We start from the raw sequence: 61,467 nt of genomic DNA on the forward strand, positions 1-61,467 counted from the left end.
AGTTTGTTTTGTATTGTTGTGATGTTCCTCTATATTATATGAATGTATGCATCCATTTTCATTGTTGTTCTTCTTTTCTTATATACAACATATGCAAGGTATTGACAGACATGGTGGTAAGAGGTGGAGCAATAAGGGAGGAGCACAGGTCATCATGGAATATAAATACTTGTTCTAGATCACTTTTGTTCACTGTGCAAAAAATGGCTTGGAGTGACGCCCTGGTGATTATTGGCGGATTCACATTAATTTTCTACTCGTTAAAAGCAGCCTGGAAATGTTACCAAGGATTCAAAGAGTTTATTTTATCTGCGTTTTGGCAAGTGGATTTAAGGACTTATGGGCAATGGGCAGGTATAATTCGAGATGTTTTTTTTTTTTTTAATCACAGAAAAGTACATAAATGATTTGGCAGGTTTGTAACAGTTCTAAAATATCTCTCTTCATTTTTCCTGCAGTTGTCACAGGAGCCACATCTGGCATTGGTAAAGCGTACGCCACGGAGGTAAGTCTTGAAAAATCCCGGAGAAAAAAAAAAAATCCAACACGAGGCAACAATGATTTTTTTGGGTGTTCTTGCCTTCAGCTGGCACAAAGAGGCCTGGATATTGTTTTAGTGAGCAGATGTGATGTGAAGCTTCGACAGGTGGCCAAAGAGATCGGTGAGGGAAATAACATTCAGCACTCATTCGTTCATCCTTCCAATCAGAATTATTATTTCCTCTCAGAACAAATGTACAATTTTTCTTTTGTCTTCCTTCAGAGAGTCAGCATGGTCGAAAGACTCGCATCATCCGAGTAGACTTCACACACGGCCATAATATTTACCCTTATATAGCCACGCAACTACAAGGTCTGGAGATTGGAATTTTGGGTAAGCGGACCAGGGAATGGGGTGTTGTTGACATAATCGGTGCAATTAGAATGATTAATATTAAACTTGAGCGGGTGTTCGTAGATGTCACAGTCAGCTTTGATTAGTGTTATGTTAGCATTAGCATTATCTGACAGCTAGTAAAGTGGCCAAAAACAAGAGTGAGTCAAAGAAATTATTTCAAGTTTGTGCAAATGGTGGATGCTTGTTGCCTAGCAACGCAAGACACTTAGCTTTGTATGTGCGCCTGTGTGACAAAACTGACAATGTTGCATTGAAGTGTTTTATTGAGAGAAACAAATAAATGGTAAATGTGCTTGTTGATATTCATTTTACAGTTAACAATGTGGCGATGCCCTACTCAGACGATTTTGCCCCATTCCTTGAAATTCCAGATGCCGAACAGGTATGGCTATTTTTCCCGTGTTTAAACTCACACGAATTACACATGGATCATCTCCCAGTTCCTTTTGACATTAAATTTCTTACCCATGTGTTACCAGAAAATCACAGAGATTCTCGACTGTAACGCGCTGTCTGTTGCTCAAGTAAGAGGACCGCCTGATGATAAAACGATAATGTTGGTCTTTACAGTTGGTCTCTTTTTTTTTTCCCCCCCTCTCTTCTCTCAGACAACAAGATTAGTTCTGCCCGGTATGCTTGAACGGTATGATAATGATGGTGTCACACATTTAATCAAATGAACTGCCGGATCACTAATCATTATCGTCTCGCATCCATTGCAGAAGGACAGGATTGATCGTCAATATCTCCTCGCAAATGGGAATCCGTCCACAGCCTCTGCTGGCCCTTTACTCTGCCACCAAAGTATAGTCCTATCTCGTTCAAGTGTGGCTTCAGCTTTCAGTTTTCTGTGCCGGTTGCTTTCTTTTAATACCATCTGTGGTTTTTTTTTTTTTTTTTTTTGCAGGCATTTGTGATGTATTTCTCACAATGTCTGCATGCTGAGTACAAGGCAGAGGGAATCACGGTCCAGGTATGCAACTGCAAAGAGATCACTGCAAAGAAATGCTTTTGATCACCTTCAAAATAATTCCTTGGCTGGGGGGCAAATAATGGGAGCAGTCTGTAGCTCCCCTACGATCGGGCAATATAAGGGAAACCTCGTCTTATTTCTCACAGTGTGTCGTACCCTTCCTGGTTTCCACCAACATGAACAAAATGAAAAGCAGCGGCTGGGTGAAGAGCGCTGCAGCTTTCGCCCGAGAGGCCTTGAACACAGTGGGCTACTCCAACTATACCAGCGGCTGTCTGTTGCACGCACTGCAGGTGAGCATCATCGTCACCGGCGCTAAAACGCAATGACCTCTGCGAAAAATGTCATTATTGTGTTTCAGAGCTTTGCTATTGGCATACTCGTGCCCGACCGTCTGCGTATGTCCTCGTTCCTAGTGGCGAAACTGCACGGCGCAGCACACCAAAGAAAAGTCCAAAGAGGAGTGTGCAGGGCCATTCATACAAATTTGTAAAGAAGAAACAATTGGCCATTGTGTTTAAAAGCAGTTGTTAAGAATAGAAAAACGACTCCTTACTTTTTAATAAAGAAAGCCCCAAAATTAAATACAGATTTTTTTTCCACTTGTTTGAAATTTTTTATTTTTGTTTTATTTCAAAATATCAACATTGAAATGCAGCTTGATTTTCTTCTTTGTTGTCTCAAATCAAACCAACTCAGCGCAAGTCACTGACAGCATTTCTCAAATTGACCACAAGAGGGCGACAACGTGATATATATATATATATGTATATATGTATGTATGTATGTATGTATGTATGTATGTATGTATGTATGTATGTATGTATGTATGTATGTGTGTATGTGTGTATGTGTGTATGTGTGTACGTGTGTATGTGTGTGTGTGTGTGTGTGTGTGTGTGTGTGTGTGTGTGTGTGTGTGTGTGTGTATTCATTTATTTAACTCCTGAATCACAATTCAAAGCAATATCTAGTTTTCATTGATTAAGTAGTTGGTTAAACATGAAATATAAACAACATACACTTTATTATTTTTTGTTTTGATGTCACTCTTAACTTGTGTTGCTTGAATTACGATATCAGATGTACTGCATCAAGCTTCTTGGCACACAAGCTTATTTTTCTCTTCAGATTCGAGTTCGACATACTTGATTTTTCTCCAGCTGTTTCTTGGAAGTATGGCAGAGATTATTTGATCAGTTTTCCTTACATCCTAAACAGTCTTCGCAGAGTTGTCAACATAGTTTTCATGTTTTTACGTGAGTTCTCGATGATTGAAAACTTTAGTTTCCATCATTTTTTTTGTGCCCGTGTTTTTACGTGTTTTAAAATAGTGGGAACTCGCCTGCTGTAATGTGCTGCATAAATTAAAGATCGTTTTGTTTTTTCAATGTCAAGTCAAGTTTGCAGTGGGAATTTTAGGATGACTAAACTGACAAAGACCAGATGGATGCAGATAATCAGTTGTCTTTATATTCTTTTTTGTACGTGAACAAATTGACAAATAAAGAAATAGAGGGGCTAACTGTTGCAAATGCATCACAAACAACTTTCCTAATGTTGCTGAGTCAGATTCTTCTTCTCAGTTGTTTTTCTCAGAATTCTCTTTCAGTCCTCCCCTTGCGATTCCTTGTGACGCTTGGCTAAGTGAAAGTATGTCAATCATTCAGATCTGTGTGGAATTATTGCCTTGCCTTGGATTCTTGTCCAAGTCTAAAGGTCACTGTAGTTTCCTTGATCTGGCTGCATACTGGAATGCCATCATCACTGCATTCCTGCCTCTTATCGGGACTTCACTTTGAAGACAAACAGTACAGCAGTGACCAGCACATAGTTGTATCTTTAGCAGACCTCTCTGTTTTGGCATCAGAAATCATTTCATGCAGGTTGGAAAGTCAAAAAATCTGAGTAAAACTGGCATTCTTTTAAATAATATGCCACATGTAACTGGAGACACTGACTCTGTGGAAACCGTGCCTTGTGTTTTTATTGGCTGTCCGCCTTGGTTGTTCCAGACTCTGATCAAGTGCTTGCAGGTCAGCAGTGCATGAAAGTGTCTGGTTTTACAGCCTTTATTGGAACAGCTTACCCGCTGCAGGCCTCAGCAGTGTGGACCACAGGGTTGAATCATCCACAGAAACTCCTAGAATGCAATCTTAGTGTAGTCTTGGTGGATTGCCGGGAGATGAGTCGGTGGCCTCTGGCTCAGATTCCCTATGGAGTCAAAGGACATCCTGGGGTATGGGGGAGACACGATGCAGGGACACTTTATTCGTTTTATAATAATACGAAATCAAGATCCCACGGGAGCTATTATTTGCACTCTGAAATCAAATCAATCACAAGAAAGGAATAAGGAATAGAAAAGCAGCAATGTCAAGCTCTGAATGGGAAGATTTCCTTTCTGCCTATTGAGCACCAGGCTGTGCTTCCTTCCACCTGTGGAACTTGTGCATTATGTAACCATCAATCAGGAAACAAGTCAAGAACAGAAATCACTTAAGTTCAACTTCCTTCTAACTCCACTAAGCTGCCCTCTCTGTACTACCCAAAACTGTGTTATTATGGCAAAAACATCTGGCTCTAATTGAAGCCTTCAACTCGCCTTCCTCCCACTGTTTATCACCCCCCCCCCGGGCTCTTTCTTGCAATCTTTGTCCATTTAGCATCACTCTTCTGCTTTTTACCCCTTCTAGAACTATCCCCCCAATCCTTAAATCGCCCCTCCCATTCTCCTCCTCCTCTTTCTCCTCCTACAAGCCTACTTCTGAAGCTCTTGCCTCATGCTGCAAACTCCCCTCTTTTCAAATAGTAGCTCAGTGAGTGCATGATGCCGTACGCAAGCCATATCTGGGGCATCTCCTTGCTCCTGTCTCTGACTTTGGGATGGATGCAGGCGCAGCAAACAAACTTCACTAGGTGAGACTACGCAGTGTGTTGGAATTAGGTGTTAAGAAGATCAATTAGGTGGTACACATAATGTTGGCGTTGTAGGTGAGAGCACTCAAAGTCGAGACCACGTCAGAATTCTTTCCATCTCTTTAGTTGAAATCTTTCCAGTTCGTTTGTTTGAATGGGCATAGAGTTGTGTTATTTTTTGCGTCTACAATGGCTTAGTCACCAGATGTTCATGTTTTTGCTTCCACCCGTGGGGTCGAATTTGAGAAATTTGGCTCCAGCTCTGGATATCTTGGCTGTAATCACCAAGTGCATGACTTTTTTTTTTTTTTTTTTTAAGGGGGGGTCTGTTGTCTTGCTTCATACAGTTTTGTTTCCTCACTGTGGTCAAAGTTTCAGTGAAAGTGGGTGTGTTTTAGTGGGAAATGACACAAAGTGGCACGAGGAAAAGTTGTCAGCGAATAATTATTTCACCATTTTAAGTCAATGCAAACTATTGCACTCGGATCCTGGTCACTTCTAAACAAGAGCTACACTTTAGAAAGGTTTATTGACGTTTAACGGGTATTGAGAGATGATCAATGATTACAACAAATGGTTGGAAATACATTTATTATTAAGACAACCCCATGTCTAGTCCACAAACAAAGTCTCTGGCATTAAGTTCCCCTTGCTGACTCTGCTATGACAAATAGTGTGTATACAAGAACTGCTTGCTCCCTCCTGTGTAATTATTTCAGACACCCACAGAGGTCTTTAAAATGTTTATGACACAATAACAATGAGGTTGACATTTTTTTCTTCTCAATTGCAATTTTTGTAATGCATTGAATTGGAATTTCAGGCAAAAGCATTCGTTCTACGTGTAATCATTTTTTTTTTTTCTGAAAAAATTCCAAACTCCAGCAATTGGCAAAGGTAGTTCACAGTTTGAGATTCCCAATGGAAGTTTCTGTCAATATTGTAAAGCTTGGGGGCCGAGTTTATGCATTCATGCAATTCTTGTCTTGTTGCCAAAGCTTGTTAATACTGTACTCTCTTCTCATGACTTTTATCACAGGCCTGTCTTCCACTGTGGAGGATCACTTGTTGCAGAGTCGGGATTTGTCGGCAGTGAGGGCTTCCCGACCCATTACAAACCAAACAGCAAATGCACCTGGATCGTCACAGTAAGTCACCCTGCCACAAGTTCAAACGTCACCCTACTGCTTCACATTCATCGTCTGACCTGTTGGATCCCTTTGTGGTTGCCAGGTCCCAGAAGATAAAGTGGTCATGCTCAGCTTCCGCATTTTTGACCTGGAGGCAGACTCGCAATGTCGCTATGACTACCTGGACGTCTACAACGGCAAATCCAACACAGTGCAAAAACTGGGCCGGTTCTGTGGAACCTTCCGGCCCGGTACCCTTATTTCCACTACCAATACTATGATGTTGGAGATGGTGACCGATGACGAGACGAATGGTAGAGGGTTTGTGGCTTACTTCAGTGGTGCTACGCCATATGCTGAGGGTAGGTTCAATTTCTTCTTCTTTTTTTTTTTTATAAAGTTACAAAAAAACAACAACAACAACAAACAGCACCACCTACAACAACAATGAACCAACACAAACCGAAAGCATCCTGGGAACACACCCAAGCAAACTGACAAGACAATGAGGCACACATGAAAACAAATACCTTCAGCCAGAGGGAGCTAACGAGAACAACAGCCGTGACGTGAACACTGGAGACACGCAAAAACATATTGCAATATGAACTAAAACAAAATCGAATCATGATGAGGCAAAATAAAGGAAAAAGCAGAGCCTTGATTAGCAAAGCAAACAATTTCTACTCCTAAGATGAAACATCGGCATTAAACAGTGCATTTCTATGGCCATTGCAAACTACACAATTGTATTGTGAAACTAATTAACAGTGACGATGATGTCATGATGAACTACTGTACCGCATTTGACCATGTAAAATTCAAGTATGTGTTGAATTGTATTAGCAAGAATAATAATATTTTTGGATTGGCATGTGAGCAGTAATGACGTTAAGTAGTATAGACAATGGATGGACAATACTCCGCGGCTTTTCTATTATCAGTCCCAAAATTAGAAAAAAGATTTCTATCACACCTTGGACTGCAATCTCGCTGTTATTTTTATTCATTCATTCGTCATCCAGACCGCATATCCTCACCAGGGCTCTCATGTTTTTGTGGATTGTTTTAGATCAACAGTTCTGTGGGGGAAAGACAACAAAATCTCAGGGAGAGATCATGACGCCAAACTGGCCCAACATGAAGTATCCACAGGGAACCAGCTGCTCTTGGCTCATTACTGTGGAGCCTGACAAGGTTTGCAACAAAACCTCCATGAATCCATTTCAAATGTTTGGATTTGGTTTTGAAATTGTTTCTGTTGGGATGCCAGGTAATCCAGGTGAAATTTGGTAAATTTAACTTGGAGGCAGACACCTATTGCCGCTTCGACTACGTGGCCTTTTTTAATGGTGGAGAGAAAGATGACTCACGCCTGATTGGAAAATATTGTGGTCATCAAGCCCCACAGTAAGAACAACAGAAATGCAGTTTTGCTGTCTACTTAACCTCTCCCAAAGTCACAGTCATGTTCTTTTCCTACGCAGGCCCATCACCACCAGCGGCAACGTGCTCCTGGTCCAGTTTGTGTCGGACCTCAGTGTAACATCTGATGGCTTTCTGGCCACTTACACCACCATTCCCCAAGGTTCTGACACAGCAGTCGTCGACAGTGTCGGTGCCGGTACCAGGTCCATTCCAGCAAGGCCCGTCAAACCCGTTGCACGCGTAGTCCCCGTGACTGCAGCGCCGCCACCTGCTGCCACAGTCAAAAGTGTGCCCCCCCCTGCTCCGGAACCAACTGAGCGACCCAAACGCCTCAGGCCCACGAACGGACGTGGGGCCGGTACCACGGGTCAGGACAGGACAGGGGTCGACTCAAGACCAAATGGAGGACGACCAGGTAAGTGACGAGACGCGTTGTGCTATTTTGGACTACACTTATATGCTTACTATACTTTGTTTTAAATGTATATTTTCTAGTTGCTCAGAATCCACTGTGCGCCCAAGAGTGTAAAAGAGACAGAACTATCAAGCCCAGTTTTTGTGCCAGTGAATTTGGTAAGTCTACCTGTTAAACAAAGAGCGTGGAAGTACTCACCCTTAACTTCAACAGGATCTAAAAAAAAAAATGCTTTGATGGATTGCCATGGAAAGCAACACATTGGGCCATTGCGCTTTGATGCTTCATATCAAATTTTGTTTACAGTGATAACCGGGAAAGTGACCTCTTTGGCCCCTGGACCCCGGGGCACCCTTCTCATTGGGGTATCCCTGATTAGGACTTACAAAGCAGGGCAGCTAACAATCACTCAAGTCGGAGAGAACATGTCGGTTAAATTGGTGTCACAATGCAGGAAGTGCCCATTGCTTCGCAGAGGTATACACACACACACACACACACGTCACATGTTTTGTCATTGTCATTAATTCATCTGGTCCTTATTTGTTTTCACCACAGGCGGTAATTACATCATCATGGGTCAAGTGGATGCGGATGGCCGTGGCAGCCTGCAACCCGGCGCGTTCACAGCCCCATACAAAGCCCCACATCACAAACTATTGACAAACATCAGCAAGCAGCCTTGTTAATTCGACACATCTGTCCACAACACCATAAATCCTCGTCTAATGCGAAATACAGATCTACATGAGATGATAAACTCTTGGTTTGACTGATTTTATAAACCCATTGAAGAAACACAAATCCTTAAACATTGTCTGTAATTTATATATGAATAAAGGATTTTTATATCCCTTTTGTCACTTTTTGCGCTAGTCATTCCGTCTCATTGTTTTCCTCATGAGAGGTCGTGCCATCATTAGACTACAGTCATTACACAACAAGTTTTTGGAGCCCATCTAGTGGCCGTAAATGGTAAAACCACCCAGATTTAGCATTAGAAGAGATTTCACTTTTAGTGCCTCAAAATATTTCCAGGGTTCTCCAAGTAAATGTGATTTAGATTTCTACTAATTTTACAATACTATAAAGATATTTTGTTTACTTTATTCACTGTCTACACAATCTGTAGTCATTTGTATTAAGAAAAAGTGCCAACATCAGAGTAAGGTTTTATTGGAAAAAATATTTTTATAAAATACAGGAATAGTATACAAAACTAATTGCTAAACATCAATTTCCAATGATGGACTGTAGTGGATTACCCCACATCATCAAGTAGGGATAAAAAAACAAAAAAAAAAACAATGTCAGAGGTCACCTCTCCTTACACCCATACGCTGCCCTTACCCTCCCTCTCGGAGACCTCCGGCATGCCACAGCAGCCGGCCACTCCGGCCTCTCTGCTGCGAGCGGCCGGCAGGTTCTTGTACACGGCCCTGCTGTAAGGAATGAAGCACAGGCCCAGTTGGAGGTGGCGAGCCAGGCGACAGAAGGCAGCCAGCGCTAGGACCAGCAGAGGCGTGAGCAGCAGAAAGCCCACCACCAGCAGTGCGACACAGCCGGCATCGTCCAGCACGTCTGAACAGTACACAGAGGTGCCGTGGGGCTGCACCTGAAGAGGTCAAATGCACAACCAGACCTTTAGATTCCATTTTCACAAATTCTTACCAGAACACAGATTTTTGGGATATTACGGGGCACTCGTTTTAAACGGCAACAATTGACCATCGTAGTCATTGATTCTTCTTATATTTGGCGGCTGTAAAGTAACCTATCCGGTGGTGCAAGTATGAAATCTAATATTTGGTCTGCACTGCACACTATGAGTCACAGCTGCAAAAGATTAAAACTTAAATTCCAGGAAGTCCCAGGAAAACCTATAGAAACAGTATTAAGTCACTGAGGAAAAATAGACTGCCTGTCACCAACACCTTGACATGCAGGAGGCTAGTTTGGTGTCCAACAGTGATTCCTAAACAAATATACTGTTGAATATTTCAAACAAATAATATGTCTTTGTTCATCTATCTATGCCACTGATGTATAGTTCCGGATAAAAGGTTGGGGAACACTGCGAGATGAGACTGACCGTGGAGTGGCAGAGGAAGCCGAATATAATCATGACGAGCGCTGGGGTGAGGATGGTGCCAAACACGACGCCCGCCAACAAGCCGTTGATCGCTGCGATGATCAGATTCTGAGCTGTGACCAGGACAGAGCAGGCCCAGCAGTCCAGAGAGCCCCTCAACTCCAGTGGAGCGTCGGGGGCATCGCTCCCACCTGTGGAGTACGGTGGGGGAACCACCACCCCAGCCCCTCTTGATGGGGAGCTGGGTTCGGAGTTGGGCAGCTCCGATGTCTTCTCCAATGTCCCATTTCGTGACAGACTCATGTTTCTTGTAGACCTGCAGCAAATGAAAGAAGCGGGACTGAAGTTAGTGGGCTAATGCGTAAAAAGTTTGAACGAAATCAGAAGATAATGTGATCCATTATGTGCTTTTCATTTGCTTTGCAATCAATTTCAAGTGCGTCATTTCTTTTGATGAGATGATTTTGTGCAGTGAAAAACAGTGCTAGAGATGATGTGGAAAGTCACCACAGCTAACGGTAGAGTTTGAAGTGCAAGGAAATGGGCTCTGCCAACCCCACCTCCACACTCCAGGATAACCGAGAACAATGAGTCCAAGCAGGAGCCGAAAAATGTCTCTAATCACTAATCAGCCAGAACAATGTTCATACGCTGATGACGGCTTTTTGTTTTGTTTGGTTATTTTTTTTACACATCTTGTATTTTTTTTCCATCTCTCATTTAACAAGCCCCTTGGAAATAGATCACCATGTGACTCCATGTGAGCTGTTGAGATGCAATGGGGCTTTTTAACGCTTACATTTTACAGCAAAACTCTTACTTTGCATTATACGTTTATTTTAATACATTTTGAAAATGTTTCCTATGAAATAAACACATTTTCATTTTTCCTTTGTAATACATGCATGCTGTTCCAAAATCATACCGTTCCATTTCAAGGTTTAGTTTGAAAGTGTTATGGATTCTACTCACCGGAGGACTTACTCGAACGATTTGTCCTCCCGCAGTTTGATGCCACAGAAACCGAAGCTGACTCCCGAAGGTGCTAAGTCAGGGATGACGAGAATTTCGAGAATTTCCCCCTGATGAATGTGTTTGGTGGAATTCCAATTCCAGTAGTATCCGTGGAAAGGCAGACACTCAAATGTTCTTTTGGTTGCTGTTGTAAAGCAAACCTCTGTATCTTCTGCCTTTCAGAGAAAGGGAACTGTGTGGACTTGAGGAGAAATCTGCTTTCCCGCTGACTTCAATGCTTCCTTCCCTGGCATTCCGTTTCCTCAGTCTGACTCCAGCTTGAGATATGATTGTGTGTGCGTGCGTATCCTGAGTACAAGAAGCCTACTGGGCTGGTGTTTGGGCAGTTGAGGCTTTCTATGATAACACCAGAGCCCAGATGTAAATCCAGGGGGAGGGAAAAGTGTTTATTTAGATAGATTAGAGGAGTCAGGGTGTGCTGTCCCACGCACATCATTCGACAGACACTTCTTTCACCTTCGTTTTGTGACGACTAGCAGCTGAACTTGTTTAATAAGTTGAAGTTGAAGCTGAGCTTTTAGACGACGTGATCAGCTCTTACAAAACTTCCCACAGAAGCCTGAGGTGTAAAACAAAAGGGCACCAAAGAGCCGCTCTGTTTCCCGGCAGCAGGAATGGCAAAGCAAGTGACCGTTGACCCCTTTGATGAAAAACAGATCTCTGGGTAAGGAAATGAGGTTGGGGGTAGAGCCCGACTCATTTGGTGGAGAAAAAAGGCCACTGCAGAGCTGATAAGAAGCCATTGGGGGCTCAGTTCAAAGGCAGCAATCAGTATTATGAAAAGGAATTCTCATTTTCGGGCATTATCGTTGATTTATTTACATGTTCACAGGGCTGATACACTGTACGTACTGTACAGTGTTTACTTTGGAGAGAAGATGGGCCTTTTTAGTTTGCAAAAGTGTAGACAGACACCCCGAGGCAATGTCGGTCTTAAAGAAAATTAAAAAAAAAAAAAAACAAGGTGGACGCTATGGATGGTTTTGTAATTAATGGACCAAGTTGTGTATGTGTGTGCGCGTGTGTGGCAGTTCCCTTGTCAAGGCTGTGCTAGGGGAGGCTTGTTAGAAGAAAAACATTTTTCCTGTCCTTGGAACCAGGATATCCCTTGCTGCATCCGCAGCCAGTCCAGATGTGCAGCTTTAGTCATTTTGTTTTCTTCACACCGCAGGATGGACGTAAATGTTAAAAATAGAAGGAAATTTAAGTTAACAATAGATGACGGGAGTACTGAGTATGCTTGTACGGTGACTGCAAATGATCTCATGCGTTTGTCATTTCTGTGAGCGGTGACTGTACATGATCTCATATTAGAATAAATGCGTTATTACATAGATAGCATTATTTTTCGTTAAGTCCATGAAGCAAAAACAACATTGTATCTGTTTTGCTTCGGTATATCGTTCTGAAATAAATGATAACTCCTACTTAATTGTTGAATAATCTATCAAAACAATTTATTGTCTTGAACAATACAATATATCACAGAAATATCACAGAGGGATTTAAGACAGGTCTGGCTCAGGTTTTCTTGTACATATTCTATTTGAAACTATAAGTGCAGCAGAACATGAACATTGTGAGAGAAAAAAAATAAAAACATTACAGCTGTCAAATAATAAACAAGAATGAGGACAAGAAACACACACAGAAAACAAAACCTTGGCCATTAAAATTCACATCCCAATAAGTCTCTGAAAATGTCTCAAGAATTACAACTACAGCTAATAATGCTCATAAAGTCACCAGTATAGCCACACGAGATTATGAAGTTCACAGAATTGAAAAAGTAAACAAAATTAGGATTGGAGTTCAATACAGTACAAATATTTGATTTGCGTTACAGTAAACTGTTGAAATGTTTCGAAGCACCAGCAGGTTGGCTTGAGTTGTATCGCTGCTTATTCATCATCATTGTGTTGTGGCAGCAAAGGAGGCACAGAGGGGTCTAGCACCGAGGGGATTACACTGACCGCTCCATGCACTTCTCCAAGACACCATCTCTCACCACCATCTTGAAAATACCTTGTCGCCCCATCAATGAGTACCATTTGATATGCAATAAATATTTCAGAAAACCATGTTCCATGTACACTATAAATAATGTCACAATTTACATTTTTTTTTTCCTGCACCCTCCCCAAAAAACAATCCTGTTAACAAAAAGAGGTATAAAAGTAAGAAGAAATTCCCAGTGCAGTAATTAAAACATGAGTGAGACAGGAAAGTTCAACATTCCCAGCAACAAAAACAAGAGACTGAGGATGACAAATTTGACCATTTACAAATTAGATTCAAGAGAACTATTTAAGTCAAGTAAACTACAAAATATTATGTACATGATATGGTGTACATAGGGGAATAATAGCAGGGAGTAAACCATACTTGATTTTTGACATTATTTTGTTATCCAGAAAAAGGAATAAAACCTCCAGCAATTTAAATTTGTACTTAAGAAGACGTTTTAAGTTTGATCACATTATACAGTATTTCATAGTCCTTGAAAAAGTCAACAATTATAACAGTGGTGAGAAAATCACAAGTGGACCGAAGACTTCATGAAATTTAAGAAGAATCATGATCAGATGCAATCTGCAAAACTATTACTCGGAAAGTAAATGTCTTAAAATTGCAACCAGTAAACCTTGGACCAAGTTTGGTGGTCTGTCATATAGTATCAAACGAGTATAAAACTAGAACACTGATGGAAAATTGTGATCTGCGGAGAGCGGAAAATTTGCTTTCTGAGAAACACGATGACACTTCGAGAACTTATGACGTGAAAAAGTTGACCTTACTTCTCGTTACATATCCGGTGTTGTTTGCTGGTATAATTAGTGGACATGTATGCAAGAGAAGCATGAGTGAAGTTCTGTACTCTCACGGGTAGCCTTCTTGTCTCAGTCACTGGAAGAAACAAAATTGGTGATTCCTGCTGTTCTTCATCTATGCACTCCACTTCTTATCCAATACAGTCATTCACAATTTATGTTCATGTCATCCAAAAAGGTATAAAATGGGGATTCTGTTCCCATAACAAAACAAATAAAATAGAAAATCCACGCCACATTTGCTTTTAGGTGTATCATAGATGATACTGACTGTTTGATCAACGATTAAGAACCAAGCCACTTTAGTTCTCTAACAAACCCGTATTTTAGAGAAATGTTTTTTTTTCTTTTTAGCTAAACAAAAACAAATTGGCATAGCTTTGCACTCCAATTACAACTTCTCATAAAACAAGGCCAATGTGGTGTACCTCCAGGCTGGTAGATTTTTGTTGTTGTTGTAGTAACTAATCTGACAATAATAAATAAGACTGGCGTAAATAGCACCTCAGTGAGTTTACAGGTATGAGGAACATGGTCAAGTTTACCTGAAGCTCAACACAAACTGGGATCAATATCAATATGATGTGACAAAATGTGACAATCAGCTACCCCTCCTGCGTGAAGCGGGTTCCCCTGCTGGTACAATAGAATCACAGCAAATTCATGGACATATAGAATAACTAGATTGGTGTAAAAAACGGAATTTGCATAAAAGTACCTGAATTGAGACATAAAATTGGCTACTTGACGCTTTCGAATCACAGCAGAGTCCGTTGAATGTAGTATATAACCTGATTTTCAGTGCTAGTGGTGCTCACCTTTTTTTTTTTTTTTGTCCTTCCATGGTAATTACCATTCTAGTCATTCTATTTCAATGCTCAAGTCCAATCTGCAGCTGGTATGGGGAAGACAGCGAGCTGTACTTGGATCGGCTGAGTAGCTATTACCTTATTGTGTGATGTAAACGACAGAGTAAACGTTGATTGGCTGATTCACAACCTGCTTGCAGGAACAGTTTGTGCTGCCCTCGGTTTTGGTTATGGCTGAAAAGACGCCATGGCGACATCTTCACTTTGCTAAAGGTGATGGAGCCTGAAGGAAAGAGAGAAACAAGTTTGGGTTTAGTGGTACCAACATACTGATTGTTTGAAACCTTTTATTGTCCCCTCTGGGGAAATTTAACCCATCCCCGTGTGATTTTGATCCATCCTCTGAGGGAGAGGGGAGCAGTGAGCAGCAGCGGCGCCGCGCTCGGGAATCATTTTTGGTGATCTAACCCCCCAATTCCAACCCTTAACGCTGAGTGCCAGGCAGGAAGGCAATGGGTCTCGTTTTTTTTTTTATAGTCTTTGGTATGACCCGGCCGGGGTTTGAACCCACAACCTTTCGGTCTCAGGGCAGACACTACCACTAGGACGCTGCGCTGATAATCAGACATGGAGATGAAACTGACCAGTGTGAAGCTGTCATAAGTTTTGATCAACTCTTCTGTCAGATACTGTTCCAGAACCACCACTCCCGTCAGCGTCGGGCTCTTGGCTCGGGCGCAGTCCTCACAGTGCACCACGTAGGTCTTCTTAGTGCTGTGTTCACTGGTCACGAACAGCATGTTGAACACCTCCAACTGCACAAATAACAAGTAGATGACACACAGAGCAGACAACATTGAGGGAAAAAATCTGATGAGTTAGGAAACTGACGTCACACTCGTTGCAGTAGTAAGCCGGCTCTTCCTTCAAACGACTCTGATAACTGATTTTCTTTCCTGAAGCCACCAATTGCTCTCTCAAAATCTGGATGTGCTTGATGGACTGTAGGAGGCAGTGTCTGGCAGAGGAGGAACAAAGAACCGACCAATGATATCATTTCCACCGTGCGGTAGAGTTTCCTAAAACCAATTTGTAGGGCCATACAGGTAATAGCACCCAAAAAAAAAAGTCTTACTTAATCATCTTGAAGGTGTCCTCATCTGTGATTTTGATGGTACGAGCCACATTCCAGGAAACGTGGATCATTGGAACAATTGACTTCACCTTCTTCTCTTCATTCCATTCATATCGCTCCAGCGCGAGTTGATACTGGTATGCTAACAAACAAGGCAACAAACAAGCCCAGTGAAAGCAAAGGGAACATTTATTGAGACAAAGCAATGACTATCCAGCAGCTTCGTCACTGGATTTGTTTGCATTACTCACCGTTTAAGGGTCCCACATTCCAGGCGATGTTGTTGCACCATCCCACTGCTTGGACCCAGTGCACCGTCCCTGCATTAATCCACACCAGGTCGCCTGGCCTCTGAATGAATCGGTACACGGGGATGTTGGAGCTGTAGAGGTCTTCCAGAACTGGCCACCAGGACCCTGTGAGGTAGTCTACCCCATGCCTGAGGTAGAAGTGGATTTCAGAAAACCATATGTTAGGATGGGTTGTCTCCTGTTAAAAGCAAGGCTCCTCACTCACTTCTCGCAGAACGTGTTGATAGCCTCCCAGTAGTGCTCATGGACAGCAAACCACTCACAGTCACCTGGTCCAATATTAATGTTGACTGAGCAGAAGTTGTTGTTCTCTTGGTGACCTGAGGACAAAATAATGCATTAAAAATGTCCATTCTGAATAAACATCCTTTTTGTACATTAAATCAAGGTCAAACAAAGACTCAATTAGGGACACATGAAAGCCACACTGACCTGGAGTCCGACTGCCGGGAACTTTCATGTAGAGCTGGACGGTGTTCATGCCTAAGATTGTGTGACCCACATGACTGAGCATGTTGTTGACCGACTCCACTCGCATGAACGCTGGCAGCTTGAGCAACTCCTGTAGCTGAGGTTTCCACCTAAAGACAAACACGGCAGACGTTATGATGTTTCCCTAATTCAAATAGACAGAATTGATCAACTCACCGTTTTGGATCTGAGAGATCTATGTTGGTCCCAAATTTGATTATCTTTCCAACCGACTTTAATTCCGAGCTGGGGAGGAATGACAAATCTGAGTCAGACAATTCCTAATTTATTTTTTATCATGTGTGGATGCCTTCTTTTTTTTTTTTTTTCTAACCTGGGTGTGTCGGCAACGGTGTTTTTGCCGAAAGGGAGTGCAGGAGCGGCTTTTATGTCAGTCGAGACCGGGCTGCCTTTATTGCCGGCTGCCGATATCACGCGTACTTTAGCGGTGGACGCCGAATTTGTGGAGTCAGCTTGGTCTTCTTCCTCGTCGTTCTCACCCTCCTTCTCCTCCTATAAAGCGTCTACATGAGCTTAGCTGGCAGGTTGGTCAACGGCGTGCTAGGTAACGTGCTAAAATGTTCAATGTGTATTCCTTTGTGTGGGTGCCCTGAGGAAAAACGTCTACCTGCAGGCTCTCCTGGAAGCTGGAGGCCTGGTACTGAGCGTATTTGGCAATGGTGGTGTGTGAGCGGCTGCTCTCACAGGGCCACGTCTGAGTGGAGCCACGGGAATCCCAGTTCTGATCAGCGGGCTGCTGAACCTGAGTCCTCAACTCGACAGCATGCTCTGCATTAGCCTCCACCAGAGATTTGGTGGAAAACAAACCAAGGTCTCACAGAGGAAAAAGAGAACAATTGTAAGAAAAGTATATACTTAGCAACTCAAAAGGTAAATGTGAATGCTGCTTTAACAATTTAGATCGGGGGTCATCTTATATACAGCACTTAAAGTAAATATGACTGGTTAAACTTCCATGAGATGACTAATTGGGAAAGCCAAATGTTGCCCCTTTTGTTGTCAGTGATTTTCACGTCTTGCCCACTTTCACACACTAATGACAAAGAATTTGGAACAATTATTGGTTCAGTAGTCTCCGAATTTGTGTTGTGTATAAACTCACTGAGGCGGAGAGAGCCAGCGAGGCCTCTGATGACAGTAACCGCATTTTTGGGATTGGTGCAGAATTGAAGCAGGACTGGTGAGAAGGCATCCCTCCTGCTCTCCAACTGCAAACAACAACGGAGATATGAAACGACTGATATTGTCATCGCCGTGTCTGCTTTGTTTACTCACATAAATGCTTGGCGTGGGAGGGTTGAGCTTTTCTCGAGGTATGGGAATCTGGATGGAAAGTTTAGGTTTCACGGAAAGGGAAGGAAGCAAGTATGACTCCTTAAATTTCTCCTTAACCTTTGCCCTCCTGTGATAAGAGAGCAAAGCCAAGAGTGTATTGAAGGATTCTTTCAGATCATACAATCTTCTTTGGGTGAATACTTACTTGCAAGCTCTCACAACCTGGGCACCTGTGTTTTGGATGTTGATCTGACAAAGAGGGATTTTTTGCTCTTCGATTTCTGCTGTGTTAAACGAGTGTGTACCATCGGTCTTCAATTTCACCAAAAGGACCTTCAGCTCTTTCGTCAAGCCCATTGACAACATTTTGCGCTTGAGTGGGTCAATGGGAGCTGGTGTAGCGGTGCATAATTTAGTTGCCAACAAGCTTGAGCTTTTCCTATCGGATGATGTCGATGATGATGATGCGGCAGTTCCGAGCACACTTACGCCGTCTTTAAACTTTATGATGTTTCCTTTAGCTTTGTCATGTTTCATCTTTTTGGGCACGTCTTTGATGGGATTTGTGATTTTTGACTTGTGTTGTCTGTTTGTATATTTGCGCCTTTTCTCCTTCTTTGTCTTAACTTTGGGCCGGACCTGGTGACCTCTCTCCTCGCTCTTTGGCCTCTTATCTTTGTTTGAGACAAGGAGATGGTTCAAAGAGGTGCTGTGAGTGGTGGTCAATCGCAGCTCTGCACTCAATGAGTGGTCCAAAAGAGAGATGTCGTTTTGGGTTTGGCCGTCTTCATCCTCAGCCTCTCGTCTCTCTTTAATATCAACATCAGGCTCCTCTCGTTTGCTTGCGGAGGTTTCTGTGATGGGCTCGCACTCGACTGTCTTTTGGAAATGTGAATCAGGCTGATGATTGGTTTCTGAGGAGGATGCTAGAGGTGACATGAGGGCAGAATCTTGCTCCTGGTGACATTTAATATCTGGTCCCAGCGCAAGAGAAGAAGCAACCTTAACCCCATTGGCGGTCAAAGCAGGAGAACCCCCAAAGGGACCTCCTCGACATGCAGTCCTCTGGCCACTGAGAAAAGTGGCCAGGCTCTTGAAGACATCATCCAGACCTGCTTTGTGGTGAAGCTGATGCTGGGGAGAGGTGGATTTTTCTGGAATTTCTTTCTTCTTTTCATCTTCAAGTAAATGATTTGTACTTTGTGGATCACGGGCTTCTGAACAATCCGCCAGTTTACTTTCAACAGACTCCTTAAACACACCGTGAATATTCTCGTCTTCAACGGCCGGAGGTGAAAAACACACAGTGGGGCTGGGTTGGAGGTCGGCACTGCTCATCATTTCTTTTTCGAGCTCCTCTTCATCCTCCGCAACATCGGACACTGGCGAGCCCTGCCAGCTGAGTACAGGAGGAGTGTTAGCAAGGTTGTCTCCCACTTCTCCTCGTCCAATCACAGCCACAGGCTGGAGATCCGGAGCGTGGAGAAGACCACCTTGCCCCGACGGCTCAACACTCGCAGAAGATGCTGCCCTGAGAGGTTCTAGGGCTTGACAAAAAAGCGACAATAGAGTGTCTTTCGGTTTAGCTTTTGGTGCTTCTTCTGATTGCGACGAAGACGTGGTCGGGCTGGAGTTGGCTTTTGTAAGGAGTGAGTGTTCTCGCTTATTTTGGACTAAAAGTTGTGGAGGGGTAGGAAAGGAAGGACCAGCGCAAAGACCATCCTCTACTGAAGAGTTATAAATAAGAGAGGAGCTGCAAGTTTCCTTCTCTGTCTTTTGAGCTTTCTGTGATATTTTCATTTCTTTCCTCGCTGCCTTGTGCCTTTTCTTTTTTTTCTCACCTAATTTTCGTTCTTTTTTCTTGCGTTTCTTTCGGTCTTCGGCTTTTGTGTTTGCCTTTGCGACATCTTCCCTTCTCTCCCTTTTCGCCAGTTTCTCGTTTTGTATGCACTGGATGGTTCTTGGGACTTCAGACTCCTTTACTAGCTTGTTTATTCTTGAGCTGCTGTGGGGAGACAAGCAGACAAGCTGTGAGGTCCTCTTGTATTTGACATCTGAAAACCTGGATTTTGGACCGGCTGGAGACGTATGTGATGGGATGGAGGTTGAGCAGAGCCTTGCTTTGGGAGTGGGGCTTCCCTGGACTTTTGATTGCCCACCGAGGCCAGGGCTACATTGCTGACTGCTATGAGCTGTTTTGCGCAACGGTGGGCTAACGCGTCGACTGTAAGCAGAATCTTTCCAATGAATGGAGGAGTAGTTAAGAGACTCTTCTGCAGGAGACCTGAAGACGGGTGGCTCTCTTGAAATGCCTCTTGTGTCGCGCTCGATTTCCTGCAGAGTAAATACGTATGGACGGCTGTTAAATTGCCAATGTAGTAACATTCACCAAATTCAAATGAACAATTTCGTACTGTGCTTTGCTTGCGGAGATAACTCCTCGAGTCCGCCTCTTCCTTCTCAAGGCGGTGCGTCAGAGGTTTGTGCTGTTCAGCTCCGAGGTGGCGAGTGTGCCGCTGTTGGTGGTGATGAGGATTTTGCTGGCTGTAAGGCACACGGGTGTGTTCTGCTGGTGAAGACGTTTTTCGGTAACCGTTTCCTAGATGTGAAGCCCCGCTGCTGCAAGCCTGGTTTTGGACTGTTAAGTCACGGTTGCAAAAGCTTTCTCCTCCAGCACGTGATTTTGAGGTCTCCTGCGTCAGAAGGAAGAAAATCTGAGATAACGTACAGTTTCGAATAAGTAAGCCAGTAATACCTGTTGCTGTGTTGTTGAGGTCCTGTGGTCAGAGGGGCGGCTCGGACCTGCCCTGTCATGAAGGGGCTTCCAGTTATCTTGCTTACAACGGTGGTGGCGAGGTGGGGATGGTGGATAGGCAACTAAATGCCTTGATCCAGGAAGAGATGACTAAACAGAAGAGCGTCATTCTTTCAGACAAGCATGCCGGACGAAGCTAGTGAACGTTGAATACCATATACCTGATCAGGACCCGAGTCCCGGCTCCTCTTGGCTGGACACTCTTCCCTTGTTGATTTAGGGTGTTGTGGGGTTGAACTATGCTGGTGCATTTGGTCTGGACGCTGGTGAGAAGCTGGCCGTTTCCAAGGCCCGGGTCTGTCACGAATCATTCGACCAGGGAACGTCCTGCGAAAGTCTGAGGGAGCCCATCTTTCTGGGGGGGGCTGAAGCTCTCTGTTGTTACGGTGCAGGCGAGGACTCCCATGCTAGAGCCAAGAAGAGAAACATCACAGTCTTTCATCCAAAAGACAACGAACAACATTCACTCCTTTGAAAAGATACTTTCTTCACGCCCCCCTTCTAAAGGCCTCACCAAAGAGTTGCTGACATTGCTGTCCCAGTTTGTGTAGCGTTGTCCTGGTCTTGTTAGATAACCATTGTTGGTGCCAGTTCGGTTGTGGAATGAGCGCACAGAGTTGTGATGCCAGTTCTGGCCTTCAAATGGTTGTTCTTTACCATCCCAAGCATGTAGAGATGGCCTGTGCCCCTTGGAGGAACCCTTGTCTTGGGCATAGTCAAGCGTCCGTTCCCCCCTTGGCAAACAAACAAACAAACAAACAAACAAACAAACAAACAAACAAACAAACAAACAAACAAACAAACAAACAAACAAACAACTTTTTATGCTTTGGAATAATTTGACTTGTAACATAGTAAAACTTGCTTTCAACAAGATTTAAGAATCTAGCCTATGAATACAAAGTGATTGTCCGTGTGTGTGTGTACTGTGTACAGCTGCCATCTCATATTGAAACATCTAATGACTGAATGTTTGACTATTTTCATTCTTCACCTGGTATATTGACGATTTGACGGTGAGGTGGGGTGATCGGATGGAAAGCGTCCTCCACTGCATCTGTAGTGGCAACAGATACAACTGCTACATATTCAGGTAATAAAGCCACAGTTACTTAGTGACTTAACACACATGACACAAAAATAACCGTGGTGTAATACCAGTTCAATCTAACTCATGGTTTATATCAGGGATAAACAAATCAACTATACCTTAACATTAAGATTCCAATGTCTGTGTGTATTGTCGTGCTGTTGCTGACCTTTGTGTTTGGCTCCAAGGCCAACTGTTTACCGGGGCCCATTGTCCTCGGTTTGGTCCTGGAAAGGGGTGCCATGTTTTACGGCCCAAGTACAGCTCTGCCGGGTGATACATGCAGCCTGCAACGGACAAGTTAGGTGCAATGATTTGTATCATACTGTAAAATACCAAATGTGTACAGTGATATAGCTGGAGAATTATAAAAGCAATGCATGTAGTATGACGAAAACATCTCGACAAAGACACACAAAGCACTTCAATAAAAGCAAAAAGTCTGTAATTACCAGTCCGTCTGTGTTCGAGAATCCCTCCACTTCAACCCTGAACAGACAAAAACACGATTCAGTGAGAACATAGGTTTTATTAGTTTTTTTACTTGATCATCATACATACTCATTTTAGGGGGTCATTTTGGGGTTACTATTCATGTTAGACCCCCCCCCCCTCTATAATCAAATACAACTGCTGCCGAGTACCATTATTGTCTACAAGCATCTCATATTTTTGCTGACTGCATTCATTGTTGCTGACATAAAACAAAAACAAATCTGTAGTCGTGGTTTCTTACGTACATGCTTTCATACCCAGCTGTGCAACTTGTAGGCAATTCCTTCAGCGGTGAAGGATTTTCCATCCATTGCCTAGAGTATGCTTACAGTGTTGTGCAGCCATGCATGACAAGCCTCACTGTGTATGGCAAATGAGGTAAGTGAGGAAGGTCTTCAAGAGTCAATTTCTACCCAGTTGCTACAGCAACTGAAAGCCAGACATCTTTTACTGCTTTGGCTTTAGGCCACGTAAAGACCGTTTCATTTAGATTTATTGTTGGATAAGAAAGACGGCAAAGCATAATTCATCAATCTGTTACCATGCATATGTAATTATGACATTCAGTGTGTATGAGTGATTGCTGTCTGAAATGGGTGGGGTGCCGTGTGGGGGGGGGGGAACAACTTGCTGAGTAAACATGCCTACTTAGTCACTGTAATCCTCTCATATGAAGAACATAAGCTTCCTGTAAATTAAGTGTTCATCACTTTGACCTTGCTTCAACTTTTTGGGCACCACGTGTAATTGAATAAAAGCTCACTATTAATAAATCCTCGCATGCCACTTGAATGCTAGTTGTGACACTAGGAGCAGACGTCTGGTCTTAATTCATAACAAGCTTTGTTTTCTTGTTTTGTGGGATGATTTGGTTTCCAGATAAGAAAAAAAATCCTTGAAAGGATTTAAGGAATATACACAGACTACAAATAGTCCCATCTGTTTTGTAGCCTCAGTATTGCACAGTGGAATGTTACAGAGATGTAGGAGGGGGCTGACCATCAGCTCCACTTTGACTCAACACAACAGCGTTGTGTGTGCGACCAATATGAAACCCATCTGCACAGGGTTAACTCCATACATCTGGAATTTGGCTCTGAGGCCCAAACGATGTCACGTGCAACGAGGGGTTACGTTAGGAAAGTGGAGCATACCACTCGGTCGGAAAAACACAAACAGTAGAGTCAGCACGGAGGATTGCATTGCACTGTATAACTCAATATCAAATAAGAATATTGTGCTTAGACTAGCAGTGGTGCTCAGAACATACTATTTGGCTAATGTTGTAAATTGTGACTGTTTGCAACCTTGAACAAACTCTGATGCAATATCAACATTCGGCCATACAGTATACCAAAATCTGTGTAAATAAAGCTGATGCAGTATCAGGTTCCATTGTAATACACCTAAAGTTGAAGCCAATGATTGTGAAGACATGTACAGGCTTCATATTGTGCACCTTTACCTTGCAGTGAAAAAGAGGAGATGGGCTCTCAGTCAGTCAATCCAAAACAGCAAATAGAGTAGGCTGGTCCAGCTGCCTTTAAATAGACATGCTCGCCCCTCTACTATCTGGCAAAGACACACAGAGCAGACAGAGTGAGGAAATACCATTGTCAGTTGGTGGTTTATTGTGTCAAATAAAGCTTGGTGCTTCTTTTGAATCACGTGCATACACAACAATCTTACAAACGCAAAATAAGGGCAAAAGAGGGATAGAGTGGTGGGTTTTTTTTTTTTTTTAGACGGATGGAAAAACATCCTTGTCGCTTTCCCCTACATGACTTTGTCTTTATTGTTGCCTTTGCTACAATCATAACTTTGATTTAGGATGCTTACTTTTCTTGCCAGGATCCCTCTTTATGTCTATCTTGATTCCACACTCCTCCCTTTTTTTTTTTTCCTACACAATGTGTCCTTGTATCCCTGGCAACCAGTGATAATTTAGCCTAAGGTTGATAGTAAGGCCTCCAGCTAGGAGTGGAGAATAGACAATTTGGACCGAGTGCTGGGTAATGACATTGATCTGATGGAGAATGGTACAGTTGGTAGAAAGATTTTCCACCGATCATCTGATGATCTGCTTGAAATGTCTTTGTTAATCCTTTCCTGATAGAACAATTCAGGCAATCCTCTCACAATGCTCGCTTGTTGCGGTGCAACACTGCATACGAACATGCATCTCTTACAGAGAGCTGTGTGCAACTGCTCGTGTGTAAGCGTGCAGGAAGGCTAACTGTGATCCAATACCATAAAAGGAAGGATGGGCTGCACTAGACTAGGACCGTCTCCTGTGACTTCCAGGGTTGCTAACACAAGAAGCAGACACCAAGAGAACAGATGGAGACGCGAGAAGCTGCAACAGTCAGCACTGGCATGGACGAGACAGACTGTCCGCCCCAGATATCACACACGCTGTATTGCCTGTTAAAAAAACAAAAAAAGCGCAGCAGCCAATTGGGAGAATGTACAGTAGGAGCCGAATATCAATGCCATTTCTAAAAATAACCAGCAGGCTAGCTTTCCTCCCTCTGCTGTATCCCCTTCTATAATGGCAGCCTCTCCCGGTGTATGCTCCATAAAGCACCTCTCTCTGAGGGGTACTGGAATGTACCAAGGCAAGGTCAGGAGTGAGAAGAAGGGGTGTCTGATGCCAATCGTGCAAAATTTGATGTAATCCAGACAATGACAAAGGTTAAAAGGTTCATCGGAGGATGCACGTGCACGTGTTTGTGTGAGCGCATCAGAGAGCTGGCATGGAATGAGGCATTACATCAATGGGAAGGAGAGGAGTGATAGGTATGTGAGAAGGCTGATAGATGGATGGATAAATGTTAATTGGGCTACAACAGGTATTGCACTCGTTTTTGCTACACTTTTAATTGAACAGTTTAAAGCTACAATAGTTGAGCACTCAACCAGGTTCAAAATTGCAAATTTTCTGGATGTGAGAATACATTCATTGCATGTGTGTGTTGAATGTGCAAGCACACCGCAGTGTCTCCCAGGACAATGACAAAGACACATCCAAAAAAAAAAAAAAAAAAAAGACTCAAAGAAACTGCTCAAATGCAGACAGGTAAATGGAAATGCACGAATGCAGATACACTTACGTGCAGACGCCAGTAGCTCTACTACAATGCTCAATGTAAGCTGTCTGTCTAAAATGCATAGGCAAAAATCAACACGATCAAGTTGCCGGTGTGCAGTCGACTTTTACCTCCTATTTGTCTTCCTTAGGGTCCACACCCCCCTTCTGCACCCCCTTTCCTCCCTTTCACTCCTCACCACCTTGTCTCACCCGATCCTCTCCACCGTGTCTTTTCTCCCCCCTCTAGTCCTCTTCCTGTTTCCAATCCGCTCTGAGATGCTTGGGCTCACCGAGTTACTCAAAGAGGGCGGGCCAAAGCTGTCAATCACAAGACATGAACCAATCAGAGGATAGAATGTGTGATATCTAGCGTAGCGAGGGCAACGGAGGAGGGGCATGGATGGGGCCCTTTAATTTTAGTGTGTGTTCGAGTTGGATGACAGCCAGCACAGAGAAATAGATACGTCACACACTATATTCCACATCCCCTGCAAAAGCTTGCATTAATGTATGTGCTTTATACACATTCAGCAGCAAGCCGCAGATAAATATTGTTCAAACATTTTGCATCAGAACACAAATTGAATCCGAATTAATTCCCCATTATTTGTTGTTGATATGATTCTAAACCACCGGGTTAGAGTTGGACACATCACATCCTTTACGTGGAGTGGGTGAGGTAGGGGGGAGTTAGGTGACTGACATTCAATATTAATTCATGAATAATTTTCACTCTCGTGTGTTCGCGATGTAGTATTCATGGTTCGGCCATTTTCGACAGACTATCTCAACAGATGGGAAGGGCTGCGAGTGCTTCCTGAATCCGCATGACAGAGCAGAGGGGAGGGGAGGGGAGGGGAGAATAGGGGGTGGTACTTAGTCCCCTGGATTATGTGTAAAGGGACCACCCGCCGTCCCCACTCTCATTTCATCCACCTTGAGTCGTAAAATTGTCAGGGCGTCGATAGTGCCGGTAGTGCTCAGTGAGAGAGTGCGAAAAAACTGGATGAAATGCAGAGGGAGGCTAAATGCTAGCAGCTGTCTGTGAAATACCATAGCAACAGTCTGGATCCGCTCAATTCCTATTGGGTTTTACCAAAAGTCATATGATTATTCGGACCAATCAGCAGTCTTTGGTGCAGAACTAACGCGGACTGCTTCTAAAGCTCAAATATGTGTTGTATGTGGCCCCCTGCTGGGTTGATGTGCGCCTCGACGCTGCATCTTCTCTGGATTCCTGCAGGAAAAAAAAACATTGAATTAGTAGGAATCTAATTGTGAAATCTGTAAACAAGGTAGTCAAACATTCATTCATTCATTCATTCATTCATTGGTCAGCCAATAATCCAGATTTGTTTGTTGATAAGATTGGACGCTTGTTTTTCACGGTTTTACAAAGCAAAACAAGATATTTTCAGCAATTCAAGAATTATTGAATGCATCTGAAATGACCATGCAATTATGCAGAGAAACTATTTGTACTAGTGTACACAGTATTTCCCACAGTGAACACTTGCATTGCCGCCAAGTGGGGAATATTAATTACTGCAGGAATATTATGATAGCAAATTTTTGTCAATTTCCCATGAGTTTTTTTTCCCAAAATGCTCAAAATGCTGGCAGCGGACTAATAACTGCATCACCGCTACATTAGTTCTGATTGCTGTAACCCCAGATTTGATTTGAGAGGCAAGATGGTTGGGTGAATAACAATGTTCAGTCACTCTCTGCCTATATAGCTGCTTCGCTTGAAAATACCCCAAAATGCTTTCAATTGTAACAGATTTTTTTTGCGCATATAAGCAATTAAAAAACTGGTTGCACATTGCACAAAGCAAAATTACCTTGAATTATTGGTGTACATTGCCATCTAGTGATGAATAAGCAGTACTTCCGGACCGTTGCTTACAGGAAAGCCATTATTATCTTCAGAAGTAATTGGGTTGGGCACGAGAGAAAAATGATGCCAATAAAGTCTGCATCAGTCATCTGAACAATATAATCTATTTGTGATGAATGTGCTCAAGTTTAGACAAAGGAAATGAATGCAGTGTACATCATCCATCAATTAGGAGAGAATCTACCCCGTGGGGGATTAATTCAAGTTCTTATTGCAGCAATATTTCAAGAAGTTTTTTTTTTTTTTTTCAAAGTTAAATTATTTCAAATTCTGGAAACAATGGAGACCAAGGTACAGATGGAAAACATGTAGAAAACAACCAAGGCAATACCATCCATCAATCCATCTTCTGTACCGCTTGTCCCAACAGGGATCGTGGGCGTGCTGGAGCGTATCCCAGCAGTCAGTAGGCGGGGGACACCCTGAACCGGTTGCCAGCCAATCGCAGGGCACAGACTAACACCTACGGGCAATTTGGAGTGATCGGTCAGCTTACTGGAGTGCCTGGAGAAAACCCACGTAGGCAAGGGGAGAAGAAAAAAACTCCACACAGGGAGGGTCTGTGATGGATTTCAAACCCGCACCATCTGAACTGTGAGGCGGACATGCTAATCAGTGCACCACCGTACCACCTATAGTGTAATTTAAGTATGAATGTATTGTCAGACCAGGCTCGACGCCACTTCACTCGAGATTTAGCTCAGTTTCCACGGACAAATCTCTTCCCAGGCTCTACTTGACCCTAGTCGCTTTTTTTGGTACCTCCTCCTTGGTGGTTCTATAAAAAGAAAAGCCCGGTTCTAAAACGTGACGTAAATATTTTGGAGGCCAATGAGTGGTCCGAGACGATGCTTTACTTTTATTTTGCTCGCAAAAACAAAGAAATGCTTTTGAGTTACAATCTGCAAAGTTAATGAAAATGTAAATGTACAGGCTTGCAGCACGTCTCATGTCCTGCGGTTTCAAAAACAAACAAACAAACAAACAAACAAACAAACAAACAAACAAACAAACAAACAAACAAACAAACTCGGCAGTACTTATTTAGCATGTTTGCTTTTGGTTTCACAACCTTACTTTGATGGACTTATTTCTTTATTCCACAAACCACGCAGCTGTTGCAACAATCCGTCGCAGTGACACAACTCCAATGTTTGTTATTTCGTGCGTTGTGCGTGCGAGCGACAGACGAGGCAGTGGCTGTGGATCGCACTGTTTTAGGGTGACAGTTTGACGTGGTCAAACTCACAAGGATATATTAGCTTGTCGTCAAACATGCTTGTTTTTGTACAAAGATTTTTCAAAAAAGTCCTCTAAACTTTCATGTTATGTTCCCTATGGAGGACCAAGGTAAATGTTTAAATAAATCCCAGAAAAGTTGGAAAATACATGAATTATCGGGCCTGGCATCTGCATATTTCCAGGGTGGGGGGCAGTGGCCCCGCAGCCCCCCTTAAGCTTGGCTCGTGCTAAACATATACGTCTTACGGCAATTTACTTATTGACAATATCACAAAAAGGATGATGGCAAAGAACTTGTTTAACAATGTTTGTTTTTAATGTTTTCCAGTTCAGATACACAACATACAGTGTGTAATAGCCTCTATTTGAAATAGAAATATTAACTTTAATTATTTCAACCCCTGTGTGGTCATGATGCTCTCTCACAGTATCTGGAGCTTCAAGCAATGTTACTGAATCAGACTAAATAAACAAGACAAACAGGTGCAAGCTTTCTTCTTTTTTTTTTTTTTTTTTTTTTTTTTTTTACCAGTCTAGCAACAAATGTTGTACTACTAGAAATAAATTGCCACATTTTTAACGCTCCCCACCTTCTCACTACCAAATGCCAACATCGAAACTGTTCAGTGTAAATATGTAAACTTGGTGAGTGTGCTTCCATTTCCTGTTGACCTTGTACATACCTTCCTTATGTCATTTTAAAAGAGCGGTCAATACAAACAAACTCCTGACAAAACTTATGAGGATCTTTTGAACCAACCTATAAACATTGTGCAGACAAAATTGCAAAAGATAAGCAAACCAATCACTATGGAAAGATTCTGAAAGGGCATCAGACATTTTACAACCTCCTAATGACAGGTTATACTGTATGACAATTCAAGACAATGTGAAACACTAACAATTAAACCCAACAGCATCACAGTTAATATGCCATGGTTTGTATGGAGCACATTTCAAATATTCGCCTTATCTCTTCTTTTCTGACCTTCATCTGTTCTTTGGCTTCCCAACCAATGAAAGGAGTTCTTTGATTCAAAAGCCGTCTTCACAACTGATGGGATAATTCGATGTAATTCCTTGAACCGTCATACACAGTTTGATTACCACAGTACGAAAGCTTACCTGAGCTCCTTCTCATGTTGATACTGACCTGAACTTTTGTCAATTTTCTTTTCTTTCCTTTTTTTTTTTTTCGCTTTAAAGGCAGGCTACTCGTGTGCCCATAACCTTGGGAATTTGCTCAGGAGCTCTAGAAGAAAAGACAAATTAAACATACACAAGAGCTAAAATGAAGTAAATCATCTAAACTTTGCACCTGTTGTCACAAACAGAAAGTTCGGCCAGTCAATCAAAACCAAACAACAAATAATATTTACAAATCCCAGTTTGTCCTCTTACATTTAAAAAATGTACAGTTTTGTCCGTATGTTGATTTTTGTATCTTTTTTTTTTTTTTTTGGTCCTCTCAAGTCCTGTAAGGAATGGCAGTCCTGGGCTCCCGTGTGTTATCTTCAGCACACAGGATGCAGAACATTTACAGTTGAGAGAATCCCATTCCCGTTGATTTTGTACTATGAGTAATGCCTAACATTAAAGTTTTTTTTAAACCAGCTTTTTAAAAACACACCCTCTGTGCATTGATAGCGGTGACAAGCTAATTCACCATCACATCACTGAATCACGATTCAGTCCAGTTTCAATGTCAATGGGTTTTCTTCAGAACTGTCCATATTCAGGTCTGCAAGTGATGTGAAATGCACTTTGCAAGGTTCTCACCATCATAAATAGATCTCATTCTCCCGCTTGGTTGAGGAAAGCAACAAAGGAGGTGAGAAGATAGGTGTTAGGCAGTTTTCAAACACGCAAAGCATGTGGCTAATGTTGGTCACATCCACAAATCTAATGTAGACTTACAGCCATGTCAAGTTTCTTTTTTTACTTCCTGGAACATAAAGTGTTTTCTTCACATGTCATTCAGAGATGGCGACTGTGCAAATATTACTGTTGGCAAAAGATAAGAGGAAGAGCAAAATAAACAAAAAGAGGCTTGAGGGAAAAGTCGTTGTGGGAATGGGGCACAGCCTCTGTTTTAGGATTTGGGAAAAAAAAATAAGAGGAAATATTTACTCTGTTATAGTTTTAACAATATTCATCTCTTAACATTTGAATATTTTTCAAAGTACCACAAAGTGCAGCTGATTTTGAAAGAAGAAAATTGCTTTAAAAAAATATCTATGAAGTCATGTAGCCAAACTCATGAAAAAAAAAAAGTTCCGATCCACAATCTTAAGGAGAAACAACATCATGCAATGTAGTTAAGAAAACTCCATCTTCTTTTCTTAAATTAGGATATACTGAATTTTAAAATATTTTTTTTCCATCTTTTAAAAGAAGAGACCAGCCACAGTGGATCAGTGGTGTGTGTGTGTGTGTGTGTGTTTGTCAAAAACAAAAATGAAAAGGTTGGCACTTTTATGATGGTAATTCCTTCAGTTAAGATACAGTCAGCGTGGACCTCTCCAGGCAGTCCACTGGATGCCAGCGAGAGAGGAACTTTATCACAGTACTTGGCACCAAGAATGCTGGTAAAAATGAGATATCAGAATATCTTTCCCCCCCATTCATATCCTTACAATTTATCAATAATACATCATTTACATTTGTGTTTTTTTGTATAAAAGACTCCAAAAGGGAAACCGAGTCTTGATGGGATTGCATGAAAAAGGAAAAAGCCATTATGTTAATGGGTTAATGAAATGAAAGAGGGGGCGGATGCGATGAGGCAGCAAAGAAATGGAAAGAGTGAAATGGGTTGGAGGCAAAACGTGTGTGTGTGTCGGGGGGGGGGATGTAGAGACATACATAATTAAAGAGAAACAAATAAACAAGTGGACATGAGCAGAGCCATTGTGGACGAGATGTAATGACTATAATGGGCAGCCTGAATTCCAGGTTACTACCCACAGACTGAATATGATTTGTTTACTTCCTTCTACTACCAAAAAGTTAAAGCCCCAATCTGGAAATGTCAAAATGACATATCCAAAACTGAGACAGAAAATTCCATTTATACCCCAATGGCATTTTTTCAAAAAATCTTGTCTCAGCCCCGTCAAAGATTTCCCATAAAACACAGTCGCAGCTGTTGGAGCATCTTGTTAAACCCACGCCACCAAGTCTGACTTCCAGATTGGGCCTTAAAGCTGCAATTTGTAAATTTCAAGAAACCACTGGCTCGTGACAGACAGAGTGTTTGGGCATATACTGTCTCCGGCAAAGCTCATGCGTTTTATACTTCATCAGTGAAGAAATTCTTTTGACCTATGATAAACCCATCAGCAACTAAAAATGTGCAAAGAAATTGCATGTCATTGCAGAGAAATGCTGTCACCCAGCAAATGAAGACAATGTATTTAAGTAGTTAACCCATCCTGTCTAATATTGGGCAGAATAAATAATCTTTCATTGAGCCTCCCTCATGTTGTGTTTTTGGTTAAATTGTGCATTGGCAAATGGCTATGCTATTACCATGATTATTTTTTTCAGCATAGTAGAATGAAAACAAGAAGTTACAATATGCAACGTAAACGCAGAGCTGAATTCACGAAGAACGCAATGAATCGAGGACTACGATACTGGTAAAAGACATCACTCCAAATCATCCCCAAATACCGTTCACTATGCCCCTCAGGCGCTGTGAGCGGCATAGTGATGACGTCAGAGTGATCGAACTAAATAATTAGTAAGTGCTTGAACCTTGCACCGATTCCATCCACCTCAGCTTTCTGCATATTTCATTTTTGAGCTGAAAGAAAAGAAAGCTAACCTTCTATTGTGTCAATTGAATGTGATGGCAAACGGCTGTGCTATTAGCTATGTTTGAAATTAGCAGGAGAATACAAAGACTGCGCTCATAAATTCCACGTGAACGCTGAGTTGACATGCCAATGAAAGAAATTAATTGAGGCCTGTATCTAGTTGAGATATCACCGCACATAATGATAATGCTCATAAAAAAATGTCCCCGATAGGCAGCGGGTGGCACGGGGTTGACATCAGAGCAATCTGATTAGTAGCCTACTAAGCGCTTAAAAGCAATGCCACGGCATCATGTCTTTTGGTGTCCTTAGTTTACCTTTCATTTTTGGAAAAAAAAAAAGAACACTAAATTTAGGCTAAAAAAAATAATCAGCCCAACACTTGAGTCCTCGAGTGCTGACGGCTGGGGCTACCACGAGTGAGTAAAGCAACCGGAAGAATAAGATTTTAATGCACAATGTTATTTGCCATTGGTTGTCTCTCAGCGATCACAGTCGACCCAACCTTGAGCGGTGACTACGACTACTTTATCGAGGTATTTGTCACTGCTTAAAATCTTACAAACTGCAGCTTTATTCAAGGGCTTCATGGAAAAACACTGAGTAAAGAAGTGTCGAGCATGATGAGGGTGGTGGGCGATGTACGGGGGGGGCCGCAGATGTTGTGCCGGGTCCTATACGCGAGTGGTGGAGTGTTGGTGTGGCAAGGCATTGTTGCTGTGGCTGGGGACGGGTGTAGTGGACGGGGCTGGCACGGGAGGGTACGTGTTGAAAGGGTGGAGGGGCTGCATACTGCTGATGGTGCTGGGGATCATGGTGATGGTGTTGGCCGTCATGAGCGGCACATCCTCCGGTGCCCGCCGCAGCGCCAGCGTGTAGTCAGGCGGGCACACCGGGGGCCGCAAGGGTTCCAGGTCACCATGGATGCCACGGGAAGGGAGGGGCGTGCCGTGCTCCAGCTCCACTCTTTGCTGCTTCATCTGCAGTGACATCAGCTCTTCTTCCTGGCTCAGGGCCAGGTCGTTGTGCGGCGGGGACCCCACCACGCCGAGGCCGACGCCCATGCCCATGGTGGCGCCGCGCTGGGGGGACAGGCGGCGGTGACGCCTCTGCATGAGTTCGTGCCGCTTGTCTCGTTTGTAGTACAGCGCAGCAAAGGCCAACACGTTGAGGAAAAGAAGAGAAGCGCCCACGGCCACCGTCACACTTAGCTCCGTGGAGTAGTCCCTCGTCTCCGGAGGGAAGGGAGTGTTGCGGGGCCTCTCCGAGCCGTCCGGCTCAGGTGGATAGGTGGAGATTACCGGGTGCCTTGTGGAGTGGGTACCCGTGTTGTGGTTGACCTTACCGTGGTTGTTCCCCCTGGGTGGCAGTCGGGTGGTGATGGAGCTGATTATTTGCTTGTGGAGGCTGTGGAGGTGCGGCACCAACTCCAACCAGAAGGCTACCTTGTTGGCCCGGTAGTTGTCTCTGACGCGTGGCTTGAGGCCGATATGTAAATACTGCTTATCTTTGGAGCTGAACTTGGTCCAGATGACTTCTTCAAAACGGTTCGGCTTGGTGTGGATGAACGTGGTGTCCTGGGGAACTGGTAGGTTCGGATCACTAGAAAGCAGAATTAAGGAGATTGAGCGTGTCTTTGTAACTGCGGTATTCACAGGCGCTACTTCCAAAAAAAATCATATACGCTTTGCAGTGATGTTACAACACTAATCATATTAAATCCAACCAGCGATGAGTCTTAAACAAGCACGAGTCACCGTTAAAAACTCCATTTTTTGATTCCAATATGAACATGCAGGAGGCCTCAATAATACTTTTCTGACCTCATTTTTTAACAATTTAATTTGCCTCTAATATATCATATGTATTCATTCCCATCGTGAACCAGATAAGTGACATAAAAAGACACACGTTAAGTTTAGCATGTGTATTACTGCAAATGTGTTTTCTCACTGGCCGCCATAGAACATACAAATATACACATAGAGCATTTAATGGCATTGCCACCACGCTCACATGACGTGTAATTAGGTTTGGCGACAGATTTATCACGCTGCATAACTGTGGTGTTTCTATGCCAGCTGTGAACCTACACTTGATCTACCCAGATGAGATGCACAATGCGCAATCACTGAAACAAACTAAATAATACATTTATGCTGCTATAGCATACCGTAAAACTGTTTAGGTGTTCTCCTAGTATCCACAGGCAGACATTTTAAATGCAGCTCTTTGCACGATATCATTGCACCTACTTAATGTTGTTGTTTTTTTTTACCAGGATGGATCGTGCATATTATAGTGTAGTCTGTCATTTAAATGTGGAATAAAGGACATACGTTAAATAACTTGCTTCTCACGAGTTGATTTGTTGTCCATGTGATTAAACAAGGCGGGATCCTCACAGAAATCATAAAAACCCCAAACTAGCTCTGTGTCCAGTCTACTGTTGAAAATGTTGCAATTATATTTGTCGTCAAATTTTATCGCTGCGGATGAGTCATCAGGAGGACTGTGTGTGATGTTGAACACGGATAAAGAAAGTTGAAAGGGAACACTTTTCTCATTAAAACGTTAATTCTAAAGCTCTGAATAGAAATGTGTCCCTCAAACACCCATTGCGTGTTGATACTAACTAGAATAAACTGTAGTGTGGTACTTTAAAGACTGAACATCTTAAGGTGCTTTATTAATTTTGCATTTCACTTACCCCGTCTTGGCAAAGTTGGTCCAGTACGTCATGACCACAGCACTGAGCATCACGTCATTCTTTGAGAAGTTACATGGGAATAAATCAGTGGCTCCAACCATGGGAATGCCAAACACATAGGGGATCTCATCTCCGTGGGCGGCGTCGGCCCATTCAGGCCTTGCCTCCGTTTGACAGTGGTGGTGGAATGTGTAGAAGAAGACGGGCGACTGGAACTCAGCGTGCAGCTTGGCGGTGGCCACGGCTGGAGCCACCCACTGGTGGTCTGTGAAGAGAGCCAAGAGGGTCTTCCTCCGCATGTCACTGTTGTCCCGGTCGGCCCAGTCTGTATACATGAACTTGATGGTTTCCCTCAGAATATCTTTACCTGGGAGGAAACAAAACTGGTTCATTAAAATGAACAAAGTGGGGAATAACGGATCAAGGTGTGTGTGACAGGATTTGCGGCATTTACGGTAGGCGGAGTTTGACAAAAGAGCCGGAGCCTCGTTGTAAGTCCATCACAGGTCACGTAAATACCAACAACCATTGACACTCGGTGAGGGGGAACCGAATGAAGTCAGGTAATACCGCACTATCAGTGAGTTAATAAAACAAGTTCATAAACAAATAGTCAATAATTCATCTGAGAAATGTAATGTGCAAACATTTGTGTCTTGAAAGAGCCACACAACCTGAAAGCACCTCTTTTGTCGGGTTTGTTCGAACAGCTCAGCAGAACAAATATTGAACATTTTAATAAATGCCAGGTCTCATGAGCGAAACAGTGGCTGCTGGTGTTGGACTGCAGTTTGTTTAGGTTAGTGAGGGAATTGTGACATTTACGTGTTAAAATTACTTTATGTAGATTAAAAACTAGGGGGATGGATTTCTTTTCTCATTTTTTTTACGTGTTTCTAAAACCATCAATATAAATTACAGTATGGCTCGTTACTTAGTGAAGATTGGCAGCTTACCATCAGGATATCCATAAAGATTGTCCACAAAGTTGGAGATGGTGTAGTCAAATGAGGGTGCGGATATCCCATCTTCTCCTTCACTGTCATCCACAAACTTCAGGCCTTCTCCTTGATTGACACCCAGCAATATGTCATAGTTCAGGAACTCACCCTGGTGTGAACATCCACAACACACATGAGCAGGAGAACATCATACTGTCCACAAATATACAGATACTATCTGGTTATGTTTTATCAAGAACAGCGCAAACCAAGGTGCAACCAGAAAGCCCATCACACCGACCTGCTGCATCAGAATCTCCGGGTCATCGGGCACCACGTCACCATCCACAACAGGTCCGAAGGCAATGTGGTATCGCGCGGGCTGTATGTCTTGGTCCACCAGCTCCCGGAAGCTCTTCCTCCTCAGGCAGTCCACCAACTCGGCCATATCCCCCAGGGTGCAACCAACTTTCTTAGCCAGAATGGTGGTGTACATGACCGGGCGGTAGTTGACTGACCAGCTGGAAATGGCGGAACCACTCTGAGCAATGGCCCTCTGAAACAGACCTACACAAAATATGGGAGAAGATGAAGAATATTGAACCCAAACATAATTAGAAACACATCTTTTCTCTCTCTGTCCTTTTTTTTTTTTTTCAGTGGCACACTTTTGCTAGCAGTGGAAGATGCATTCCCTGCCTTACAGTGAGCCTAAATAATGCATCGTTTGGAGGAAGAGCATTGTGTTGGACGCAAGATGAAGAAGCGAGTCTGCTACTTTCATCGCGACAAACAAAAGGACATTTATGCACATTAGGGTTGGAAAGCAAAGTAGTTGTGTGATACACAAGAAGAGACAGCAGTCAGGTAAATGATGACCAACCTGCTTTTATGGAGTTACATAAAGCCAGAATGAAGGCTGCACAAGAGATGAGGAAGCCAAAGACAAACACTTGCACTGTTGCACTGCTGCAGTTATGTAAAGTGGCTTGCTGTCCCTCTTTTTTATCTGCAGATTCTGTCATTAATAATTAACCCCCACACACATACACGCGGCAAAGTCTGCATGTGCCCCACCCCCGCTTCCTTTCCCTGTGAAATCAATTAAGCCGCCTCTCAGCTCGGTTCATCTCTCTTCTGCGCACACGGTGCTTTTAAAAGCTGCTCCAACTTTGTCTGCATTCACTCAGAATTATTGCCCCGTTTCAAAGTGTGTGCAAGAGGCTTTTGTTAGGACCGTAAACGTGATATACACTTAACGGGCCTTTACATTTACACTTGCATTAGGTACACCTGCACACTTGAATGAGATCCAATACAAAAGAATTGAAACAACCGCAATATGAATACGCCTATGGGGTGCAATTACCCTTGCGGCCACAAGTTTGCGCATCCGGACCATGTGACATAGGAAAGAGTTGAACTTAATCTAACTTCTGGGTGTACAAAGTCACAATTTCAAATTAAGAATCACACGAGTGGATGTGCGGCTCAAACGTCTCGTGTGATTTCGATTTCTCCCATTCAGAAACAAATAATTAAGGATTAGTGGGTGAACTCAATTAATCAGATTTTGACGTCAAACCAATACAAGGCAGTGAAAATGTGCAAAGGGGGGCATTTTACAAAGAAACAATACAACACAAAAATGTGGTCCTTTTTCAATGTCAGATCTAGTGAGGTTTGTAGCATACTATATCTTATGTAATATCATGTCCAGACAGGGCTTATTACTTTCAGACTCTTTGATTTTACAGCTACATGGACAAGCAATGTTTGGAATGATTACTGGTCTTGTGCCCTAAGGTGACTATTGTCTTCATGCTTATAGTAGCCATCTATCAAGTCAAGCACTGCCCAAACTGATATTCAATTTAGATGTCATAAGCCAGATAATTCAACTACGTACTAACATTGCATGTAAAACACATTTGGTAGTGCAGATTGGCAATTTTTATCCCTTGAGCTACAAGTGGGGCTAAATTTTCAAGTCCAAAGTCACTGCATCTTCCACAGCTGTAAAACAAACAAAATAAAAGCCAAGAGCTACTATAATTGAGCAAACCACCTGTTAACAAGCGACTACATCATTGAGGTGACCTAAACTGTCTCACTTTCTTGACTCAGAACTTTGTTTGAAATGAACTTGTTTGAGCTTTGTCAGGTTTTGTAAACAAATGCCTGTTCAGCCTGTGTGTTTGTCTTTTAAGCATCAGCTCCAATGTGGTTTGTGTCCCAAGGCAGATGATTACCTTCAGAGTGGTGAGAGAGGATAAGAAGGTTCACACAGGTAGCACCGGCCCCCGAGCCAAAGATGGTGATTCTCTCCGGATCTCCTCCAAAGTGGCCGATATTTTCATTGAGCCAACGCAGCGCCTGGATCTGATCCAGCAAACCGTAGTTCCCCTTGGCAGACTGGTCCCCTGTGCTCAAAAAGCCTGCAAAGTAAATTCAAACAAACACAGGAAAATAAGTGAGGGAGAATGACAGAGTTAAAAAGATTGTGTACAAACAGTGGGGCAGGAATTCAGAGGCACAGTATGAAATAATTATGGGCCTTGACTGTGTTGTAAACGGAGGCTACAACTCAAGTTTAGGTCTGGGGGAAAATCATTCCAATCTGATTCATTTCCTCATACCAATGTTGCACAGGAGAGCAACAATGCTGGACAGATATTCAGTATGGTTTACATATTTTGGCTGCAAATACATGTATTTATCTAACAAGAAGGCACAAGCAGCATATTAGGTTTTGCAAAGGACAAAGAATATCTTGTCTTTTTGAAACAAACGTGTTGCCGTTCTACGACTGTTAGCCTTGAACGCTTAATGTGTCACATATAAACCACAAACATTGGGGAAAATGTGCTCTAAGGCAGTGGTCCCCAACCAAAACACTTAATACCTTGTTTCTAATTCCAACATGCATTTTTTATGAAGCAACAATAGTGGTGACCCAAAAATAATTATCGCGTAAACTGGATTTAAGTAACACTCGTGTGTAATTGTCTCCCATTACCCAGAGATGGGAATGACTTCTGCTAATTACAACAACTACATTCAGTGTAATGGTGAGTTATGTTTTTAATTGTTTGTTTTTACTCTGATCTATGGTGACTAGATACTAATACCCGGTATCTGTACTTGTCAATCCCTATTTTAAACTACGATTGAATTATCTCAGTAACCACACAGAGGGCTCGGTGTCCTGTGGCTGCGGTTTGTCATCTGATTCTGCTTCACCTTGATTGTTTTGAACCTGTGTGTGTGGTGTGAGCAAGTGTGTGTCTGAAAGTTGACAATGATATGCAAGCAATGATGGCGCTGAGTAGCGACGACTATCTACCAAATTGACCTCTCGATAACAATCAGAGAAATGCTCACGTCTGAGTTTGCACTCTTCAGCGTACTTACATTGCAGTCAACAGCACTTTAAACGTGGAGTGATTTTGTTGCCCTAACCTAGTCATTGTGATTCACAATACTGTGTTACACTGTACATTATCAGATGGAGCATGTCCCAACAGCCATTTAGCGACGGGTAGGATCCATTGTGACGACGTCAAGACTGACAATGTCCACGTTGTCTTCCACACCTAGAAAATCTTCAATCATATTTTTTTTGTGTGTGTGAATAAAAGACTGTGGATAATTCAGGTCCAAGGAGGTTTTAACTACCGAGTCACGTTTGCATGACTCCAGCACGACTAAACTACATTCGCTCAGCGCAAGACAGACACAATCTTAATTTTGTTTGACATTGTCAGAGTAATAAAATACTCGTTTTTGTAGCTGCAGTTTGCAGTAGGTTTTGGAACTGCATTGCATCACGCTGAGGTGTGTTTCAAACAATTCAGCTCAGCTTCACAAAAGCCGCATGAAAATCTAGTACGATGCAGTGCATTTAGTTAATGTGCCGTATGTGAGTGGCTGTCATCAAACCAATGGACCAATTAGTTGGATGGATAGTTGGATGAATCTCAATCACTAATGAAAAGCAGAACCACAATAGCGATTGTTAAGTATCATTTAAAAGGCAGACATGCTGAAACATTCCGTGTTTTGTACGAGTCACAACAACAATGGAGCTTTGAGTATCTGATTGTTCAGCCGTCCATCTATTTTGTGTAGTGCTTGTCCTCATTGGGCCTATTTGGCCTCGGGCACGAGGTGGCGTACACTCTGGACTGGCTGCCAGTCAATGGCATCAAATAATTCTCACTCACATCAATTAACATATTTCTGGAATCTGGGAGAAAACTACAGTACATGTAGAAAATCCATAGAGGCAGATGTGCTAAGCACTGTGCTATATGTATCTTACAAAAACAAACAGTGGTCATCGCAATAAGACGGGCAACAGATATGATCTGGATTACAAATGACACATCATTCTTCTACCTAAAAGAATAAAAGGCGTTATCCTCAGATCAACTCTGCAAGTGACTAACTTTCTCCCAAATATGACTATGACCTGAAAAGGTATCATTGCTGACCTTTGCCTCTTGTCAAAACCAGAGTCATATGGAAGTGTCTGCTCTGTGGCTGGGTGCTGAGCTTCCTGCCATCGTTGCCTGGCAACTGTCCGGAGCTTCAGGCGAAATGATATGGGAACATACTCGCTAAAGCGCTTGCCCAAACACAGACATGCATGCACATTTTCAAGCACGCGCGCACACCCCCGCACACACAAAACAGAACCACAACACAAAATGGTTTGTGAACTTTATTTCTACTCTGTGGTTGTCTTTTCAAGGGTAACGTGACAAAGGATGTTACGTATGCTGCCTACCATTGAAAAACTCATTTTTCTCATTCACTAAGTTTGAGCTCTATGTATGTATGTATGTATGTGTGTGTGTGTGTGTGTGTGTGTGTGTGTGTGTGTGTGTGTGTGTGTGTGTGTGTGTGTGTGTGTGTCTGTCTGTCTGTCTGTCTGTCTGTCTGTCTGTCTGTCTGTCTGTCTGTCTGTCTGTCTGTCTGTCTGTCTGTCTGTCTGTCTGTCTGTCTGTCTGTCTGTCTGTCTGTCTGTCTGTCTGTCTGTCTGTCTGTCTGTCTGTCTGTCTGTCTGTCTGTCTGTCTGTCTGTCTGTCTGTCTGTCTGTCTATCTATCTATCTATCTATCTATCTATCTATCTATCTATCTATCTATCTATCTATCTATCTATCTATCTATCTATCTATCTATCTATCTATCTATCTATCTATCTATCTATCTATCTATCTATCTATCTATCTATCTATCTATCTATCTATCTATCTATCTATCTATCTATGTTTGCTGAGTTGGGCTTCTTCCTGGATTAAGTGCTGAGAGCAGCATTTAATGTATGCAAAGTTTTGCATATTCAACTCTTGCCGCTTGCAAAGTGTGGGAAGAATTGTGAACCTTTAAATAAATGCTGAAGACCATCAAACTCAATGAATGAAGGCATGTTGCGGAGTAATTGAATATAATATAATAATATTAAATAATAGGAATAAATACAACTAAGTAGAAGTAGCCACACAACTATTCTGGAGTGTCTTATATTAGTCAGTAAGACAAAATAGAAAAAACTAAAATAAATTAAAGTCACTCTCTAGTCCAGCTCCCCTTACATTTAACTTACATCTGAATCCTAAATGAAATGAAGCCCTAATGAATATCTTTCCAACCACATACAGTATGTGCATTTTTACTAAGATAAAATAACTGCTGTAAAAAAAATGGGAATCAAATGAGTAAAGCTAGTGCTGGCCTAAGGGTCTGATTACACGACACTATTCTTTGAAAAGAGATCAAAAGTAGTGTCAATCATTGGCAGCATTTTGTCAACTAGCAAAAGTTCTCCAAAAGCATTTTTCTTTTTAGAGAAACAATATTAACTAGGTAGTTCGCATCCGTGTTAAGATTCCTTTAGGCATGCACAAATACAGTGGCAGACCAATATTAATATAGGATATATTTGTCCTTATAACTGAGTCTTTTCGAACAAACATAATCTTATTTTGGATTTTTTTATGGCAAAGATCACTGGCTACCAAGCACATTACAACATTTCCAGATGATTTTGCACAGTGGTTGGTGAAAAGTTACATTCCAGTTCAGAAGGGCTGCTAAATAGACGCTCCATTACATGTGGTAGAGTGATGGCTAACTTTGAGGCAATTGGGTGACTGCCAAATGCACGATGGACCCCCGGGGCAGGTGACCCCTGAGCGAGGGGACTCCAGAGGGAGGTAGTGACAATCTTCATGCTCTCTGATTTCACTGTCAGCAAGTCAGGTTCTTTGTCATTTTGGCTGTTTTCCAGCACAATGCATGATTATTTATTAAGGATCATTTTGATTTGAATTCCCATTTTCCAGCAGTAATGAGATTCGGCAGTCAAATTGAGCTGTCAGTTAGGAAAGCATTAGAAGAGTTTAAAAACGTTTTAAGGCACTGTTCTATTCATAAAACAAAATAATATATATTTTTTTTAAATCATGAAATGTCATTTAATGAAATTCAAGTATATTTTCATTTCACAATGTACTCGCTATTCACATTTGGTGTTCCATGTATCCACTCAATCGTATGTGCCTATGAATGTCTCATAAAGATATTAGACATTCCTCATCACACGTTAGTGGTCCAACTATTCTTATCTGACACTGCATTAGGAGTTCATGCTCACAGGTTATTGGTAAGGCCTGTTTTTCCAGCAGATGGATATTCTTATTTAGGACAAAGTTATAAGACACAGTAGTTGATGTCCTTTGTCAGAATCGTGCAAAATTGTGACTTTAGCGTGTACCTGACCTTAGTTTCAAAGCTGTGGAATTCATTGAAGAACACGTCAGGTACACATGCAGCCAACAAGCTCAATTTTGGCAGCATCCCAAAGTAGAAATATTTATCTCTTCTTCCTGAGGTGAAAAATACACTCACACCCAGAGCCCAGGACGGTGGTCTTTTTCTCCAGAGTTCATTAATTAGTTAATTAGTATCATTAATGTGAACAGATGGCTGTGCAGCACAAATCAGAAGGCTCTCTGAGCCTGGAGCAGGAGGAAGGTAGGACCAGGTGAGGAAGGTTCGCAACCATCACCTGACCCATGCTCCTTGCTGTATTTTTTATTCCAGTTTGATTCCACAGTAATATTATGGATATTATATAAATATTTCATTTCAAAATGCAGGGTTCTGCTTTTATTGGAAAAAAAAAAAAAGAGCCACCTCGATATGTGTCAGGGTACGCAACCTCAAATGTGGAGGTGCAATTGGACCTACTGGTTCAGCCTTCTTTTGAATGAATACTTTGCAATGCTGCAGATTGAAAAGACACTTCTGAGGATTTATTTTTAGCCCTTTCCCATCTCCTCTTCTTTTTCTCTCACTGTCTCGCTATGATTCTCTCTTGCTCATCTGCCTCCATTCCCTGCTCTGTCTTCCTTCCTTATTCCTGACCCCCTATCAGCCTCTTAAAGGTACAGGCGTCGCATGAAATGAAGATGCCGTGAATAAGTTTGCCACCGTGTAAGTACAGGAGAATCCGAAAGATTAAAGCACAAAACTATTGAAATACGCGCACACGCACACACACAGACACACACAGTAAATTGGAAACATACATTCATCCTGCGCATACACAAACAAAAGCCTGCTCGGCTTAGTACAGTAACCTATTTAAAGCATATCTGCGTCTGACCACATGACAACAGTGGTAAAAGAATCAAGGGCACGGCGTCATGACTTCGAATCACTCCTCACCTATTTAAAAGACATATTCCGTCTGCATCTTAATGGGATAGTTGCAGAGCAGTAAACATATTGTGGAATGCATGAGTGCATATGAAACATCTCCGCCTTGAATACTCAAAGTACACACTACATGCTGCTGTTGATACAGCTTGTCGCAAAACAAACCACAGAAGACATCCGTGTCAAAATATGAATTTGGTGAACTTTGCAAACTTGTGGTCATGAATCACATGCTCAACTTGCTAATGCTTGTGACTTAGTCTGACAGCATGTTTCAAGCGTCACACTGATGAAGTGGGCAGGGTACAGCTGCAGGTTGAAGTCACCAAACTCACTTTGTCCTTGTCCCTGGGTGTCTCCCCAATGGACTGGATCATGTTACCCTGTGTTAATATGGAATGCCATTCTTGGATGGCATCCTAAACTCCTCTCATCCCCATGTTTGTCATTGTGTTGAAACAGGCGTGATGCACCAAACAAGGTCTGATTACTCAACAGGGAAGCCGCATAGAGAATGTGTGCAAAAGATGATGATGATGAATGTAAACACATGAGTTTGCTGTATTGGTGGCATGTGCAGCAAAACTGTGACAGTACCACTTTATCCTACAAAATAGCACAGATTGCAACTCTAGTTTTCACTGGCGAAATGCAAACAGGGATAGAGGCCACCAAGGTGAAATGGCTCAAAGAGACAAAAGCATCAAATAGAACGTGTGACACCACTCTTACCAAGCACGCCCAGTCGATAGTTCATGGTGACCACGACGACATTTCCATACGCCGCAAGGACACTGCCATCAAACATGTTCCCTGAGCCTTCCATGTAGGAGCCGCCGTGGATGAACAACATCACTGGCTTCTTACGTCGATCTCGAATATCTGCGGATGACATACACAAAAATATCAAACCTCACTTTAGAAAATAAAACAAGCACTTTCAAGGAGCTGCGTCACACACATTCAAATTGAGGTCAGAACATGATAATGTAGTATGAAACTTTAAAATGTGAAATTCAAATGAACTCCATTTTTTTGGAGTTATTCAAACTGAATACAAAAAAAGATAAATATGAAGGTTGCACACATATCCCATGAGGTCCAATATAAATATGACTTCCTGAGCCTTGGGGCAGTTTGACTTCAATACAAACTAACTGTCTTTATATTAATGACGTGTCAATCGAACCCTCGCTGCAAATTTTCTGTGCAAATGTTTCTACTTTTTCTCATCCCAAGTAGGGATGCCACCTTCCAAAATGATGCGGTGGGAAAATGGTACATCCAGCTCTGATGCACTCTCTGCTTGTGGTGTCTTTGAGTCCATCCATGTTTGGAGCTCAGCCTCACTGCTTCCCCCCTCTCACTGCGTCATTGGTATGGTCTCAGAATCTGAGCTCTGACAGCTTTGTCGGTGCAGCCCGGTTAAAATGAGTGTCTGCACTGTGCAGGCCATGTGGATAATTTGTATGAAAGGTAGACCAAGTGGAAACATAAATAACAGCCGCAGCATCTGTTTACCCCCGATGAGGCAAAGCACTTGGTGATGGGGCTGAGACAGAGATAGCAGGAGAGGAAGCGAGATAAAGAGGTATAAGACAGAGAGGAAGAGGATGAAAATAGGACAGCGTGACAGAACCCAAGTGTGAGCGCGTGTGCGTGTGTTCGCACAAGTATGTGTGTTGGGGTGTCTAACGACGTGGTTCGGAAGGTTCACACCAGAAAAACAACAACATGATAGCGGAGATGAAAAAAACATGAGATGCTAAAAAGCCAGTCCTACACAGTGGGATACGCTAATGAACACTCACATTCACATCGTCCTCAAACAGACACACGCACACACACGCACAGAAAGACACACACATGCACAATGCTTGCATCGGCAGCTGCGATGCTGAGTCGCTATGGAAACTGCTTCTCGCTAATAGAACTGCACCAGCCATTCCATTGCACCGACTCACTGAATGCCTGTTGCCGTGGTAACAGATTCAACTCACGTCTTTGCACAGCCGTCTGCATCACCACCTGAATCTCAGGTTGCATATAGTCTTGGGTGCGACACACAACACACACACAAATGCGGACGACACGACAAGCTGCAACATTTATGTATCACACCAGTGACTAAAGCAGACAGCTACAAAAAAATGAAACCATTTTCTGTCCCACACTTGAACACGCTGCTCTTCTCTGGTGTATTCTAAACTTGCTCTGATTTCCCAGAGGACCTGTAAACAAATTCAATTATGCTAGCAATACCAGGACAGTATAGAAGAGTCACACGCCCGCATGAAGGCATCATTGCAAAATGTAATTCTTCGGCAAACAGAAACTAATCATTTGACATGTAGCTGCCATGCCAAGGCCCAAACTGTGATTGTAAATGACATTTCAATGTGTGTGAACAAATATACACAACCATGCTAACAGACTGCTTGCTTTAGGTTACAGCCATTTATCAATTTGTAATTGTATATTTGAGGGCAATGCGCAAACTGGTGTAGGCTGGAATTGAGATGGCTGTTAATAATGAATGCCAAATCATTTTCATATTCAAGTGAGAATGAATCATTGTTTGCTTTGAATATTTCAGTACAGCGGTAATAATCTGAGGTTCTAATATTCATTGTGGGATCAGCACAATTATAAAAATCACAGAAACATGAATTGAAAAATGAATTGTTCTGAAACTAAATGTAACAACCCTGTCATTGAAAACGAGCTGTAACATTTCTTTTCTTCACCACATTTTAAAATCAATTTAAAAATACAATTTCTTTAGCGTAGCATCTCAAACAACGTGTAAGTTATTCACATGAAATAAGAAATGGTTGCTCACTGCACTCACTGAGATAGAAAAAGTGAATTAGACACAAGGATGATCTCATCAAGACTGGATGAGTATAAAGGTGATACACGTACACATTTTTGGGGTCATCTCCATGACTTCCAATAGAACAATCCAACTTCAGCTGCCACCAAAAACATTCACTAGATTCAGGACTACAGGTACGCCCTCAGATTTGGAATATAACTTAAAAATAACTGACGTTTTGGGGCATAATGCGTACTCCGAATCGAAGCAATTAACTGACGAGTTCTGGCCTTCGCAACTCCTTCTAATCCAGCCCATGTGTTGACATAAATGTCAAGCTTTACCGGCTCGGTTCTCATCTGGCTTCTGCCGTCTTTCTCTACATCTCTATCACGTCCAAAGCGCTATAAATGTCATCTCATCATTATTACTGTTTTTTTTCCCCCCATCTTCCTTTCATAGGCTGCCCTTGTGCTCATGTCTTTTCCTTGTTTTCTGTTTTCTTCCTCTGTATCTTTTCCTTTCTTTACGGTGCAAATGCACACATTGGAACAAACGAGAACAAATGCGCTGGGGCATGCTCATGCAAAAAGCTAAAGCCGGCACGGATGTACAAATAGAAACGTAAAGAGCTTCATGTGTGCATAATACTTTGTTATGTACACTATGTCTGGGCATGGGAATGGGAACAGATGCACACTGCGCTTGTGCTTATTTGGCTGCATCATCAAAATAGTAAGGGCTTCTGTCTCTGGAAGTAAACATCATCCAGTATTTAGTAGTAGTTCATAATGTTTGGAAAAGGAACAGCGTTGCATAAAAAAAATGGTTAGCTATGCCTAAATATTGATTTGAACAAACGCAGCACATATTAAAAGTGATTAGCGTGTCGTGGATCTTTTCAGGAAATGAAAATAAAATACTCTGGCACAAAAAAAAAAGAAACATTTGGCTAAATCAACCGTGACAGATGTCTGTGTGTAAATGAGAATACTACATAACAGTGGAAAATGTGTATTTCCTGATTTGTACACATGGGAGGAAAATTTGATGACATAGCGTATGATACAGGAAAATATCACGGAAAAAAAATACCTTCATCCCTTGGTCTGTTCATTGTGGATTCGTCCTGTTTTTTCGTGAGTGGACCTAAGCAACAGGGAAGAAAAAAGAAAATTCAAAAAGATTGTAGCAACACAAAACCACAAGACAAGGAAAAATAGCAGAACGGCAAACTTTGTTTTTCCACGCACAGCTAATGATACACTTGTTACTAAGGATTACACAGTTGTTTTTATGAGCAGATAACCAAAAAGTCAACTGTTTAAACTGCTCAGTGTCTTGTCACGGACTGCCTGGCGAATGACCCCCGGGGGCTGCTTCTCCTCCATCCTTCCCCTAATGGTTCCTGACACCATGCTGTTTTGTGTAGAAAAATGAGAACAATCAAATGATCACTCTTTTCAGTCAGAAAAGGAAGTTGATCCATGACTGTGACAAGCGCACATAATCATGTCCTGTATCCGCATGAATAAAAAAAGTCTGCAGTTCTATTTAGTAAGGAGATCATATATTATACTCAAAGAGCAAAAACAGGACAAGCGGAGCTTATCGTTTCCGGCAACACAATCCGACTCCTGTAAATCTCAGTGTGAACAAAAGTAAAGCAGCAAACAGGCACGCTGGGGAAAAACAAAACTTTGTATTGCCAAGTTTAATTTGGAAGCTGAAAAACAAAACGGAAAATGATTGGCCAGTGACGAAATCTTACTAGTGGCTGTTTTCTTTGCTGCAACTCTCCCTCTCAACATCAAGAGCCTCTGGACATTGTTGTTTTCATGTTCTCTTATTTTGACATATTTCTAGCATTTGTCATCAATTCTTTGTGTGGTTTAAGTATTATAGTCCAGACTTTAATCAGGCCTACTATCCTTTTCTCTTGGATGAGGTATGTTAGGCACTGGGCTGCTTTGTTGCCTGAAGCTAAGAAACACCAAAGTCCCGCTGTGGCTGTCCTCTGCATGACTTCCCACTGTGAGTGCTTTAAAAGTAGAGCTTTGGTCATTTTGTGAAAATTTGAATTACAGTGCTTATTTTCTTCCTGGTTTCTCCTATATTCAAATGGGTGAACTGTATATTTTCCATCTCGCCCATGATTCAACACCTCTGAGTGATTGATTTCTGTGATTTGTAGTTGAGGTGCCAACGACCAGCACATAAATGTTGCAGTTTGTCATATACTCTGCCAGACTGTTTTATTCAAAAACTAACCAGGGTTCCATATGATGGAAACATCTGACTTCCTGCTCCTCAAAAAAAAAAAAAAAAAAATGTACCCAATCCTATGCATCATATTTGGCTGCAGATGTTTACCCTCAAACTCAACTGCGGGATTCCTCCGTGCGGGACTATTCCCCAAACTAAAGTTAGGATGCTGAAATTGACCTAAGAATGCTGTTGCAGGGCTATTAAAATCTCTACATGGTGCATGAGATTCCACTACCAAAGACAACACTGAAGAAAAATTGATATGATGTCATGTCTCCACAGTTGCCTTGAAAAATAACTTTACAGATGACATGCACGAAAGAGTATAAGCGAATTACTTCACCGACTAGCTAATTCTAAAAGTAACCTCGATAGATTACAAGTCACTTAAATGAACTGAAAGGTGGTAAAGTATCGGCATTTCAGGTTGCTCTCGAAACTACAACCCGGCTGTCGTCAAGGTCAAGTAAAGGAGCCCCACATTAAGCCGTAATAGTAAAGCCAGTTAAATGGGCCAATAACACACGTTTATCAACGTGACCTTAGCCAAGCAACACCTTAGCCTGCAAGTACTCCCTGATAAGAATCCCATTCATTTGTGTTTTCTCCCTTTCTGTCAATAGATTGCTCCATTTGCACTTACCTGTGTCTGCTGTTGTTTTGAAATCACTATCTGTACAGTCAAGTCTTCAAGGAAGCCATTAAAGGACTCTCTAATTCACAAAGCCACACTCATTAAATCCACACATGCTGCACAAAGCATGTTAACAAGGTCCTAAACATCTGTTGCTGTGCTACTCCGACCTGCCCGGCAGCGCATTGCCACAAAACACATTGTGCCGCTCCTGTCTTAACTGTTTGATTCATCGCGTGCCGACATGCTTGACAGGACAAAATGTAAGTTTGATTTTGTGTGGAGAAAAAAATGTCGACTTATGATCAAAATCAAGGTTTTCGGGTTTCTGTAGAAAGCATCGGATAAATAAAGGAACCACAACTACACGCTGCCACGGCAATGCAGCATTTTCATCCCATATGTCTATATGAATCCAACTTCCTGACATAAAATGTTTATCTTCCTTCTAAATGGAAAAAAGATCAATGCTGAATGGATTTCCTGCATCCTCCCCTAAACCACCAAGAAGACGCTTGATCCAGATAGTACTTAGTGCAATAGAGAGAGGAGGCACAGTTGGTCCTGAGCTACGCTGCTAATAGAGAACAGCCAGGTAGGCAGAGCGGTAATGGATAGAAAGACACATTAGTCCTCCATCTTGTCAGCAATTTTCCACTACTTAGCGCCACTCTAAAACCACACCTCTCTTCTTAATGGCAATGACTCTGATTTCATTCATTTTCTACTGCCTATAAAGAGCAGTATGTGGATGTGAGGATAGGGCCCGCTCAAAAACAAGTGCCGGCAACATTTTAGACATCCAGAGCCAGCCTGACTTTATGCAAGAAAAACATTGGCCTGGATTTACGAGATGAATTTTGCCATTTAATCAAAACATCCCTTTAAAATGATGGTTACACAAGATATTATATTTTCCACAACACCAAACTGAAATATGCATGATCATATATATATATGTACATTATAATACTTTCCACAACATCACACTGAGATATGCTTCATGACCCCAAGAGAATTTCACATATGATGAATAGTAATTGACTGTAATTGGTTAAAAAGCTCATTGCTTTGTTTTTTTTTACGAGATAAAACATGTTTACCAGCACAATCTAACAAGCTTCAATGGACTATTTGCTCAAGCACCCGGGAGCACTTCCGCCCAGTGATCGGCAAATTTGTTTCCGATTAGCTTCCTGCGTGTGCTGACAGAAAAACTTCAGCTGACATGGAAAAAAAGAACAATTATACTGTGAGGCATACTTATATATTCCAGAAAATGGCGGGTGGACGAAATGAGCATTGCTGTGTCCGGATTGAGATGCAATACTTCATAAATCTATCTGATCTAATTTCCCAAATTTGCATCTCAAGAGTCTTTTTTGCTCCTGTAGATTTTCAACTCCATTGAGGATTGTCTTTGCTCTTCCCCATCATTAAAGTGTCAAACATTTAGCACTTTTTGTGCATATCATTGCAGTGATGTGGATATTTTATGTCTCGCAGCATTCAGCCAATAACAGAAGGCTGTAAAGAGATAATTGGCCAGTACAAAAAAGCAATGACAAAAAAGATATGCTCAAGGGAATAGTTTTTTTTTTTGCATTACATGAAATTGTTCTTTTGAGAAGAGGCCACTGGTGAGTGAACCCAATCTAAACGCATGAAAGGATAATGAAAACAAAGATTGTTTTTTGGGTCATAAGCATTTCGCCCCGTATGGCCCAGAAGGAGGGCCTGCTGGTAGGTCACATGATGTAGCAGCGCTGGCCAATATACAAGTAGCATTTAGCTGAGCTTTTCCCCAGCACGGTTTGACCTAACGTAGCTCCATCTCTCATTCAGTAGCGTTTCTATTCGGTTCAGTGAGCTAGTGGCCGCAGTGCAAGCTGTCTCCTGTCTCTCTCCATTTCCTCTCTGCAGTAAATGGGATGAAGCTGCGCTATGTCATGTCTGCGTTGGCCTGTCTGCTTGACAAGGTGTGTGACACAGCAAGCCCTGCATCCAGCTGCTCCCGGCGCATGTGGGCCAACACACCGCTCCGGATCTCCATTTCTACTGTACCCCCCAGCCTCCTGCACCCTTCTCACTTCAACCATTCCACCCTTGAAATATGGTTTTAATAAAGAGCACAGCACTGTAAACGACTGCTCGAGCAGTAATAAAAATGAAGGATCTCAGGCCTTCTACTTGAGGTGTGTCTTGAGGAAATAGGAAGGCAGCAAGACGGTGCAGCCTAGTTGTGCAAGACACTGCAGGAAGAACGTCACAAGTGAGGGTGGGGTGAGCGAGAGAGCGAGAGAGCGAGAGAGAGAGCGAGAGAGCGAGAGAGCGAGAGAGAGAGCGAGAGAGCGAGAGAGCGAGAGAGAGAGAGAGAGAGCGAGAGAGCGAGAGAGAGAGCGAGAGAGCGAGAGAGAGAGAGAGAGAGAGAGAGAGTGTTGTTTTGGACTGGATGCCTATCGAAAACATTTCTCATTTATATATTTTAAAGTTGAAAAAGAAATTGGCAGATATAGAGGATCAGAACATGGATGGATTGATAATTAATTATCTGTGTCTTTGAAATAAATTGGCAGATATAGAGGATCAGAACATGGATGGATTGATAATTATTTGTGTGTGCTTCCATTGCAATCAGAAAATATCTCCAAGACTTGATTCCCTCTTTGGGGCAATCTTCTCAAATATACACATTCTTCTTCATCTTCTTCTAATGAATTTCCGGCCAGCTGCTCTCCTGCTCTGATGTCCTACTTCAGTCATAACAGCCTGTCATAAAAGATTAGGACTGTGACCAATTATAATCAGGAACATCACAGCGGCTGGCTCCGCCCAGTTACTGCTAACAAGAGTAAAAATACAAGCGAGCGAATCACGGCATCCAGACATAGCAAATATCCGACACCGTCACACACGGATGCCGTCTTTGCTTGTGGTTATTGGCAGCTCAATACAGCCATAGGCCAGCCGGAGAAGGGCATTGGGTTCATTTGCATTCCGAACAGTGACCCATTCTGCCGCCATCTGCATAACGATGGAGGAGAGACGAGGGCTTGCTTCCAGATCAGGGCGGGAGGGTGGGGCGGTGCAGAAAGCAAAATGACTTATTTTGTGCAATAAATAGCACAAAGAATGTGATCACCGAGGGTATGAAAAGGAAATAGCTGATCGTCGTACGATTGGACGTGCTGTCGTTTTCTGGAATTGAAACTTATCAGAAACCAAGCCACGCACTTTGATTTGGAAGTCAATTTGATTCAAGTAGCATATGAATTTTAACACGCAAGTTATGAGTTGGATTAGGATTCCTGAAACTATCTCCCACACAGAACAGGCATGAAATCCACCGCTCACTGCTACATTAGCAAAAAGTGACCTAATAAAATTTATAGAAGCGTGAAACGAAAAAAAAGTTTATTACTCCCTCTTGATGTGTGGAAGATGATATAAAGCGTTATATTTTTGGGATGGACAAAATGGGCTAGATTTCTTGGCTGACCTTTAAAACGACATGACATCATCACATCCACACACATTTCCACTCACTCTTCTAGGGTGGTAAAAGAAACATTTGAGTCAAATTAAGTCTATTATTTAACATCTGAGGTCCTCTGAGTGACAACCTGGCAACTGAATCCCAATTTGATCACTGGAACCGTTTTGAAATCAACCTGACATGTTATTGATTGAAAATGGAGAAAATCCAACACAAGTATGGAGAAAAAGAAAACCCCAAAAAATCAATCAACATCTTCATCTTCACTGTCAAAATCACTATTAGTCATTTTACTGTAATCCAAGCTATGAGCCAGACTAACGACTAACGAGTAGAATCAAAATGTTCAACGTAGCACTTATTTGGATCTAACTGGATACCACGGTGCGTGCAGGTGAGTCTACATCTTGGCAAATTCTGTCTAACTGAACTCAAGGCCAAATCACGAATTTCCATGAATTTAAATGAACAAACCTTAAAAAGGATGACATATGGTTGGACTTAATTATTGACCAACTGTTCCGTGTCGTCATCAGTTACACGTTCAGTGAGAGGCGTGTGATGAGGTTCCCGGGCAGTTCCAGGCAGAATCATGTGTCAGAGTCACCCATGCGTGAAAGGATTTGCAACAAATCGGCACTGCTAAAGACACGTCTGCCACGGGCAAAGTAAACAATTCGAGAGATCCTGACAGTTACATATGGAACGATGGAAACATTTTTTGAATTATTTTCCTCTCAGCTCTTTTTGTCTTTTGCACACATCCTCAGGGACCGCATCAGCTTTGTAAGTGGCGACCCCTGACTGTAAGTGACAAATTCTGACAAGCATAAGGGCCGCGTGTAAGACTGTCTCCCTATTCTCCCGGGAATTCGTTATTGTCATTAGCGAGAAAGATGAATAAAGTACAAGCTAACAACAGCTCTGTCAACATTTCGCCAAATATCTTCTCTTTTGATTGACTCATAAAAGAGGCATTAATGTGTTTACACTGCAATAACATGTATTTCCACTGAAACAATAATACTCTCAAGCAAGGCATCATCACTGGTAGCCAAAGTAAAGCTGACATACTGTAAAACTGTGGAGGCTGAAATCCACTGCGATTCCAAACTGAAGGGAATTGTTGTTTTTTGCTGTTGCTTTTTTTAAACATTTTTCATTAGTCCAGCATACTCATTAGCACTCTTTCTAAAGTTGGACTTTGATGGTGTTTTCTTTTACCTACCAATTAATTAAAGAACAAACAATGAGCCTATTAAGAGAACCACGTTTTGCATGATGCGATATTCTCTCTTTTTTTCTCATTTTACCCCGGGAGGCCAAAACAAGGTTGTTTTTGGTGTTAGATTCTGTTTGTATTCTTTACCCACCTAGCTCACACTAATCCTAGCAGCCTTAATTACCACTTCCTCCTGACCTTATTAAGAACTAATATGGAGGAAAGTACTGATGTGGTAACCCTTCAGTCAAGCACAGTTATTACACTGAATACAATTTAAATATATTTGTTATGAGAGCTACTCAGTGGAAAAGAAAATTCAAATGAAGAATTCCAGTCTATTCCTCCGAGACGTAGCTACGCGGAACTTAACAGCAACAAGGTATCAATAAAAGACTTGGTTGTTGTCACTCACCATCCTCTGTTGGTACGTAAATGTTGAGGTAAAGGCAGTCCTCGCTCTGGTTCTGGACATAGGTAGCTGCAGCATCCAGATTGTCTGTGAACCAAACAGGGAGCATGATCTCAGGTAACACCCCATGCACGTTTTGGGGACACACGGGCGCAAATTGGGTGGCGTTACGGATCTCCTGCCAGGACCCGGGAGCCTCGGGGGGCTGAAAGCGCCGTTCGCCAATGGGCGCGGTGGCGTAGGGTACTCCCAAGTATTGTTCCACGGGGCCCAGGATCTCGTTGTTGAGCTCCTTTCTGACGCCACGTATCTTTCCATAACCCGTGGATATTATTGGGTTTTTGTCAACTCGCTGACACGAGGAGAGGGTCAGGTGTAGTACGATCCCCAGGAGCCAAACCAGACAGGGGTTGGCATTCCTTTGAGGGGTACGTTGACGTTTCCCACCAAAGCCTTGGTGGCCGGCAGCATAGAGAGGAAAAAGCATGTCCAAAATAAAAGCTCCTTTTGTCATCTTAATAAGACATCAGCTTGATGATCACAGATTCACAGTCATAGAGGAGAGCGAAGGCAAAAAGAGGACTTTTGTTAACTGTTTTCCTCGGGTGACACGGTGCTGGGGTGGTTTTGGTAACATTCTCAAGTTGAACCACGAGGCTCATGTGTCTTCTTTTCTTGATGGGTCCAAAGCTGCAGTCAGGGGGCCAAAAACACCTACGAGACAATAAGGGTTACAAGGGTCAGAATACAGATATATGTGTTCAAACCATAATGGCATAATGACATGCAGTTTGGGTTCAGTTCCCACTCAGTGATGAAGTGAATGTGAGTGTGATGTCATGAGTGTACAATTTGTTAATGTTACTACACAAATAAATTAAAAAAAAATCGAACACTGTGACCCCAAAACATATTTATTATACTTTCATTTTCTTAACCTTAGATAATCTGACACCTACAGGTTCTACTGTACTGCGCTAAAAATACCCTCATGGGTTTGTTTCAGCGTGCTAATGAGACAAGATGAAAAGCGCACGGTCCACATTAGTAACGAAGATGAATACTAATTTTGTTTTACTCTCCAAAATGATCAATTAAAGAATTGTTAAATAACCTGATCACTGGCATACAATTAAAATCTTAATGATGCCATTCTTCAGAGCTGTTTGACTAGTAGTAAGTCCAATACACTGAAAATAAATATCTATCCATCCATCTTGGATACTAATTATCCCTCCTGGGGTTGCGGTCGTGCTGGAGCCAATCCCAGCTGAGTCGGGAAGAGAGGCACGGTACAACCTGGACTGGTGGCCAGGAGATCACAAAGAAAATAAATGCCATAAATAAATCAACACAAGCATATAAATACAAGCTTTAAAAAGCACTCTTTCATGGATGGGGCCCACGCCAGCGCCTTTCCCTCACAACTCAGTTCATTTGGTTCTTGCTCCGCACATTATTACAGACGAATGGGCAGTGCTTATCGCACTCTGGCTTTAGTGACAGAGCCGTTTAGGTGTGATAAAGGCTTGATGTGCTACCCACATTTGCTTGAATGCCACATCATACCTCCATGGTGTTCAAGCCTACAATATCCACTCTTTCCCCTGCCATGCCGCACACACGCAGCATTACTGGAGGCTCGAATTTGTGACGTGACTGCAAATGTGTCTCGTTAGAAAAACCAGAACCGAGCAGCCAGGAAAACATATTTGGTCAACTAACAGCAATGTGAGTGACTCCATAACGTGTCACACACCCGAGCTTGTAAAACTGGTCAAAACAACTTGAAAGCCGTTTTGGTTTGTACATAACAAATGCAACTTGACAGCAGTCTTGAAGTAAAGCATTGAATTTATGATTTGAAAAATAAAAAAACGAAATATAACCTGAATAAATTATTGACAGTATTACAATGATCCAAAATGAATGAGAATCAAAATTCTGCAGTATCAGTTGGTTGCCTGGCAACCTTACAGCAATGACAAGACTTCTTGAAAGTCCAAGAATTCCTCACATGACCACTTCAGAACAACAATTTGCGCAATATGAATAGAATCATGCTGCAGACTTGGTTCTTTGGATGTTTGTGAACAGAATTCTGAACGTGCAATAAACTTTCATCAAATCAGTATTTGATTTTTTTGGGGTTAATTGTCTAAATGTACTGTACTATACACACAGCAATGTTTTGTCCCTGAACAAATACACTAGAGTATCAAGGCCAGAATATCTAGAAATATTCTACTGGGACGTAAACACTCGCTGCTCGGTTGTAAACATAACCTTTGATAGCATACAATATGTGGCGTTACCCTATTGTATTTGACTACCGGAGATGGATGCACACGTTTCAACGCGACCTTGATATTCCATGTTGCCAAAGTCTATGGCCAACCCAAATTGGTGTGTCTACCTTACATTCCTAACATCTGCTCACGTCAACCATCTAAAGGCTGAACTGGCACTAAAGTTCCGTCTTTGCACATTAAGTGGAATAAGCCGACACCCAAATCACCTGGCTGATGTAAGATTCTCAGGCGCCGCTTGATACAAATGGTGGTGCTGTCAGCTAAGCTGCATGAGAGGGTAATATCTCCCAGTGACTGGGACATTTTTATGGCTGTGTTTAAATGGAACAGTCAAGGTAGTTTGAAAAAACTTTGGAGAATGGGAGGACTCATCTTCTCATCCTAGACATTGAAGCTACCACCCATTTGTGTTCAGGATATGTTGGGAGCTACGAAAATAGAAACGATGAGGAGATGGCTGCTTCCAGAAGTAGCAGCCATCTCTGCTTCCAAAGTACATCATAACCTTACATTTTATTTTCTCAAAAGCCACATCTTAAAGTTTCTCTGTTGTCCAACTGTGTGAGGCATCAGTGAAGCAACACGTAATATTTTACGGTCCTACTTTACTTGAAGTAGTGCTTTTAAAATTGACAACATCATAAAGTGGCCTCATGTTTGAAGAAGCTTTTAAGGCAGGTGCAAGACCGGCACGACAGCAGGAGAGTGCTGACTGAACACCTTACTTTTGATAAATATGTCAAATGCAGTCTTGTGTTACAGCCTTTCGAAAATAAGGTACTTCTACTAGTAAGATGTACTATCATAATTTCAAATCCCAAGTTTATCAGTTTCTCTCTCTCTCTCTGTCTCTCTCGCTCTCCCTCGCTCTCTCTCTCTCTCTCTCTCTCTCCCAAAAACATTTTTTTTAAATGCTGAAAATGTGATAACCCCCAAAATTGGACAACAGCCTATAAGATTCTTTAAAGCCCACATACACAAAGTTCTGGCAGCAATTCTGTTATAAATTATGCAGCATGTTACTTTAATGGAGACTGAAGTCCTTGAAGACAAGGGGAGTGCTGTGGGGGCTAATAGCCAAAGATTTGGCAGACTTGATTAATTTAGCTTTTAAACATCTCTTAATTTGATCCTCACTGAACCCTGCTGAGAGGATACTGGAATTATAGAGTCATATTTTCTTTCAAGCTGAGGTTATGAAAACAATGAGTGTGATTAAGGTCGCTGCATACAGGGAGACTCGAAAAGCATCTGAGTCATATTTGAAAAAAACAAATTTAGGAGAAGAAATTGGACAGGGGAAAAACATGGCACACACTTTACAAGGAAAAGCATAGACATGCAACTCTCGACTTGGCACATTTCCCACGGAAATATTCAGAATAGCTAGACAACAATACACTTTGCACTTTGTACAAATAAAGTCCATAAAGATCTTGTATTCAAATTCATTGTCCCATTATTTAACTGTACATAAATCCCATTACGTTCTCCAAAACACTCACAATGTGCTTTTTGTTTGTTTACTAAATGTAAATGATTACATTTTGCACTAAATGCAAGTCTTGGAAGAGCAGGTTGAAAAAGATCTAATTCGATCAAACAACAGAAAAAATATTTGAATTTACCCACAATTGCCTTTGGTAATACCTTTAATGCATGCAATGATGTTCAAAACAGAATCATCTGTGAAAGAAAGTTGTCGAAACGACATTGTTGCTTTTGTATTTCCAAATGATGTGGGCATTTTTTATTTTATTTTAAAAGCTATATTTTGACTTGTTTTTTTGTGTAAAAACAATTGAAAAATTCCGGCGATGCGTACTTTTCTTTGACCAGTGACAGGATGTATTTGGACTACTGCTGGTTAAAATTAAATGCGATGGGATCTGAGTGGCTAATCCATTTTCCAGTGAAAGCTGGAGGTGAATTGGAAGTAAGAATGTGCTCATTAGATACAGGACTCACTCCAGGATCATTTATGCAAATAGTCAATTCTGAGAAGCCTCAAGTCAGGCACACTCACACAGTCAGACCCGTAATTATCCCTATCTTTTGGTGTGGGGCTAGCATTAATGTGATAATGAGAATGGTTTATAGTGATCACAATGAATGTGTGGGCATATGCTTGTGTGTGTGTGTGTGTGTGTGTGTGTGTCATGTCTCACTAATTAGTGAAGAGCCATATAAGAATGATTAGTTGTGTTGCTTGTCTGTCACAACACTCCTAGCTTGAGTGACCAGTCTGACAGCGTCATCGCAAGCTCTGAGGCATCTTGAGAACTAGATAACAAAGCCCGGCCATGATGACGAACGACCATATTTGAGTCTCACTGTTGTTCCTTTTTTGGAATAATGATAATGATGGAGATGGTAATCTTTTTTCACACTTGGCACAAAAATGTGGAAGAAAAAAAATGGAGAAACACAGTGAGGAGATAAAGGCAGTCTGTAACGGCATGTCTAGAGGGGTGCAATTTAAAAGGAGATTTACGGGATGACATTGAATTAACTAGCTTACGTTCCTCAGGCAGCCATGTTCAATGCTAAGCCCCCCGAGCAAAACTGCAATCAGCTTTTATTCTCCAGTGTAGACTAAAGAAAAGTCAAAAAGAGTCTTAGGATCTCGGGCTGATTTGAAATGGAGAAGTCGGTATGTAGCGATGTGCCTTGACACTGCTCTGGCCTACTTTACGCGTGACCATTCTAATGTGGCAACGCTGAGCGAGAGCCCCTCAATCACATTTCAAAATTGCACCATACTTTATCTAATCTCTGGATTGAAGCACGGAGATGCACTGACCAATCATTTCGTACTGGACCAAGGTCTTGGAGGGCAAATAGGACAAAGAACACTCAATGTCGACAACATTATGTGTATCTTTTGAGACCCAGTAGAGAAGCCAAGTCAAATCATTTTGCCTTTACAAAGATACACAGTACAAAATATGTAGAACACGGACCTCACCCGAGGTTGAACGTTTAACAAATGTGAAAACAATCATTGTTTGTCTGACCATGTAAAAAAACAAAAAGAGATATAGCCATAGTTCGAATTCATTCTATTGCATGGGCGCACCTAGATTGAGTGTCTATTTTTCATGTCGGTGACGTCGACGTGATCTGTGTTATGACAGCCGAGTGAGGATCGGGTTGTGCAAAAGTGTGCTGCTGCTCAGGATGGGCCAGAGACCAAAGCAAATTAGCTGCACTCTCATTAGCATTTGTGTCAGTGAAGTCAACTGTCCCTTGCTAAAAGGAAACCAGATAACATCACTAACATGCACTAATATAAACAACTCTAGAAATAGGATTTTACAATGCCAACAAAACACTTTGGTCTGTCTCATTGATTGACAAAATCTTTGGTCAGACTTTTATTTAAACAGACGGAAACTTACAGTTGTGATGTCAGAGGAAAAGAAAGACAGCGTAAGTGTGAGGTGAAATGAGGAAAGCGGTGAGGGGAGCTTCAAAAAGATGAGGAGGAGCAGATGTCAGAGGGAAAGAGAGGAAGGAAAAACAGGCTAAATGGAGGCGAGTGCAGGAAGGAGGTTGGCACGCATGGTTAAGTGGTCAAGTTACAGCTCTGCTGCCCTCCACCATACTCAGAGTAGATACAGAAAAAGTCTACACACCCTTGTTCTAATCACAGGTTTTAGTGATGAAAATACAATGAGAAGAAGAAAATTCATTTAAAAAAAACCTTTCCCCCAAAACAAAGTATTTGCCTGAACTCCTATACTCCACGGTGAGAAGCAGCTGGAGTGTTGAACACCCATCTCGCTCAGCCCCGATGAAATTCATTCCCTTATCTGAACGTAGCTCTTCTACCTGGCCCCTTCTCGCGATAAATCCACCCAAGGCGTTGAGAAACGAGTCAGTGTCTAGTGAAGCCGCCACCTCGATGTGAACACCTCGAATGGCTAAGTAGTCAAACAATCCTTGGATGGACATTGAATTGACTGTTAAGAGAGGTCGACAGAAATGTCAAGAAATGGTATAACAAGTACCAGACTAGACCAACTCTGGAATCAACAACAATCAACTCCTCATGAGCCATATCTACTAGATATCAGAAGTACATTATTTTACCCAAACTTGATTAAAAAAAAAAAACAGATCCTCCAAGCAATTAAGTCGACACAAACTCCTATTTTTTTCTTCCCATCAAAAATCTATTTGAACAAGAAACAAACAACCTTGAATCAATCCCTTTACAAACCGAACCTGTCAGTCACATTTTTTTCCCCCCAGATCTAAAAATGTAACCCCTTTGTATGTTTTCTTATGATATATTTTCAGCAGCTTCGTCACACATCAAGGTGCCCGAGTGACTCATGGAGAATTATTTATTTATATGTCAAGATAAGATGTACCTCTATAATATGGCTGCCAATTTGTTGTGCATGATATTAATTCTGTTATAATAAAAGGGAAGCTCATAAAGAAAAATACATTACACGGGTATGTGTCAATGTTAGTGTAGTGCAATGTTTAAAATTATGTTTGGTTTCTCAATTCTATTTGTGAACAGTCATTGAAAATTAGCAGTGGTATTGTTCTGCACTGTATAAGAGAATAGAAAAAGCCAGTGCGGAGTTCCAGCTTGGTGTCTTGTTTTACATGCTTGCAGATGAACCATGTTTTTTAGTATGTCAGTGAGACAGATGATTCTATGGTTTTTTTAAATGAATGTCTGTAGAGCTTACACTGCTCTCACCATTT

At 42.1% G+C, this 61,467-nt stretch overlaps 5 protein-coding genes and 1 long non-coding RNA gene across 10 annotated transcripts; 3 read left to right on the forward strand and 3 right to left on the reverse strand.

The window, feature by feature from the left end:
- The first annotated feature begins 188 nt into the window (after nucleotides 1-188).
- On the forward strand, nucleotides 189-2,380 carry hsd20b2 (hydroxysteroid (20-beta) dehydrogenase 2). The gene is made up of 11 exons (XM_085936080.1): nucleotides 189-354; nucleotides 459-505; nucleotides 587-662; nucleotides 764-874; nucleotides 1,213-1,280; nucleotides 1,378-1,422; nucleotides 1,507-1,541; nucleotides 1,621-1,702; nucleotides 1,806-1,871; nucleotides 2,018-2,164; nucleotides 2,233-2,380. The coding sequence occupies exons 1-11, from the start codon at nucleotides 204-206 to the stop codon at nucleotides 2,362-2,364; spliced, it is 960 nt and encodes a 319-aa protein (XP_085792206.1). The 5' UTR covers nucleotides 189-203; the 3' UTR covers nucleotides 2,365-2,380.
- A 2,282-nt stretch (nucleotides 2,381-4,662) lies between these two features.
- Nucleotides 4,663-8,631, forward strand: pcolcea (procollagen C-endopeptidase enhancer a). Its single transcript, XM_085935725.1, has 9 exons — nucleotides 4,663-4,790; nucleotides 5,830-5,938; nucleotides 6,024-6,282; nucleotides 6,993-7,117; nucleotides 7,194-7,330; nucleotides 7,408-7,763; nucleotides 7,844-7,921; nucleotides 8,070-8,240; nucleotides 8,322-8,631. The coding sequence occupies exons 1-9, from the start codon at nucleotides 4,699-4,701 to the stop codon at nucleotides 8,450-8,452; spliced, it is 1,458 nt and encodes a 485-aa protein (XP_085791851.1). The 5' UTR covers nucleotides 4,663-4,698; the 3' UTR covers nucleotides 8,453-8,631.
- Nucleotides 8,632-8,924: 293 nt separating this feature from the next.
- On the reverse strand, nucleotides 8,925-11,158 carry tmem88a (transmembrane protein 88 a). Of its 2 annotated transcripts, none has more exons than XM_085936208.1 (3): nucleotides 10,840-11,158; nucleotides 9,856-10,171; nucleotides 8,925-9,378 (listed from the first exon to the last, which is right to left on the reverse strand). In XM_085936208.1, the coding sequence occupies exons 2-3, from the start codon at nucleotides 10,156-10,158 to the stop codon at nucleotides 9,091-9,093; spliced, it is 591 nt and encodes a 196-aa protein (XP_085792334.1). In that variant the 5' UTR covers nucleotides 10,159-10,171; nucleotides 10,840-11,158; the 3' UTR covers nucleotides 8,925-9,090. The 2 variants fall into 2 exon arrangements, with proteins under 2 accessions (XP_085792334.1, XP_085792333.1); XM_085936207.1 differs by having other exon boundaries at nucleotides 10,828-11,158.
- A 1,160-nt stretch (nucleotides 11,159-12,318) lies between these two features.
- On the reverse strand, nucleotides 12,319-25,523 carry LOC147043596 (uncharacterized). 4 transcript variants are annotated; one of them, XR_015068678.1, is made up of 23 exons: nucleotides 25,364-25,523; nucleotides 23,609-23,715; nucleotides 22,101-22,137; nucleotides 21,818-21,935; nucleotides 21,553-21,615; nucleotides 21,073-21,292; nucleotides 20,720-20,965; nucleotides 20,499-20,648; nucleotides 20,158-20,436; nucleotides 17,949-20,077; nucleotides 17,744-17,870; nucleotides 17,571-17,676; nucleotides 17,076-17,281; nucleotides 16,782-16,960; nucleotides 16,625-16,693; nucleotides 16,409-16,557; nucleotides 16,182-16,296; nucleotides 15,917-16,104; nucleotides 15,666-15,807; nucleotides 15,422-15,548; nucleotides 15,175-15,345; nucleotides 14,267-14,813; nucleotides 12,319-13,797 (listed from the first exon to the last, which is right to left on the reverse strand). XR_015068678.1 is itself a non-coding variant. In XM_085935737.1 (22 exons), the coding sequence occupies exons 4-22, from the start codon at nucleotides 21,928-21,930 to the stop codon at nucleotides 14,790-14,792; spliced, it is 4,803 nt and encodes a 1,600-aa protein (XP_085791863.1). In that variant the 5' UTR covers nucleotides 21,931-21,935; nucleotides 22,101-22,137; nucleotides 23,609-23,715; nucleotides 25,364-25,523; the 3' UTR covers nucleotides 12,319-14,789. The 4 variants fall into 4 exon arrangements, 3 of the variants coding, with proteins under 3 accessions (XP_085791863.1, XP_085791864.1, XP_085791865.1); XM_085935737.1 differs by having other exon boundaries at nucleotides 12,319-14,813; XM_085935738.1 differs by having other exon boundaries at nucleotides 12,319-14,813; nucleotides 25,257-25,523.
- Nucleotides 17,925-22,096, forward strand: LOC147043597 (uncharacterized). The gene is made up of 2 exons (XR_015068679.1): nucleotides 17,925-21,651; nucleotides 21,837-22,096. It is a non-coding gene; the product is annotated as an uncharacterized LOC147043597 (long non-coding RNA).
- A 7,147-nt stretch (nucleotides 25,524-32,670) lies between the features above and the next one.
- nlgn2b (neuroligin 2b) lies at nucleotides 32,671-54,963 on the reverse strand. Its single transcript, XM_085935476.1, has 8 exons — nucleotides 54,431-54,963; nucleotides 47,491-47,544; nucleotides 44,310-44,459; nucleotides 38,101-38,286; nucleotides 36,150-36,415; nucleotides 35,864-36,017; nucleotides 34,908-35,274; nucleotides 32,671-33,799 (listed from the first exon to the last, which is right to left on the reverse strand). Exons 1-8 carry the CDS (start codon nucleotides 54,939-54,941, stop codon nucleotides 32,872-32,874), a joined length of 2,616 nt encoding a protein of 871 aa, XP_085791602.1. The 5' UTR covers nucleotides 54,942-54,963; the 3' UTR covers nucleotides 32,671-32,871.
- Nucleotides 54,964-61,467: the final 6,504 nt, after the last annotated feature.

This window comes from Syngnathus leptorhynchus, chromosome 17 (genome assembly GCF_054491065.1).
Source record: "Syngnathus leptorhynchus isolate UIUO chromosome 17, UIUO_Slep, whole genome shotgun sequence".
Lineage (NCBI taxonomy): Eukaryota > Metazoa > Chordata > Actinopteri > Syngnathiformes > Syngnathidae > Syngnathus > Syngnathus leptorhynchus.

Bases quoted from the DNA above. Each gene is read 5' to 3' on its own strand.
- hsd20b2 (XM_085936080.1), top strand. From the start codon at position 204: ATGGCTTGGAGTGACGCCCTGGTGATTATTGGCGGATTCACATTAATT. The intron at 506-586 runs GTAAGTCTTGAA...TCTTGCCTTCAG, and splicing joins GTAAAGCGTACGCCACGGAG to CTGGCACAAAGAGGCCTGGA. The intron at 1,423-1,506 runs GTAAGAGGACCG...CTCTTCTCTCAG, and splicing joins ACGCGCTGTCTGTTGCTCAA to ACAACAAGATTAGTTCTGCC.
- pcolcea (XM_085935725.1), top strand. From the start codon at position 4,699: ATGATGCCGTACGCAAGCCATATCTGGGGCATCTCCTTGCTCCTGTCT. The intron at 5,939-6,023 runs GTAAGTCACCCT...TGTGGTTGCCAG, and splicing joins AATGCACCTGGATCGTCACA to GTCCCAGAAGATAAAGTGGT. The intron at 7,331-7,407 runs GTAAGAACAACA...TTTCCTACGCAG, and splicing joins TGTGGTCATCAAGCCCCACA to GCCCATCACCACCAGCGGCA.
- tmem88a (XM_085936208.1), bottom strand. From the start codon at position 10,158: ATGAGTCTGTCACGAAATGGGACATTGGAGAAGACATCGGAGCTGCCC. The intron at 9,379-9,855 runs GTCAGTCTCATC...TGACCTCTTCAG, and splicing joins GCTTCCTCTGCCACTCCACG to GTGCAGCCCCACGGCACCTC.
- LOC147043596 (XM_085935737.1), bottom strand. From the start codon at position 21,930: ATGTATCACCCGGCAGAGCTGTACTTGGGCCGTAAAACATGGCACCCC. The intron at 20,437-20,498 runs GTATTACTGGCT...CTTCTGACGCAG, and splicing joins CCTCAACAACACAGCAACAG to GAGACCTCAAAATCACGTGC. The intron at 14,814-15,174 runs GTCAGTTTCATC...TCTTTCCTTCAG, and splicing joins CTTATGACAGCTTCACACTG to GCTCCATCACCTTTAGCAAA.
- nlgn2b (XM_085935476.1), bottom strand. From the start codon at position 54,941: ATGACAAAAGGAGCTTTTATTTTGGACATGCTTTTTCCTCTCTATGCT. The intron at 44,460-47,490 runs GTATTTTTTTTC...TGTCATCCGCAG, and splicing joins GAACAGACCAAGGGATGAAG to ATATTCGAGATCGACGTAAG. The intron at 36,416-38,100 runs GTAATCATCTGC...TATTTTGTGTAG, and splicing joins CCTCTCTCACCACTCTGAAG to GTCTGTTTCAGAGGGCCATT.